General features: G+C 43.4%; 3 protein-coding genes across 4 annotated transcripts in view; all 3 read right to left on the reverse strand.

The window, feature by feature from the left end:
* FKBP1A (FKBP prolyl isomerase 1A) overlaps positions 1-6,722 on the reverse strand; it is a 9,195-nt gene extending 2,473 nt beyond the window's left edge. Inside the window, exons 1-4 of the mRNA XM_075276897.1 lie at positions 6,575-6,722; positions 4,647-4,694; positions 673-785; positions 411-564 (exon numbers count right to left, since the gene is read on the reverse strand). Coding sequence (XP_075132998.1) covers positions 436-564; positions 673-785; positions 4,647-4,694; positions 6,575-6,611 — 327 coding nt within the window. The 5' untranslated portion in view covers positions 6,612-6,722 and the 3' untranslated portion in view covers positions 411-435. The remainder of the gene's footprint in view (positions 1-410; positions 565-672; positions 786-4,646; positions 4,695-6,574) is intronic.
* Positions 6,723-27,139: 20,417 nt separating this feature from the next.
* NSFL1C (NSFL1 cofactor) lies at positions 27,140-44,119 on the reverse strand. The gene is made up of 9 exons (XM_075276941.1): positions 43,972-44,119; positions 35,883-35,980; positions 31,780-31,854; positions 30,451-30,625; positions 30,165-30,254; positions 29,941-30,050; positions 28,955-29,092; positions 28,700-28,864; positions 27,140-27,509 (listed from the first exon to the last, which is right to left on the reverse strand). Exons 1-9 carry the CDS (start codon positions 44,074-44,076, stop codon positions 27,347-27,349), a joined length of 1,119 nt encoding a protein of 372 aa, XP_075133042.1. The 5' UTR covers positions 44,077-44,119; the 3' UTR covers positions 27,140-27,346.
* Positions 44,120-66,618: 22,499 nt separating this feature from the next.
* Positions 66,619-72,089, reverse strand: part of PDYN (prodynorphin) — a 15,598-nt gene continuing 10,127 nt past the window's right edge. For both annotated transcript variants that reach the window (XM_075278626.1, XM_075278625.1), the window contains 2 exons: positions 68,085-68,222; positions 66,619-67,715 (listed from right to left, as the gene is read on the reverse strand). In XM_075278626.1, coding sequence (XP_075134727.1) covers positions 67,017-67,715; positions 68,085-68,210 — 825 coding nt within the window. In that variant the 5' untranslated portion in view covers positions 68,211-68,222 and the 3' untranslated portion in view covers positions 66,619-67,016. The remainder of the gene's footprint in view (positions 67,716-68,084; positions 68,223-72,089) is intronic.

Genomic DNA, 72,089 nt, shown 5'->3' on the forward strand with positions numbered 1-72,089 from the left:
ATTTTCGGGGAAACAGGGTATTCGATCAAACGGTGTTCGCTCATCTCTAATAAAGAGCAAATCGCACTGTATTCTATATACAAACCAAATGCGGTATATGTAATCACTGCCCCTTTTCGCTATGGTCAGGTGTGACTACCCAACCAAGAGTAAGAGTATATATCCACAGTTATGCAGTTTCAATGTGTAAATTCTTACCTGAGGATAAGTACTCACAACTCTGCAGGCTGCTTGAACAGCATCTTCTCAGATTTTATTCTGGTGAGGTGCATGTAAGGGGGTGTCTGACTAGCTCTCAAAACGTTTAACCCATTACTTATTACACAGACGTTTATTTCATGCATAGTTGTTTGCGCTTTGCTAGACATATAGTGAAACAGATTGAAGATGGATTGCAGTATATTACTTACCCACACTCTAGGGTCGGGGTGACCCTCACTCCAATCGCAGCAACTCCACATCAAAGATAAGAACGGCATTAGGAGGGATGACGCCAGGGTGACCTTTGCTTCCATATGCATAATCAGGGGTGCAAGTCAGACGCGCTTTTTCACCCACACTCATCTAACATGGAAAGCAAAATAACTGCCTTCAGATTCTCATCTATACAACAATAAAAATTATATAACCAGGATCCAACAGACCAACAACAGAAAACAAGTGTGCCCTCACCCGTGACACGCCTTCTTCCCAGCCGCGGATCACCTCATTCTTTCCAACACAGAAACAGAAGGGCTTATTTCTGTCACGAGAAGAGTCAAACTTTCTTCCATCTTGAAGATATCCTGAAGTGAAAATTGAATTTAAGACCAGTTTAAAACCATGGGTAGTTTAGCTCTTGCAGGCCTTCAAAATGTAGAGTAACCCCTTCCTGGCGGCAGCATTTTTCTATTTTCGTTTTTGACTACCTGCCTTCCAAAATGTCATCTGTATTCTATTCTAAGCTATAAAAAAAATAAATAAAATTTAAAAAAATAAATAAAAATGGTAGCTCAGCAATTTTGATTTTTTTTTCCTGCTACGACGTTCACCCTATGGGAAAAATATTTTATAAGGTTGTAGACCGGGCATTTTTGGACAAAGGGATTCCTAATGTGTATGTGTTTCACAGTAATTTTATACTTTTATATGTATTCTAGGCAAGCAGGTGATTTAGAACTTTATTATATTATTTTTTTTAACTTTTTTTTGTGTGTGTGTTTATTTTATTAGTCCCCCAGGGGGCTTGAACCTGCAATGATTTGATTGCAAGTACCATAGACTGCAATACACGTGACATAGACCAGCCACAATAGTAATAATACTATGACAGGCCTGGGAGCCTTCATTAGGCTCCCGGCTGTTACAGAAACAGGTCTTGTCATGCGGGAGCCGGCCTGCAAATTTAGAGGTATGGGCCCAGTGGGGACTTTGGTGAGGGGATGGGGGAGGTTTAAAGTAGTAATGCCCACAATCAGGTTGGACTCTGATCACAGGCATTATCTCCGAGCCTCTGTTACACAATCGGAAACCCGGTTCCTATGGCAACCGCTCTGCAGCAAACCGACCGCCATCAATTTTACAGACCCCCGGCATCCGCTGTAATAGCACGGTGGATGCCGGTATGGGTTCGCTGGGACACCCTGTCTTCTCAGCCTAGGGCCCACACATCCCCTCTCTCCTGCCACTGCAGGAATCCAGCCACGGCAGGAGTGAGAAGATGCTGTGATCCTGCTCCTCTGCGGCCTCATTCCTCAGCCAAAACAGCCCACATTCGGACTATAAGTCACACCCCCATTTTCCTCCCAAATTTTTTGGGAAAAAAAGTGTGTCTTATAGTTTGAAAATCATGGTAACTTTTTTATACTCCTGTGTATAGGGAGATGTACAGGGAATCTTTTGTGGGGCCAGGTGTACTTTTTAGTTATACTATTTTGGGGAATATCTATTGTATTTGCTGTTTATTAAAATTTTTAACAGAGGCGAAACAGGAAAAGAAACAGCGGTTTGTCACTTTTCTCTCCCCCCCCCTGCTACAGCGTTCAAAATATGGGAAAACTATTTTTATAAGTCTGCAGACTGGGATTTCCGTACAGTGTCCGAAAAGCATAGAGTAGCCTGCAATAGAAGAATATGCCAGACAAGTCTGGGAACCTTCAATAGGCTCCCTGCTGACATGGCAATGGAACACTGGCCCCGGATCTCATTCCGGGTACTGGCAATCCTACCCCAAAAAATGGCAACACCCACACAGTGTCGGGAAAATGGCGCCTAGGTCAGCTTTGACCATAGTTCCTAATGTCCATGATCAGTCTCCGCTGTATAATACAGGAGCCAAGATTTAAATACCTAACTTCCGCCTTAATAATACAGTGTATGTCGGGAAGGAGTTAAATAAGTTGCTCAGGATAAAATTTTATTTTTTTAGTTAGGCCGGGGGAGGTAAAAATAATTTAAAAAACAAAACAAAAACCACTCACCTGTCCCTAGTGTGCCAGTCCTTCAGCTCCATTGTTGTCTTCCAACAGAAATCCCCACTGCACGTGACTGCTGAGGCCATTCAGTAGCCTCAGGAAGGGATCTGGGGACATCATTACCTGTAACGCCACGGGGTCCCTTCCTTAGGCCGCTAAATGGCCTCAGCAGTCATGTGAGGACAGTCATCACAGCTGGTGAGGACATCTGGCAAAAGAAGACAGACGAGGAGAATGACCGGACCCCGCTGGCTGGACACTAGAGCACCGGGGACAGGCGAGTATGTTTTTGTTTTATTCTGGGTGTTTGCTTTTTTTTCTACCCCCCCCCCCCCCAAATAAAAAAAAAAAATACTTTAGCCTGGACAACCTCTTTAAGCATAAACCAACCATGTCTATGTGAATGGTGGGGGTCCACCTAAAGAATGACTAAACTTATTCCTATTCAGTTGATTTTGAGGATCAGCATTTGCATCCAAAAGACAAAAAAAAAAATTCATCTCACAACTGAGGATTTCCTACCAGGTATTCAGAAAAATCACTGTAAGGTATACATAGCAGCAAAAAAATTCCTGTCCTTAAGGTTTGTTGCAATGGTGAAGAATTTAACACCATTTTAGTCATGAAAATATCCGCCATGGTTATTTATTTCACAGTATGCAGTCTGGAGCACTGATGGCCGATATGTTGCTCCAAACTGCTCCTTTCCCCCTCCCTTCTTTGAGCGAATAAAGTATACATCAAAAACCTACAGTAACATGTAATTTTTGGTAGCAAAATGACCACCATAAAAATGAAGCCATAAGTAAATTGTTTGTTCATTCCACCCCAATCTGAATTTTCCAGCTACCCAGTACATTATGTACACGTACAATTTGTCCCACAAAAATTAAGGCTTCCTACGGCTCTAAACGGAAAATAAAAAAAGTTACGGCTTTACAAGGTGGGGAGAAAAAAAAAAAAAAGGCTGTGACAGAAAGGGGTTAAATATAGCATGCTGGATTTTATGTTACAAGGGGAAAAAAAAACACAAGGACAAATCTCTTATGGCAGGAAGTCAGGCAGGAAGTGGGAGAGACTGCAGGAAACACAAGGCAGCCTTATATCCTGCACTAGAAAAGCTCCTCATGGAAGAGACTCTGATACCAGACAGAAAAATTATTCTCATTTACAGATAAAATGGTGCATTGGTCCGGTCTGACCGAGATATTAAAAGGGTTGATCATGGATAGGCCACAGAGCAACTGCCATATTTAAAGACCCCATATTCACTGTAATAAGAGTTGATCCTCAGTAACAACCATCTCTAATATATCCACAGGATCGCAACCACCAACCACAAGAGTGGGAGCCGTGTGTCACCTTTGTGAACGGATAAGAACAGAGCTCAGCTCTATAGAGATTGAAAGGAGTGACTGTCACGAATATGAGCTGCTGCTTCACAGAAACACAGGACCCTTGTTAACATATGTGGGGTCTCAGTGGTGGATGACATATCTGTTTCAGAAAACTTGAGAAACGAATCAGAATAGAATATTGTCCTGAAGACTACACAAAAGATGGTACATGGAGAACATTCACTGGACCAATATAGAGGTTTCTGTCTGTTCGAGGTCAGGCTCTATTTTAAAATTATGTTCCCATCTCAAGGATCCAATCTAAACTGCCATCTTATGTAAATTCAAGAGTTTTCCCCAAAATACATTGCTTAAGAAATGTTTTCTTTACCTGCCATGTGAGATTATAACTTCCAATTGTTTAATCAAGGTTGTCTAGATCCCCGGCCTGGTCTCTCTCTCTTTATCTAACATCTAGAGCAAATGATCTGACTCCTTACTCTCTGAAAGGGAGGGGGGCTGAGTTCTCTGGATTGCACGTGCCCTCATAGCGATTATTTCCTGCTCTTAGAGCCTAGGTAATTAGGTCAGCTAATTGCATTTTAGTAAACCCATATCTCAGCACCTCCTGGGCAGCTAGAGACCTGCCATCTCTGCCTGCTGAAAGACAGGGTAATTATTTGTTTCCACTCTTTATAACCTCCTAAATAATCTAAGGGATGGTATACAGTCAAGAAGACAGAGTCCATCTTTAAACATGCAGTAACACCTTCATAGATCTGCTGTTACATGGGTAAGCCCTAAAAATCCATCAGCACACAACATCAATTACCCCAATTTGGACCGTGAGACTCACCTTCATAGTGCACCACAGCTCTCTGGCCCTTTTTTGGGAATGTCTGTCCTGCAGTAGAAATAGGACATTGTCATTATTAGAACATTAAACACTTCCTCCTGTTCTGGCAGGCCCGAACAACAGAGAGCCAATCAGCTAAAACAGCTCCAAATAAAGGCGGACATGCATGTTACACAAACGTCATCCAAATCACATTGACCAGCCACCAAAGCTTCTATTCCCCTGATATCAGCAGGTGCCCCCACTCAATCCTGAACACATTTCATGGAGAAGAAGGTTCAGGTCCTTGGTTTTTAACATCTGACTCTTTTAGTCTCAAAAGCTGCCTGAGAGCGACACTTACAAAATTCATACTTACAACCCTCACACATAAGTGAGGGATCTCTTGACTCGATTACTACAAGATATAGCTACCACTGCCATAAATGTAATAAACGTATCGCTCCAACTATAGCACAACTGCCCTGTCTCTGTCCATCACTATAACAGAAAACACGCTTCAAACCCAACAATTCATCCTGATCACCTATCATCAGTATGTGATCTGTTGGGTTCCGACACCCGCAACCCCCACGCAAATCATCTGCTCTAGAAACCTACGTCTGCCAGTGCGTTCAGCACCAATCCTAATCAAGTAATACAGGTGGCGCTGCAGTTCACCGGAACCACCGCCATGCAGTGGGCGAGCTTCAGTGCCACTCCTATTACCTGAATAATAGTGGTACTGCACATGTACAGCTTTCCACAACAGCTGGAAAACTCCTTTAAAGGGATCCTACCACTAAAACGGTTTTATTTTGTGCTTAAGACGCCGGACTAGCCTTTAGAGTAGCTATTCGTCTCTTACCTTTAGACGTGGTCTCTGGCCCGCCGATCTGTAGAAATATTGTTTTTTTTTTTACCGGTATGCAAATTAGTTCTGCAGTGGAGGCGGGCCTCAGCGCTCAAACATCGATGGGGGCGTCCCCACTACTACCAGAAAGCTCACTGCAGCAACGCCTCCATCTTCAGCTGCAACAACCTCTTCTGTCTTCCGTCTCGGTCCAACCCCCGGCACCTGCGCAGTACGCTCCTGTATTGAACTACAAGAGCAAGAGTGGCCTCCCAAAAATGGCTGCCGGAGAAGAGGCGATTGCAGTTGAAGATGGAGGCATCGCTGGAGAGAGCTCTCTGGCAGCAGTGGGGATGCCCCCATCGCTGTCTGAGCGCTGAGGCTCGCCCCTACTGCTGCGAGAGAACTCATTTGCATACTGGTATTTCTACAGAACGGCGGGTCGGAGACCACGTCTAAAGGTAAGACGAATAGCCTTTCTAAAGGCTATTCTAACAGTTTTAGTGGTAGAATCCCTTTAATGGCTGGGTTGATACAGTAGAATTTGCAGTTGATTTTGAGGCGGTTTTCACCGTAAAATCAGATTGTCTGGAACTGCCGTTGAAAACAAGGCCACTGAAAAATGAAGCGTAGGCTCGATTCTCCTGCGCCTGATTCAGACACAGAACCCATGACACGAGACTACGACTAGAAAGCCCCATCGTGTGTGAGGCTAGTCAGGGAGCAAATGCATAGAGGAAAGCCAAAGAACTCACACAGCAGCGGAATCTAGACAGGAATCCAAGGCAGGAGACAGAACCAAATCCCATCATGTGACCCTAGGCCTACTAATTATATATATATTTGTATATATGATACACACACACACTAATCCCACCCCAAAACTCATAGCCTAGAGCAGTCGGTAGATAATAACCCGCACATAATACAGTCTGCTCTAACTGTGCACTACCCTATCCCCTCCTCTCATTGTATTAGCAGTCATATCCAGCCGTACAGCCGCACTCCTCCCCCGCATACAGTACACCGAGGGCATTGTAGAGATGCATCACAAGACCATCGCCCCCTCCCCACCGTTCAGTGCAGCTGATATTACCGTCCCCGGGGCAGATGGAATCCACAGTTACTCCCATACTGGTCACCGTTATATACAGATCACACCGAAGACAAGCCGCCGCTCAGGGACACCCTAAAAAACGTGATGACGTCAGATGCAGTGGGCCAGGCTGTTGTGATGTCGTCTCTCATTGGTTCTCCATGACTAAACGCTCTAATGACGTAACGACGCCATCCCCTTTCGAAGACGCTTTGTTTGTCAGGTATCCCAATGACCCTCGTGGTGACCATTTTCAGTACTGGCATTTACTGCTGCTAATACAGCTTGCAGGCGGCGGGTGGGGTTCCAGGTTTAAAAATGGCCGCCTGAGGCGAAAGGCGTGTTTATTAATAGATGTATTTCCTGGGACTATGAAAGAGCGGCTCGCTGGATAACAATCTGCTGCAGGCTTTCTCTTAGTGCGGCATTGTGCTGCAGTAGTAACCGCCTCGGTCTCACCTTGTTCCACAGTACTAGCCACGCAGGGGTGCCAAAAACAGCCTCATTCAACTCTTCTGGTTTTATTTTTTCCTTATACCTGCCTGAGGGTCCAGTCACATGGAGGAATTTGGTGTGGAATTTTCCACGCTGAAAAAAAAAAGCCTCCCATTGATTTCAATGGGTTCTGCTAGCTTTTTTTTCCCACTAGTGTAAAAGAAAGCTAGCAGAACTAGAGATGAGCGAGTATATTCCATCAAATACCTCCACCGCACAGTTCTTGGTGTAAAAAAGCACCAGGGAAGGTGGGAGGGGCATCAAATTTTTAATGCCCCTCCCACCTTCCCTGGCAGTTTTTTATACCAAGAACTAAGCGGCAGAGGTATTTGATCAAATACGTATTTTTTGGACTATAAGACGCACTGGACTATAAGACGCACCCAGGTTTTAGAGGAGGAAAATAGGGGAAAAAATTTTTGAAGCAAAAACTGGTAAAATATTTAATATATGGGAGTTGTAGTTTTGCAACAGCTGCAAGGCCACATTGACAGGTGACCCTGCAGCTGTACGGGGATGTATAGAGTGTTTTTTTTTTGCGGGTCCAGAAGTACTTTTTAGTTATACCATTTTGGGGAATATCTATTGCTTAGATCACCTTTTATTGAAAAAAAAACCCAGTGGTTTATTATATATGATTTTCTACTTTTATATATATATATTCTAGGGACAGGAGGTGATTTATAACTTTTATTTATTTCATATTTTTATTATATATTTTTAAAGCTTTTTTTTTTTTAACTATTTTATTCCCCCCCCCGGGGCTTGAACCTGCGATCACTTGATTGCAAGTCCCATAGACGGCAATACAACTGTATTGCCGTCTATGGGACATTCTGTGTATTAGTATTACGGCTGGTCATAGAGACCAGCCGCAATACTAATACAGCAGTGACAGGCCCGGGAGCCTCATTAGGCTCCCGGCTGTCACCCGAACAGGTCGGCTCCTGCGATACCGCCGCGCAGGAGCCGGCCTGCAACTTTACAGGTACGGGGCCGGTGGGGACCGGCCCCGGGGGAGAAGAGGCCGCTGATACAGACTGCAGACCCGGCATCCGCTGTACTAGAGAGGCGGATGCCGGGGAGGGATAGACGCCGGGGCCTGAGACATCGCTGCCCTGCATGAAGCCAGCAGCGGGGGGACGGAGGAGCTGCTGCTGGCTTCATGCAGGGCAGAGGAGCGCAGCGATGTCGCAGGCCCCGGCACCTGTAATGGCGTCTATCACTTGCCGGCTTCCGTCTCTCTAGTACAGCGGATGCCAGGCGCCACATTCGGCCTATAAGACACACCCTTCTTTTCCCCCCAAATTTGTGCGTCTTATAGTCCGAAAAATACGGTATACTCATTCATCTCTAAGCAGAAAATTGAAAGTGACTGTCCCCAGTACTCCAGTGTCTCCCAACATGTTCTGATCCTGCAGATCTATTGTTTTCTTCTGGTGGAGGTCCCTGACGCACGTGACCACTGACGACAATCAGTGGCCTCAGCAAAGGACATGAGACTTTCCCGAGTCCTTTCCTTAGGCCGCTGATTTGCCTCTGTTGTCACGTGACCACTGTGGCCAATCAGCACACTAAGGGAAGGGACTTGGGGCGTAACAGCAGGACTCAAGGCAAAAGAAGACAGCATCAGGGATAGGTGTTTTTAAATTGTTTCTTTTTTTTACACCTTCACCAACCTGATTTTAAAAAAATTAGGTTATGTTCACAAGGCGGAAAAGGTTTGCAGTGCACTGGCATCCCGCTCCTGATTAGGCCCGAATGAATGGTCCTAATTGGGAGTGAGTCTCGCACCTCAGAATCTGCGGGTAGAAAGGGTATGTCTCTTCTTTTTTACGCTACTAGCTAGCAGGAAAAACAAGCGAGCGGCTCCCCTTCAAAGATTCAATTGACGCGGAATCTGCCTCAAAATCCGCCTGCAAAAAACTCTGTGTCAACCCCTTTAAGCAGCAAGTTCAGAACAGACAAGTATACCATTATTTTAGTCTCCTTTACACGCAGGGATAATGGACAGAGTGAGTTTACAGTACAGATAATGCACATAGTGATGCACAGTACAAGGGTAATGTACATGGTGGAATCACCCTATAGGGATAATGTACACAGTGATGTCATGTTATAGAGTTAATATTCATACCATGTTTCCCCGAAATCAGACAGTGTCTTATATTAAATTCTCATCCTAGGACATGTCTTATTTTTTTTGGGGGGGTGTCTTATGGAGCGGGACACACACAGTGATTTCACATTACAGTGATAATAAACACAGTGATGTTAGAGTGCAAGAATAATGCATACAGTAATATTAAGGTATGTTCACACAAAGTTTTTTTGCAGGTGGATTTTGAGGTGGAATCTGCGTCAGCCACGGCTCGAGACTCATTCCTGATTAGGCCCATTCATTCAGACCTAATCAGGAACGGGATGCTATGTATCGGCATCCCGTCACGGCTAGCCACACAGAGAATTCACACGGCGTAAAGGGTTTCCGCCGCATAAACATACCCTTGCAGTGCAGAGATAATGTATACACTGATGTCACAGTAGAGAGATAATAAACACTGTATAGTTACAGCATAGGATTAATTCACAATGATGTTATAGTATCAGGATAATGTATACAATGACATCACACTACAGGGATAATGTCCACTGTCCAGGGGCGTAGCTAGCAAGACTGGGCCCCATAGAATACTTTTGACTTGGGCCCCTCCATTCCCACATAGCATAACACCCCTTTCCTGGCCTCCACATGGTATAATTCCCCATTTATACACAGTGTAATATCCCACAGTGGCCCTTTCATACAGTATAATGTCTCACAATTGCCTCTCCACACAATATAATGTACCATAGTGGCCTCTATATAATATAATGTGTTATAGTGGTCCTTTCACACAGTATAATGTCTCATTGTGTCCCTTTCACACAGTGTAATGTCCCACAGTGGCCACTTCATGAGGAATAATGTCTCAAAATGGCCTCCACACAGTATAATGTCCCACAGTGGCCTGTTGCAAATTCTGCAAAAATGTTGGGTTCCGTAGAACTATTATTATACTCTAGGGTCTTTTCAGATCCAGGAGTATAATGATTCGAGGCTCAGGGAAGGTGATCAAACCAGTGTTACTCTCCTCTCCTGGGCTCCAGCGCCAATCTCCATGCCTGTAATTGGGTCATTATGCGCCGTGATGTTGGAGCAACACGTGTGACCACTGAGGCCCAATTACAGGCCTCAACTGTGTGTGAAATCATTGAATAGGCCTGAAGACCAATGCCAGAGCCCAGGTCTCCAATCATTATATTCTGTGGTTTCGTTCCTCATTGCTGCACAGGGCCACCTCCACATTACTATCGGTGATGTGATGGGTCTGTGGCAATGAGAGTATTTATTGGGGCAAATTTGTTTGAGGCCCTGCTTACTGATCCCCACTCCCTTTCAGTTTATCTGCTAGATTTAAAAAAAAAAAAAAAGCAGCAGGGGGCAACCGGGTCCCCAAAGGTCACAGGCTCGTGACCATAGTGGGCCCGCTGTATTTTGAATTTTTTTTTTGACAAAAAAGACCCCTTTATGGGGTAGTGTAGTAAGAGACAATTAACATAATATCGAGAAACATTCGGGGCACACAATCAGTGTAAATACTGCCAGCTAACAAAACTACTATCTTCCAAAACTGATATCATGAGGTAGAAGTTGTTCTTCTTCCTCTCACAGTTATCCACTTCATAATGTATGTGGTTTGCTGCATGTAGTAATTATATACTGCTGCTCAAATCGATGTTCTAGCATATGCAATAGTGTTACTCAATGTGCACTTCACCTTACAACCATGAAAGGAGGGAGGAGAGTGTAACCAGTGGTTTGCCCTGGTGAAATTGGGGTGGGAAATCGTCCAGTGTGGAGGAATTGGAGGAGGCAGATGGGTACCACATGGTGTTTTGAATCTTTGCCTCCCTGCACCCATGAGGTGACGTTAGTAGTAGTACAAGAAAGAATAATACCTTTCTGCAATTCAAGACTGTGGGCTCTGATGCTCAAATCATTGACCCAGTAGGACATGACAGATATTTATTGTTCCTACCTAACAGTTCTGTTCACAGTGGTGTACATCTTTCCCTACATGGGCAAGGAGAGGCAAACATGACGATATCAAGCAGGCACAACATTCCTTGAGAAATAATGATGGCTAGGTATTCTCCATCCAGACAGTGTGCTGCCATCAGTTGGCCAAATAGAGCATATTCCATTAGGTGGCATGGCAGTGACTGCACCACCAGTAACATGGAAATGTGGGAGTTAAAGTTGTAGACCAGAGGGATTACTGGGTGCAGATTGCCGTTTACTAGAAACACGTTCCTTTATGAATGATGACTGATGGTGGCATGGAGGAGAAGCTGATGATCATGAGAATAAGGAGTAGAACAGTCTTGCTAATTTGGTGTCACTGGCAATTCAGTTTTGCCAAATTAATTTGGGACACAATTTCTTGTGAGTCCGGAGAGATCGAGTTCCTACATATGTGCCTGCAGATCTTGCACCTTGCCATCGATTTGTCATTTGGTAATGTACTAAAAATTCCCATAAGGGAGACAACCTCGTGTAGCTGCTGCCGCCAAAACCAGGATCAATTTCACCACCACCCGAACTTGCCTTAGATCTTCCCCGGGCAGGTCTTTTAGATGTTGGGGCTGCTTGTCGGGTCAAATTCGTACTATTGCAGCTGCCATCACCCTCTTCCTGTGATATGAACCTGTCATCCTGATTTGATTGCCAGGTCTTATCTGTAATCGAATCATCATCACATTGAGTAATGCCATCAACTTCCCCATTTTTTTTATTTAAATGAAAAGAAAATTATTTTCATTTTACCCATAAAGGAAAACAGTACAGTAAGTCTATGAAGATATCCCTCAGCAATGTAGTCCATCATAATCACATAATAAAAATACATAAGGAAAATAATTAGGAAGATACAGTTTAGTGATTAAAAGACATTTTCAGGATCTAAAAGTATAATACATACCGCAATACAGTTCAGAAGTAATCAAGTTCCAAAATAACAGGGATAAGACATAATTCCCCCCTCCCTCCTAACTTCAAGTTTGTCTCTCTTCATGACACGCGCCCCCTCCTGCCCTATTTACCTAAATACCATTGCACTATTATGTTCTACTGTAATGTCCTGGTACTGCTCGTCCCATTCCCTTTAATAGTCCTTGCAGACCGAGATGGTATGGACATTTGCATATAAGGTAAAGAGTTTCCTCCCCCTTCATTCCTTCTATATATTACCAGAGCCAGCACACAGGGGGTCTATTAATGCGCCATCTTGTGGATGTTTTTGTGAACTACACCTGCCTATACTTGCCATTTAGAGATGAGCGAACACTAAAATGTTCGAGGTTCGAAATTCGATTCGAACAGCCGCTCACTGTTCGAGTGTTCGAATGGGTTTCGAACCCCATTATAGTCTATGGGGAACATAAACTCGTTAAGGGGGAAACCCAAATTCGTGTCTGGAGGGTCACCAAGTCCACTATGACACCCCAGGAAATGATACCAACACCCTGGAATGACACTGGGACAGCAGGGGAAGCATGTCTGGGGGCATAAAAGTCACTTTATTTCATGGAAATCCCTGTCAGTTTGCGATTTTCGCAAGCTAACTTTTCCCCATAGAAATGCATTGGCCAGTGCTGATTGGCCAGAGTACGGAACTCGACCAATCAGCGCTGGCTCTGCTGGAGGAGGCGGAGTCTAAGATCGCTCCACACCAGTCTCCATTCAGGTCCGACCTTAGACTCCGCCTCCTCCGGCAGAGCCAGCGCTGATTGGCCGAAGGCTGGCCAATGCATTCCTATGCGAATGCAGAGACTTAGCAGTGCTGAGTCAGTTTTGCTCAACTACACATCTGATGCACACTCGGCACTGTTACATCAGATGTAGCAATCTGATGTAGCAGAGCCGAGGGTGCACTAGAACCCCTGTGCAAACTCAGTTCACGCTAATAGAATGCATAGGCCAGCGCTGATTGGCCAATGCATTCTATTAGCCCGATGAAGTAGAGCTGAATGTGTGTGCTAAGCACACACATTCAGCACTGCTTCATCACGCCAATACAATGCATTAGCCAGTGCTGATTGGCCAGAGTACGGAATTCGGCCAATCAGCGCTGGCTCTGCTGGAGGAGGCGGAGTCTAAGGTCGGACCTGAATGGAGACTGGTGTGGAGCGATCTTAGACTCCGCCTCCTCCAGCAGAGCCAGCGCTGATTGGTCGAGTTCCGTACTCTGGCCAATCAGCGCTGGCCAATGCATTCTATTAGCCCGATGAAGTAGAGCTGAATGTGTGTGCTTAGCACACACATTCAGCTCTACTTCATCGGGCTAATAGAATGCATTGGCCAATCAGCGCTGGCCAATGCATTCTATTAGCTTGATGAAGCAGAGTGTGCACAAGGGTTCAAGCGCACCCTCGGCTCTGATGTAGCAGAGCCGAGGGTGCACAAGGGTTCAAGTGCACCCTCGGCTCTCCTACATCAGAGCCGAGGGTGCGCTTGAACCCTTGTGCAGCCTCGGCTCTGCTACATCAGAGCCGAGGGTGCGCTTGAACCCTTGTGCACACTCTGCTTCATCAAGCTAATAGAATGCATTGGCCAGCACTGATTGGCCAGAGTACGGAATTCGGCCAATCAGCGCTGGCCAATGCATCCCTATGGGAAAAAGTTTATCTCACAAAAATCACAATTACACACCCGATAGAGCCCCAAAAAGTTATTTTTAATAACATTCCCCCCTAAATAAAGGTTATCCCTAGCTATCCCTGCCTGTACAGCTATCCCTGTCTCATAGTCACAAAGTTCACATTCTCATATGACCCGGATTTGAAATCCACTATTCGTCTAAAATGGAGGTCACCTGATTTCGGCAGCCAATGACTTTTTCCAATTTTTTTCAATGCCCCCGGTGTCGTGGTTCCTGTCCCACCTCCCCTGCGCTGTTATTGGTGCAAAAAAGGCGCCAGGGAAGGTGGGAGGGGAATCGAATTTTGGCGCACTTTACCACGCGGTGTTCGATTCGATTCGAACATGGCGAACACCCTGATATCCGATCGAACATGTGTTCGATAGAACACTGTTCGCTCATCTCTATTGCCATTGTAATTTGAGTTGCCAATGTGAAGGTGTGTCCATTATGATCAGGTGACCTTCAGGACCAATCAAGCTCCCTTGACTGGCCTGAAGGAGGAGGAGTTACAGCCCCCTCTAGGGGGATTGGGGACCTTTTGTCTGGTCCTTTGTGTGAAGACATCTAGAGAGAAGACATGTGGAGCTAGCAGCACAGGGAAAGCTGAAAATGGCAGCCAAGTCTCAGGGCACTCCAAACAGAGATGGCTTTTCCTCTGTACTCAAGATTCTCCTCAGAGAGTGTTTTCCTCTGAAGCTCCAAGCCTACAAGCACTAAAGTTGACGGACCTGGTTATCCATACATCTGGGACCTCACACATATCTCTCTATTCAAGTAAGTCTTTGGGACAAATCTATATTTAAGAAGCCCATAGCTAGTCTGGCAGAATTTGAGGGTCTCCCGCTGCTGGCAATTGTCTCTGCTCTTCTACATACGTGTACCCAGTTTGTTGAGGACTAACCCCCTGGATACAGGCCATCTTTACAAGTATATACAAGTTTAACTATCCAAGCAACTATTAATTAAACTATCCAAAGCATTCCTGCTCCAAGCTCTATCACCTGCTTAATTGGACACTACCTACAAAGATCGCTATATTGTATGTGAAGAATTACTCCATATGTACATTTGTATTACTTTGTCCTGCTAGTAAAAGAGCAACGACTACCCCCCGAGACCTGGTTGTCTGTTGTCATTGTCAGATATCACGTGGGGGTGGGTAGTCGGGGACATCAAAAAGGAGATTTTGTGCACATTTGGGACCCAGGGACCCCCTGAAAGCCGGCCACATCTGATATATTACCCGTGATACCAGCCCTGGCCCTCCTGAGTGTTGCACTACCATTGTGTACTGAGCCAAGGTTATCTGGATGGCTCTGGGAAGTGCCTGACGGCACCTTTAGCCTCCCCAATGGTCCCACCAGTTTTGAAAGTAGGTACCAAGAAGATGACTGGAAGGAGGGTACTAGCTGCTGTATTTCCTGGTCAGACAGGAAAGAGATCATGAAAACCCTCCACCTTCTAAATAATTTCATACATTGGGATTCTCTTACTCTGTCAATTTTCAGCCTATTCATATGTAAATAGTGTTTTGTCTGAATGATTACAATTGTCACCGAGGGAATAGCCAAATCTAGCCACTGTGAAAGTATACAACGTTTGGCTGCCACCAGTAGTAGTTGCACCACCAGTGGTACCCTGATTCCATTGGGAAAGTCATGAAAGAGAAGTTCCTGCAGGGTCATAGAAGTAGAGATGCATCAGTGGCATTGCAGAACCTGGAAGATCTCAACCCAATAAGATTTAATAATGGGAAATGTCCACGTGCCATGCTATATATCAGCTGTAAGTAAAGGACACTTAGGACAAGCTGTCAAACGTTCTGGGGCGTCTGGGTCAGCTGGTATATTATAGCCATAAATAACATTGTGTATAAACTTGAAAAGGGTTTCTCGCCACTTCATTTACCACCGCATGTCTCACTGGTGCCCAACCCTCTAGAATCCTCCTGGATAAAACCTCATCTTGTAGGAGCATGGACCACACGCTTCAATTCCCAGTATCTATGATAGCATCTTCCCGCAATTTTAGATACAGCCAGGACAAGTTAGATCTATGCTGAGGAGATAATATCATAAGATTCATAATCCTCGTAGTACATTCTGAATGGATATCCAGTACCCTAGACTTCAGGAAACCACATGGTTGACCATAGAAAAGAAAATGGCCTCCATGGATGCCATATCCCTCTTGGCAATTTGCAAAAGTCACATATATTTGTTCAGTGTCATGTAGGTGCGATCGAACTGCTAAAACTCCACTCTGATTCCATTTGCCCTGTCCCCCTATACCCGACAAAAATTCTGGGCGATTCCAAATAGACATGTATTTTGAGATACAAAAGGGGAGTTAAATGGGTGTAGACTGGATCTTTAAATAGCAGAGATTTTTTTTATGATTGTGGGAAGTCCAGTGCACTTTGTATGCAATAAATCTGCTGGATTCCAAGGCATCGCTGGCTGCATCTTTAAGATATTGTTTCAGTAATAATCGGAATGTTGGAGCCATGCAATGTCTGAAGACACCTGCCAAATTATAGAGTCTAATATCTGGTAAAATAACACCACTCATCAATTTTTAAGATAAATTATGGGACATTTCTTGGACCAAATAAAGGTTGTAAATGTTGCCTGCAGTTTGCTGATATCAGTGCGCGTCAATAGCAGAGAGATAGTCTACATGGGATATAACAGTTTTGGGAAATTTTAATCAAATGACAGCGCCCTAGTGTAGGCGGTGGAAGGTGCGTCCATTGCTCAAATTCCTGTGTTCTTTTCTGAATTAGCAAGGGGTAGTTTAGCTGATGTATAGATTCTGGCTTTGTGTCTATCCTAATTACCAGATATCTAATTTCTGTGGTTGCTAGTCTAACTGCAAGTGTCTAAGGTAGTCATGTTGTGGCAAAGGTCTGGGCAAGATATCTAGTAAATCACACTCTCAACTAAATCAAATTCTCTATAAGGCCATCTTAAGGATCTTAAGGCCTGACAGTATCCCAAACTTGCCCAAATGATCAAATACCATTCTAATATCTCTTTGGGGTCAGCTAAGAAAAAGATTATATTGTCAGCAAACAATTCTACTAAGCTCTGATGTTCCAATGGATTCCCTGTGTGTCTTTTTGATGTAATATGGATCTAATTAGAGGTTTAATAATGATATTGAAGAGGAATATTCTGTCCCTTTACCGAACAAAAATAGCACCGACAAGAAGACAGGGTGTATATTCGTGCTCTGTGGGGTTTATATAGTGAGTCTAACAATACACCCATAGTATCCAAAAGTATGCCCAGCCATCTCCAAGACACACTATGGAAGGCCTTTCCAACGTCAATGGTTAGCAGCACAGGAGATGGTTGGGCATAGGGATACATTAGTGACTGTAGCTCTGCCCCCCCCCACCCGTAAAGCCCACCTGTTGAGAATAAATGAGGTAAGGCTTGATCAACGATAGGCGATAGGCTAACAATTTAGAGAGCAACTTCAAATCTAAATTAGAGAAATAGGGCGATAAGTTAATAGGTTTAAATGGTTTTGGGAGAACTTTAATGTATGCTACATTGGTAATATCTGGAATCTCTTCACCTCCTAAATAGCTATTATACAATTTCAACAATGTAGGCATTATTTGATGTTTTAAGATTTTAAAATAAACCCTGGTGTAGCCGTCAGGCCTCAGCGCTTTTTGAGCCTTCAGGGATGTTATGCCTCTCTTTCGCTCCTCACTTATGATAAGGTCATTTACGAGAGATAAGTCCTTCTCTGTCAGGGTATATAGGTGCATGACCACAGTCGCAGGTAGAAGAGGACTGAGGAGGATTCTGCAGAAAACCGGATACAGCGAGAATACCCAGAAGAGATAAGGCAAGGTGAGTATAAGTGTTTGTTATTTTTCATCACCTCCCCTGGGCCTCTGATTATTATACTCTAGGGTCTGAGGCAAACCTAGTGTATAATAATAGAACCAAAACTAACCAGCGTGCCGAACTTCACAAATATTTGGGGAATTTTGTGGGGTTCACCTGAAGTGGCTCAAGGGCAACTCTTGGGGGCATTTTATACATTTTTTACATTGGTCAAACCTTTAGTTTATATGTCTGTTTTAAAGAACATGTAAAATCTATCTCTACTGGACAGGGTTGTCCCCACCTTATTTAGCATATTAAGGAAATACATGGAGGTGATATAGGAGTTTCATGTTTTGCAGGCATTGAAGGAGTGAACATATATCTAGAACAGGGGTCCTCAAACTGCGGCCTGCCAAGGACATTTTTCCGGCCCACCACATGTGGCCCCTGCTCCATTGCCTGGATCGCTCACTAACAGGGAATCCGGTACAGGATCCCACATTAGTGAGTGATTGCTGCTTTCAGTTGTATGCGAAATGCACATACAGCTGAAAGCAGTCAATGTAGGCCACGATCCGCGGCCTACACTGACTGCAGAGTGTGACCTCTGCCCCGACACAGGCGCGATGACATAAGTAATCAGTGCCTGTAGTTAGAAGGAGGAGGATGCGTGGCGGCTCTTCATGGGTATGGGTATGTATGCGGGGTAGGGGCATACTGAAGAGCATATAATACTGTGTGTGTGTATAGGGGGGCGTACTGAGGAGCATATAATAAAGTGTGTGTGTGTGGGGGGGGTTGTACTGAGGAGCATATGATACTGTGGGGGAGCCTGCTGTGGAGCATATAATACTGTGGGGGGAGCTACTGTGGAGCGTATAATCTTAATTTTTTTTTTTAACTATATTGCGGCCCTCCAATGGTCTGAGGGACAGTGAACTGGCCCCCTATTTAAAAAGTTTGAGGACCCTTGAACTGGAGGGTGGAGATCGTGATCCGGTTTTGTTTGACATGTGATGGGAGATGGATCCTCAAAACACAAGCATTGGGTCCGTTAGGGCTTAATGATATGATAGAAATGCATTTCTGTGACAAATAGGTTTGTTTTTCTCCTCATATATTTATTCATTTTTGCCTATTGATATGCCTTCACCAACATTAGCGGGAATAGGAGAATTAAAATGTTTAATCGCAGTTTGTTGTGACATTATATAGTTCAATATTCCTGTGATGGTTGTAGATATTGTCTGTGAATGTATAGCTTTGATTTTGATAATGTGATAGGGAAACAATTGATTCTAGTATATTGACTGAAACTGTCCCTTTTCTAATACTATGTTAATGTTTCTCGTGGCGTGGTCCAGTTACCGTGACTATCATGTTTGGTAGTTGCTGACATGTCTGTGTGCGGGGACGGTGCTTTATTATGATGCACCCATGCATGGCCGAGTCACCAGCCTGTAGAAGTGCGTACGTGTTAATCGGCCCTTTGGTGCCAATAAAGAAGTCGGAAATCTGGATTGTGTGACACCAGTTCTTTTTTCTCGTGAAAAATTGTATTGTGTGGGCCACTGTGGAGCATATTATATTGTTCAAGGTCACTGTGGAGCATATTATACTGTGTGGGAGGCACTGTGGAGAACTATACTGTGTAGGCCCCCTTCATAATTTACATCACACCCAATTTGTTAGCAGCTGTGCACTATTATTACAGATTGTAATTACAATGTATGGTCACTATAAAATAGATCCTGTGTGATATAAATAGTGAAGGGGTCATGGTGCTAGCAAAAGCACCATGGTCCCTTCAAACAGTTGATAGGGGGCCTGGGTATTAGACCTCCACTGATCTCTTAGAGTGTTAGGACTCCCAGAACACACAGCTCCCAAAATTGTTTCCACGGTAGGCCATCTTTATATAATCGATGCGAAAAGTGTAGGTTATCCATGCTCCACAAGCTGAAATCCACGTGCTGTAGGCCAGGGGAGAAATCTGGATTTTGTAATTATGGTTGCAATGGTGATGGGGACGTAATTAATTAGGGGCGTGAATGTGTAGCCATATTGTTGGGAATGTCTGGTGATTTTGTTTATGACTGTATGGAGATATGTCTTAAGTTTAAAGGACCAACTTAACCCTTTAAGGATGCAGGGTAGTTTGTACTTAATGCTCTGTGACTTTTTTCATATTTTCCTTCCCTGTCTTCCAAAATTCATGTATGTGAGGGCTTATTCTTTGCGTGACAAGTTGCACTTTCATTTCGGAGTACATATAATGATTTGATTTGCTTTTAATAATGTTTTTGAGGGTTCATGTTAAAAAAAAAAAAAACCACAATTCTATCATAATTTTTGGTATTTTTTCTCTACAGTATACACTCTGCATTAAAAATGACATGGCAGCTTTGTCCGTTGGGTCATTACAATCACAATACCATATTTGTATTGCTTTTATCATGATATCACCATATTCTGACACATAACTTTTTTTTTACTGATTTATTGATGGGGATTTTTAAGGGCTCTTTATTTGCGAGGCAACTTCTAGTTTTTATTGGTACCTTTTGATCACTTTTTATTGCTATTGTTTAAGGGAAGCAAGGTGACCAAAAAACGTTGGTGGTTGGGTTGATTTATATTTGGCTGATATGGTTGTTAAAGGGGTATTCCCACGTCGCATACTCACCAGTCTTCACTGCTGTAAAATCTTCTTTCTTCCTGGTTTTTTGTGTCATTTGGTGGACGGGGTTTCATATGACCTGCAGTTTATCTCCGCCCCCAAATTAGCATGTAGCTCCGCCCACTGCATAGCATGATCCTATGGGGCGGCTGAAGGGCCTGTGATGTCATCAAAGGTCCTCAAACAACACTATATGCACAACACTGCCTGTCTCTGCCATAATGAACACAATTGAATTAGCTAACCTGATAAATGGGAGAACAGAAGACGAGTTCAGAAATGCAAGCAGCTCCTCTCCCCTATCTGAGAGCAGGAAGCTAGGTCACATGTGGTGTAGACACAGGAATAGCTAGAAACACAGGCTCGCTCCCTGCACTTAGCCCATCCTCCCTCCCCCTGAGAGCAGGCAGCTACATCACTTGACTTTTGAGCAGATAAGTCAAGGGCTGTGTCAACAATGAATTGAATAAAGTAAGATAGTGGACAAACAAAGCAGTTTTGCTGAAACAGTGTATTTAGGAAAAGTCTTAAATCCACATTAACAGGGGCCACACAGTGGCTCAGTGGTTAGCACTGCAGCCTTGCAGCACTTGAGTCCTGGTGTTCAAATCCCGCCAAGGGCATAAAACCATCTGCAAGGAGTTTGTATGTTCTCCCCGTGTTTGCATGGATTTCCATCCCATATTCCAAAGACATACTGATAGGGAAAAATGTACATTGTGAGCTCTATGTGGGGCTCACAATCTACATTTAAAAAAAAAAAAAATCCACATTAACAAGAGGTATAGATAGGATCCTTGTGATGGAACAACCCCTTTAAGCACTCAAAGTTAGCAATTGTGCTGTTGTAGAGCAAGATTGCAGTGGGAATAAAGGACTTTTTTTTTTAATCTTTCCTTTCTGCATCACACTTGGCAGAATCTGTTGCTGAACCAGTTTTTCCGATCAGAGTAGGTACAGTGGATTTCGAGTGATGGTTGCTAGTTTCTTAAAGAGGACCTTTCATGTCCTCTGGCAACAGCAGTATACTGCTAAAAAGTGCGCTGAATTACACAATCGTTGATGAAAACGAAGTATTGCACACACCACTGATTTCTGAGGCCTCATGTGGAATACTGCTAATTCTGTTTCTGTAATTGCACAATGACAGCTACAGTTGAGGATGACCATTGATCTCTGTAGGTAAAGAGAGATTTAAAGCCCTCTCCTGCATCCTCCCACCAGTGTCTACCAAATTACGAAATTTGAAGGAAGATCTAATTCTATTTTATTTAGAATGTTACTTCACATATCAAAATCAAACAGTATGCAAAGCAATTTCATAGGGAGGGAAAAATGGTAGAATTATTGATAAGCCTAACTCCCCTTTTCCATCATGTCCCCATGACGACTACAATAGAGAATTACCAAATGAGATCATTGGGGTGGTACAACAGCATGTATACTTTATGTGTGAAAGCTTAGTCATTACATGAGGAGAAATCTGTTAATAGACCGGACCATTCATTTGCTGTACATATCTGTCCTAGGCAGGTAACCCCCTTCTCTGCCCAGGAAAAGGAGGTGCTTGTAGTGGCATAAGTTCTAATGTTTAAGGTGTAAGCCGATGGCTGGTAGTCAGTGGTCATCCTAAGCTGAATATGCTTGCCCTCGTCAGATCGCAGACACCAAGCAGCTTAAGGCCTGGCAAGTACCATCGTGGGAGCTTCGCTGGAGAACCAAATAGAGAGGTCATATTTTTGGAGCTGTGTCCTGAATGATTCTACTGGCTTTTGGATTTCTGTTACTCTAGGTGAGGTAACCTATTCTATGCTTAGTTAGAGCCTAGACGGGCAGGGATTTATTTTTGTATTGTTTCTGCACTGCCTTTTTTTGAGTGAAAATAAAACTCTACTTTTGTTTTGGACTAAAGAAACTGGACTTGTGTGTCTATGCCACCCTACCGAGCAACCCCAGACCCTGACAAAGGGTATAGGTAAGCAATGAAGTGTATAGTAGTCATATATTTAAAGAGGACCTTCCCCCACCTCCATTAAGTCCAGCTCTCTGCATCAATTTAGAGGTGCTGCTCCATTGGTTCTAGCAGAGCTTAAAAATTTTTTTCTCTGGGTCTCACTTTTCGTGAGCAATCAATTTTGTTACCGTATATACTCGAGTATAAGCCAAATTTTTCAGCCCAATTTTTGGGCTGAAAAAGCCCCCCTCGGCTTATACTCGAGTCAGCAAAAAAAAAAAAATAAAAAAAAAAAAAATATTTATTTATTTATTTTTATTTAGGAGGGAGGGTCTATGACCAGCCACAATATTAATGTATAGAATCTCCCATAAAATAGTGCAAAAAAAATAAAAGATTTATAAATAATAAAAAAAATAAAAGTTCTAAATCACTCCTTTCCCTAGAATACATACAAAAGTAGAAAATGACTGTGAAACACATACGCATTAGGTATCCCTGTGTCTGAAAGTGCCCGGTCTACTGAATATAGGGGATCTGCAGTGCTCCTGTTCCATCAGGAAGGGGTTAATAGGAGCACTGCAGATACCCTATATTCAGCCAGACTCAGTTCCAATTGGGGGAAAAAAAACCCAGTCCTCAAGCTCAGGGAAGGGGCAGACAGACAACCAAAACACCCCCTCCCCTTCCCCAGCATCTACTGCATCCAAAAACTCCCACCATTGTAATTTTTGAAATTTTCCAGTAGCTGCTGCATTTCCCCCCCTTGGCTTATACTCGAGTCAATAAGTTTTCCCAGTTTTTTGTGGTAAAATTAGGGGCCTCGGCTTATATTCGAGTCGGCTTATACTCGAGTATATACGGTAGTTTTGCTGCTTCTTATACTATTTAAGCTCTGTACTGTCAGCGCTCGTACACATTTGTGCCCCGGGTCTCTGTTATGCAGGTTTCCGTTTCCTGCACGAAACTGGGCAGGAGACAGAAACCTGCAGTCATTTTTAAAACCCATTCATTTGAATAGGTTTGAAAAGTGTCCGGCCGTGAGCGCCGATGAGTGTTTTGTGCTCACAACAGCGAAAGTTTTTTTTTTTGTTTTTTTTAACCGGACATGCAGAACTTTGTGTCCGGTTAAAAAAAAAAAAAAAAATGTTTTCACCGTGGAGAGCACAAAACGCTCAGGGCCAGACACAGTCTGACAGGTTTCCGTCTTCTGTCAGCAGGAGTTAGAAACCTGAAAACAGAAATCAAACGCTGGTGTGAACCCAGCGTCAGGGGGGAGGTGTCAGACAGGAGCAGGCAAGGGGTGTGATTCTGAGCTCTGACACTGGTTTTACATGACATGTTAGCTTTATTCTTCAAGTTAGTATGATCTGATACCGCAGTTATATTTATTTTTTTTTACATTCTCCTCCCTCATTTCATGATTGTAAAATGAAACGCACATTGAATGGCATTGTTGTATATGCTAGAATATCAGTTTGAGCAGCATGTCACTATTTGGTGCTGCATATGCACCCATAAAGGGGTCTATTTTGGTGACTTTATCTACTCTCTTTTTTCTAATGGCATGCAAATGATGGTATGCCACAAATTTTCCGTGAAATTCTGTAAATTGCCACTATGGCAACATACTGTTGGTTCCATTCAGAAATAACCACCAAAATAATCCAGATTTCTTTGACTCTCAAGTGTTGTTGTTTGCATTGCATTTCCGCACAGTGGTTCCTCAGATTTCTGGGTGTCTGTGGAAGCTCCTGGCACCTGCTGCATTTGTTTACTTGGCGTTAGGTTCCTGCTATGTAGTTTCCTGTGTACCTTCCACCCTACCTCCCTGTCACTGCTCCCCCCTATACTCTCTCTCCGTTACACACCCCTCCCTGTCACCCTATCTAATCTATCGCACCCACTTCTAGTGTCCGCCCCACTCTCCCTTGTCCCTGCCCCATCACATCATACTTACCTATCTTCTGCTCTGGGAGATGGCTCCTCCTTTTTCCTTCACTGTGCACAGGCTGGAGTTACTGCGCACAGACCAGAAGAACCAGTGAGGTGTGCGCAGTAGAGATGGAGTACTGGTGACATTCCATTTCGGAAGCGGTGAAACGGAACGTCACCAGATTATCATAAAGTTTCCCTGGGGCGGCCACATGGGAAATCTGTATCTTATCTTGGGATGCCTAGTGTGTCTATTTTTAATTTGTCAATTTTTTTTTTAAGTTCTCCGTAGGGTATGTTCACACGGCGGAAAACTTTTCCGCCTTGTGAACTCTCTGCGCAGCTAGCCACGGGATGCTGAGGCAATGCACCGGTATCCTGCTCCTGATTAGGCCCGAATGAATGGGCCTAATCGGCAGTGAGTCTCGCACCGCGGACGAAGAAGCAGGAAGATAGGGCATGTCGCTTCCATTTCCTGCTAGCTGGGGAAAAAAAAAAAAAAAAAATGCTAGAGGGAAAAAGTGACCGGTTCCCACTGAAATGAATGGGAGTCTTTTTTGCAGGCGGATTTCGAGACGAATTCTGCGTCAAAATCTGCCTGCAAAAAGCGCCGTCTGAAATAGGCCCTTAGTGGTCACAATGGGTGGGGAGCAACTTCAGTCTAGTCATGCTGTCTGCTTACTATTCACGCCTCTTGGGTGTGGTTGACATCTCCTTTGTGACTTAAGGGAGTGAGGGGACTTATAAGGGAGATGTCATGCCCAAGAGGAGTGTTTAGCAAGCAGATTAACTAGACTGAAGCTGCTCTCACACGCATTGTGACGACCGTCACCGTCAAAATTTCCATATGACTTTCAATGTTTTCAAACATTAATAAGTTCACTTTGCTGCCGCTGAAATATTACAGGAGACACCAATGGAAAGTTGGTTATACACATGATGGAGCCATTTTATATTGGGGGGGGGGGGGGGGGAGAGAGAATCACCTAATGGCTTCCCTTTAACATGTCATTTATCCTGCACAGTGGCTGTAGACAGACAACATTTTAGCATTGAATTATATTAAAAGAAACATACTGAAGATTTTTAAGAAATAAATCAGCACAGAATGTTGTCCCTAAGGCTATGTTCACACCTCCACCCTGTCTTCGTTTGGGGATTCTGTTCCCCATTCCACTTTAAAAATGCAAGCAGGAGTTTTCTCTCCATATTTTTCCGCCCTTTTTGGGCGGAAACCAGGTGGACCCTATTATAATGTACAGTCCCTGACAAAAGTTCTGTCACTTATCCATGTTAACAAAAAAAAACATTTGGGAGGGTTTCAGCTTTCATAGGAGTCATTTCTTAAACCAATAGATGAATTTAAAGTCAGTTTCTAAGCTTTTGATTCCACAACATGGATAAGCGACAGAACTTTTGTCAGGGACTGTATGTGGTCTGCGAGTTTTTGAAGGCAACTGCTTTTTTAAGCAGGTTAAGTTTCTGTTTGTGGGGTCCCCAAGTAGACCCCACAAAAGGAAACCCAAACACATGTGTAAACCTAGCATTATGGGGCAGATTATAATAAGCTCTAAAATAAAGACAACATAAACCTAGAGCGGAAATATAAGAGTGCTAACTATGTGTGATAGATTTGCGCATCTTATAGACTTTAGTGTAGTCAATGCAACATCTCATCTTACTATAAACCAATATTTTGTACCTGAATTGTGGCCCCCAAAAAAAAATTTTTTAAAAATTAGTTCTTCACCTTATCTAGAAACTATTAAAGTTTCTAGCAAGGAGCAAAAATGTGTATATAAAATGTTTGATAAATCAGCACCACATCCAGTTTTTTTGGGCACAATATACTTCCAGCATTGTAGTGCATTCAACATTGTTAATCTGCGGACATTTGCTTAAAAGGGACACACCAGTGATTTTCCTTTTTGAGTAAATAAATTGTCTGACCATCCACTGAATAGTAGTAGTTAACTATTCATAGTCTTTCCTTATTCTGCTTTCACCTTTTTCAATAAGTCAGTGTGACTTTTTTTCCAGCAACGATAGTCATGCGAGTAGGAGGTCTCTGTCTCTACTGTCTCTAATACTTGCTCCCCCATTCTTCTGCCCTTGTTAAAGGACTGTGGAGTTGGTAGGGCCAAACCATCAATTCCGATGCCTCTGTATTTCCACAACTCCTGCTCTGACTCATTCATAGCCATGGTCAGTCAGAAGCAGTAAAAGTTCACACAGTTTTTTGGACGCTAGACAGCTAGAGGGGAAAAAAAAAAAATCTGCTACTGGCTGTCATAGAAACAAATGTAAGGGTTTTTTTTTTAGGCAGATTCCTTCTCAAAATCTGCCTGTAAAAAAAACTGTGAACTTATTTTTTAATGAATTTGAGGATTTATAAGGTATTTTTCTGACCGACTCCACCCAAAATTGGTCCTGCCTGCGGCTCCATAGCCCTGACTAACTCTCCTGTGAAAATGCCTTCTTGCTCCTCCTCTCTTTCACATAATCTACTCCCTATAGAGCCCTCTTTCAGACACAGGTCACCTCCATGGTGTTATCAACAGCAGGTATTGCAGCTTTCAGGACCTGGAGTTACATCATCTTCACAGTGTAGGGTCCTGGAAGGTATAAAATATTATAAACTAAGTGGAGTGCAGAAACAGGATATAGACATCGGTAGAGATGCTAGACATTGTTCCAGATACTCAGGCTGTGTGACAACTTCAGCAGATTTTTATTCCATTTCAAATAACTACCTTGCATAGCTATAATAATAATTCTCATCTTATTCCAAGGAACTATTTTTGGATTTAAGCTTTTCTAAGATCCTTACCTCCGGCATTTGGTATAAATGGTCACACTCAGGATTCAGGTCACACATGTAAATTAAGACAGCAGGGAAGGTTTTTGTTTTTTTTTATTTCCTATTTATTTCACTTTAAGTCCAATGCTTATTACAAACCCTGCAAAATGTACGTCTAGAGACGATAGGAGTCCACTCAAAGCATTGAGGAACCCAAGACTACAAGACAGAATGGCTCCATGTCACCAGTGGAGGTTAGAACAGCAGGGAAGAATGGAATAGAAGGCCGGGATGGGGGAGGGGAAAACGTGATGTCATATTAATCGCTGCACAATGACGGCATTTAGAAGGTTTGCCTCCTTCAGTGTCAGGTTTTCATCGGTCAATTCTTTGTTAGGGAAAGTTGTCATTAGTACAAAGCTAGTGGCAGCCATGGCTGGTCGGGCACTCGCAATAAACATCCGGACATCACAGATCCTGTAAAGGAGACCGACAATATCAGTAAAGTGCAGGTCAGGAGTATGAATTCATTTTCATGTAGGATATGTATTTGACAAAGGTAATATTTGAGCATCAAGTAGGGAAGACCCTATTCCCCCATATTCCCCATGGTTAGGAACAGACAATTTAAAGGGGTTGTCCGGGATAAAAAAAATAATCCCTACACTAATCTAAACACTCTCCCCCCCCCCCCGCCTACTTTCTAAATAGCATAGTTTATCAAAAATGTCTATTTACCCATATGACCGCCCCAGGGAAATTTGCTGGTTATCCTGTGACGATCCGTTTCCCTGTTTCTTGAAACCGACCGCCACTACTAAAACCACCCCCCCCTCCCCTCCACCATACTTGCCTATCTTCTATCCAGGCTTCTTCCTACAGGATGGCTCCTCCCTCTTTTCTGACTACCGGCATGCGTTATCATTCCAGCGGTGCTCTGTGTTCTGCAGCTGATAATCTACCTCTACTGCGGAGCTCCTACGTCTGTGCAGTAGAGGTTGATCATTGGTTGAAAAGCACAGAGTAGCGCTGGCAGAATCAGAAAAGAAGGAGGAGCCGTCCCACAGGAAGAACCCTGGAAGGAAGAGAGATAAGTATATAATTGGGATGGGGGTTGAACTGAGTAGGTAGGGAAGGGCTAGTAGTGGACAAGATAGCTAAAGAGTCAGAGAGTGGGTGTATGGGAGGTAGGGAGAGAGGAAGGGCACTCAATGACCTAAGACTTACTGTACATCCTTCATTATCAGAACCTCCCACGCTCATATACAAGACTTCTCCCGAGTTGCACCACTTCTCTGAAATGTTCTATCCCGGACAATCAGATTAACTCCCAATTTCTACAGCTACAAGCGCAAACTAAAGACACATCTTTTCAGACAGGTCTATCACAATTCCTAATGTAAACCCTTCCGTACCATAACTAGAATCCCTAAAATGAACTCTTCTCTGTTCCAGACTAGCAGTTCCTTTAACTACATCGACAGCATTGTCCGTGTACTGGTCTTTCGAGTGTTAAATGGAACCCAGGATTCCCTTGCTCTTAGTGCTAGTGAAGGTAATTTGTTTTCTGGCACCTCTTATTGAATTGCAATGAATTGTAATAATGGGAAACCACCTTCAGCTATTAACCTGATGTAGATATACACAATGGAAAAAAGAACTCATACCGGTGACTGTGATTGAACTTTTGGACCAGTCTCCCGCCATCTGCCAACCGAATCTGGATGTTAGTGACTGGGTCAGAGTCATTGATGATCACTGAGGAGCTGGCTCTGGCCTCATTTTCAGCCTGCTGTGATGGGGATGCTGTGCTCAGGACGTTGGGGGCCGTACTGGCAGCAGAAAAGGGGACCAAAAAGTATGCGTTACGAAAGAAAGAAATGTCACAATACCAAAGGCATGACTGAAGAAACCTCTCTTACCTGCCCAGTTTCTGCCCTTCTCCTGTGAAGGCTTTGAAAGAAGCTTTAGGTTTCACAAAGTCTTCATCACGGTGGTCTTCCATATCTAAATTTACCTGTCCACCTTGGGCTAGTCTGCGTAGCTCACCTGGAATCTCCCTGTTTTGCAATATACGGTGAAACAAGGTTATGGAAAATGTTAACAGATGTAGTTATGCAGTCACTCATCCCTGGGGTTAGGTAACAATTTTGGCTTTAAAAGGGGTATTCTCATCTCCAGAATGATATATAAGCTTGTAGCTTAAGCTAAGCTCCATTTGTCAGTATTTATATCATGTTGCTTAGATTACAGACCACCTCTCGTCAGGCTGATGACTCTAGTCCATGGTCACAAATTCTCTTCTCTCTCTGTATATTGTTTTCAGTTGCTGAGCCCTGATAAGGACTAAAACATTTTGCTGAACAGTATGTGTTATTTTTATATGTAATTCCAGAGATAATGTTGCAACATAAGGAGCATGCTGCAGAGCTGAAAATCAGGAAGTGGAGGGGAGAAGGACAGGAGGGTAGGTGAAATTCTGAAATGAGAAAACCCTTTTAAATTCAGTTTCAAGGGATTATTAATATCCTACTATAGCTAATGGACAAGCTAATGGAGCCCTTTCAGCCAATTACATGTACCAAGAACATTCTTGGTATAGATTCATTTGTCTTAACTAAAATGCATAAGCTCAAACTACTCTCATAAATCCTCATTTTTCTACTGGTAAAATGGAGGATCCCCATTTAATAGCTTCTTTATATAACTCCTACAGACATTCATGGAAAGAGGCAAACTATACCATCTCTCGACTGAAACCAGTGCTACAAGCTATTGCTAGCCTCACGTTTCCCTGAGAGATGGTAGAATCCTAAAGATGGAGGTCCTAAGGATATGCCAATGAGATGGGAGAAACACCTTTAATTGACCCAGCTCACTATAAAAGACTTTATCCTAAAACTCATACCCTCTGCGTATAGCTTCCAGGAATTGTGCATTGTTGGGATCCTGATAGCTACGCAGTTCACCATCATCCAGGCTGAATCCGTTCTTCCAGAGCTTTAAAACCACATGGACCTACAGCAGGGGATGAGAATGTTACTGCTCATCAAAAACTAAACAACCAAAGAAGTATTACAGCTTTAGCAAATCTTGCAAATATATAGACACATGATATAGTCAGATACTCACATCCTGTCCTTGATGTTTGCGAGCACCAGCTACATAAGCAGATTCCTCTTCTGGGGTTGCCCCCAACCTGTAGCCACCACCTGTAAACGCCTGAAAATAAGTAGATAAGATCATTTATAAGTGAATGTTCAATATCCGTAAGAGAGTTCTGACTTGCTGTAACTCAGGCTGCAGTGGCCCAATAATGCACTGAGAAAATCTATTACAGAGCACCAGGCTCAGCATGTGCACTAAACTATAGACTAAGATAATGTAGTTTGTATAGGCATCTTATTACTATTCTCACCGATGCTCGGCTGCTGCTGCTGCTTTCTCCAGGGCTTTTAGAAGTTCTGTCCACAGCGACAGCTCCATGTTCTTTGGCGCCTTTGAATAGATCTTCCACCAACTCATTAGGGCTCTTCTTTCTTGGAGGTCCAACAATTTGCTGCCCGCTTCTCTCTGAGCCCCCAGCGTAAAACCTGTAAGAAAATCATGAGGTCACTGTTCACAGAGAGCTACTAGAATACTTACCCTATGAAAAGAGACTATAAATACTAATACTGTTCCCTAGGAACAAGACTGTCTTGCCAAAATTAGGACAGTTTTGTAAAATGACTGCAATTTCTGAATCTACACAGACAATCATGATGTACTTCCATTAGCAAGTCGCATTCAGAAAGGTGATCAGACATCAGAGGTTTTGTTCTCTTCTCCTAACAACATTTCAATAGACATAAAAATATAATTATCCCAGGCACACCCTTTATTGAAGCTGATGACTATAAGGTCTGCATTGTAATATGCTAAACCAGTTCTACAACAAATAGCTTTTACATCTCAGCTTCCCAGACCCTTGGGAATTTGATCTAAGATTTTAGTGTGGCTGTGAAAGGGAACTTGTCACTGCGATTTGGGACACTAAACCAGCCACAAGCCCTTATGGAATGGGGGTTTAGTACCTCAAATCATCATATCTTAAAACGGTCCATGACAGTATTAAAAACAGCAACCCTTTATACTTACCTAAAGAGGAGTCCAAAGAGTCTCATCACATGCATGTCTGGTGCACATATGCACAATTCTTCAGTGAAGCCAGAGGTGGACACCCCAAGATTTGCCACATGCTCATTGAAGCCAAAATGTACTCCTCTGGCTTCACTGAAAAAAATGCACCAGCATGGGGAGCACAGCTGATTTTTTTTTGATTTTTTTTAAATGCAGACACAGATTGCATTACAACAGGACAAATTGGGACACAAACCCTCCAGTCCATGAGGACCTGTGGATGGTTTAGTGTCCCAAACTGCCTTGATAGATTCCCTTTAAAGAGCACGTGTCACCATGTTTGAAAAGCCCACTTGGCTGGTATATCATTATTTGCATAAATAATAATAGGACTTATATTTTTAGAATGGCTGAAAAGATTTGCATGAACAAAATACCAAAGCGCTCAGGGTGACAGCACCCACTGGGTCCTTTATGTCATTAGCTTTTCAGGCCTGATGACAGGTCTTCTTTAACCACAGATCTGTTCATAGTGTCATTGGCCTAGACATCAGTATCCTAAATATCCCCAAAACACATTTCTACAACAACTCAACACCTAGCACATAAGACAATGAAAACCTCTGACCTTTGTCCTTCCTCTTCTTCCTCCTCCTCTTCCTGTGCGTGCACCAAGTCTCTAAAAGACGTCACCCTGTGATCGCTGAGATGGAAGGCATGGGTAAAAGTTAGTAGCTGGAATTAGTCTTATGCTTGCTCTCTCAGAACGTCGAACACTTTAGGAGTCAATCTGATTTTTGTAGCAGTCAGTACACTACACTACATCAGCAAGGCTGTCTCACTTAACAAATGCTGCACTAACTTCAGCTTCAGACAGCATGTGCCCAAATATATAGTGATATGTGAAGATGAATGGTCAGACAGGAAAGAAGTCGACTGGACCCAGAAGAATATATATAAGGGGTTGTTTTTATTTTAAATGCCAGAAAATAATTGTCTACAGTTTGGCATTTGTTTATAGCCATGACCTCTGTATTAAAGGGTTAAAATATACTTAATGATTCTTGCATTTCAATCTTAGCAGCCTTAGCATTATTTTAAGCTTTCTAGAATGTCTTGATACTGCCTGGTGATTAAAAAAAACATGGTCTGAATAAATCTATAAATGAAGAATGGTGACTGGGTGGAAAACTATAAAACACTGGGTTACACTATAACAGCCAACCCATTGAATGCAGGTGTCTTATTCCCATCATCTATGTATATGCCTGTAAATTTTGGGGGTGTCAGGTAGCCAACATTGGGTTCACTCCAACCTTGCATATATTGGCTTATATTTATGTCTATTGTGTTGCTTGATTCTACAGCTAGACTGTCAGGAACGCCCTTCTGAAAGTGGGCAGAGATCGGTAACGGCACCGATATCTCCAGCCCCATATGTGCCTGAGGAATTGAAAGGTCCTCTTTAAGTCACACACCTTTATTTAAATGCAGACAAAAGAAGAAGAGAATTCCGGCATGCCAGGACTCCGATGATTATAGATAAAACTTCGCTTTTATTGGATTTTCTTTAAAAATAGTACATCTTAGGAGTGGGGTAAGTCCACACGCAGGGATAGTAACTATAACGCCATTTACATTTTCGTCACCTTTATTAAATGTATAAAACACTTGATAAATTTGGCACAAAGCAGGTTAGAAAGTTTATGACATTATTATGCCAGAATTCTGGTGGATTTGGGGAGATTTATCAAGCAAAATGCTGGCTTAATCTGCAACAAAAAAATGTCTTGCAGGAAAGAAAATGTATTGTAATTTGCATCACCTTGCGCCAAAACGTTGGCACTTTTTTCTGGCATAAAGCAGTCAATGTTTCTGCCATGATACATTTCCACAAACGTGTTGTAAAAACCAAAGTTTCATAAATGTGCCCCTGTATGTTTCTTGCGATTTTTTGTATTTAAAGGGGTTATCCGGTTTCTAAGATTGACGGCCTATCCTTAGGATCTGTAGAGCTCTTGTATTGAGGCAGGGCAGAAGAGCCGCTACTCACTCACCATACTAACTGTAGCGGTGAGTGTAGGTACTGAAGAGCTGTCCCACTGAAGTCTATGATGCCGCAATGTGTATAGTGGGTGAGAGGGCAGCTCTCCATTGTCCGATGATCTACAGGGGTCCTGCGTGTTGGACACCCACAGACAGACCATCAGTCTTATAAATCGAGTAACCCTTTAAACAGTAGAATTGTCTGTATTCTTTGATATCGGATCAAGAATTAGCTTTGTGGGAATCAGATAAGCTGTATTCAAATTATGCAGATCGTTCGAGAAATAGAACCAGCGTAGCCCCGTTAGGAAAGGTAAAACTCTTCTTTATTTAATCCATGAAAAAATGTAGTACACGCATGTGAAAATATAGAAACTGCGCATGCGTCTGTTATAGCCGCACCGCAACTATGCTGGGCTATCAAGCGATCGCTCGCTACTTCAGCGAGCCCTGCTGCTTCAATAGATGAATGGGTAGCTATAAAGGTCCCAGTTATTATAGAAGACATTGTATTAAAAATTCATTACCTTTAGGTTCTAAATACATTTTTAAGAACAAACAATGTTATAAATATTATAAATGTATACATGTAAGTACAAATGACTAAATGATTGAATGAATGTATAGTTGGTAATTTGAATGTGTTTGGCCTAGTTCCCTACCCTATTTTCGTGGTTGTCTAAAAAAATATATTGTTCACAATAAACTACAGTATTTTGGACTAGTTTCCTTTTTTAAAAATTTTTTCTTGGCCTCAAATTGCTCCCAGATGGACCTTAATTTAATTGGTTACATCTTCTAATGCCTCGTTCAACCCTGATGGGGCCAACGTATCTAAACGATAAATCCAATACATTTCCCGTCTACGGAGGAGCTGAAATCTATTTTGGTGGGTGTCCGGAATGTGATCTACTGGAATAACTGAAAAATCCTTAAAATCACCATTGTGATACAAGGCAGCATGTCTCGATACGCTGTGCTTCTCAAATTTATTAAGCACATTGGAACGGTGCTTGTTCAGCCTTTCTCGAAGTGTCCTTATGGTACGTCCTACATATTGTAGGCCGCATGTGCACTGTAGGACGTAAATAATATACTTAGAATCACATGAAAGATGGTGTTTGATATCGAGTGTTTCCCCAGTACTAGTACTACAAATATCCTTAGTGCCGTGCATGATAGTAGCACAGCACTTACATTTCTTTCCATAACATTTCCAACTACCAGGCGATTTGGTGACTGTGCGACTACTAGTAGCACCTGTGTCTTTCTTTCTTAGTCTGCTAGGGGCCAACATGGACTTTAACGTACGTGCCCTCCTGACTCTGAGGAGAAGAATATAGATAGATGACTCTTAAACTGGGTCCTCCAGTGGTCGTTTACCATTTTACTTCCCACTATGTAGATAATACTGGGCAGGTAGATAACACTGTGTGAAACATTGCCCACAATTTAGGGTGCTAACAATGAGATGTTCTGTAATTAAGTTTCAAAGAGGTCCATTGCTTACATTGTGTACATGATTTACATTTGTTTTATTTGATGTAAAGTGAGATGCTGGTTTTAACTATTTATTGGAGAGCTGCAACCGCATATTGCTTAGACGTATGTTGTTGTGTTTTAATTGTAGAAACTAATACACCTGAGGAAGGGCGTAGTATAACGCCCGAAACGCGTTGTGTGAAAGTTTGTCTGAAGTCAATAAAATCGTGTACTTTTAACCACTAAATAAGAGAGCGCAGTTCCTCAGTTTCGGATTCAGAACAAATCTGAGCCATTGGTCCTTATACCACACAATATTACACCTGCGAGGTGTCAGGAACTTTGCTGCCTCGACCTAGGAGAAGGAATTTTACATATGCATGTACAAAAAGTGTTGTGGTTATAATCCACAACCCTCCAAGGTGAGCCTTTTTCCTCATTTGAACATTTACTTATCTAGAAGTTATCACACTACGGTTGGCTCGGTGTCCCCTTTTGTTTTTAAGGAAAGTTAAGTGGAATGGTCATCATTTTTTGATCTGAATTTTATTATTGCTGCTGGTGGCTGAATACTTTTTCCCTGTTCCCTATCCTTAAGTGATTACTAGTATTCAAATTATGTTTTGTTTTTTCTTTACATCTGTTTGGCCAATAGTTTAATGGATGAATCAATTTTAAAAACAAAAAAACGGGTGAAAACATGGTTTGTCAGTTTTTTGGGAGACAAACAAAAACATAGCACACCTTACTTTTATGACATACATTTGCATCCAAACAGATATGTGATGATATGTGTCTCATTTATGAATTGTATCATTTCCAAGGCATATGAAAAAGACTAGACAATTTAACAATATGCCAGATTTATCAAACACTAATGAACCTGGCACAGTTTAGGACCATTTTGTCTAACGTTGCACGGTCTAAAACAGCCAGATGTACTGATAGTGCCTTGGTGCATGCAAACAGAGTATGTGCAACGACCTGCCTATTAAAAAGACATTGTCTGAATTTGGCTGTGTTGCAGTACTAAGTTGGTAAGAGTGCTGAAGAAAAAAAAAACAAAAACAAAACACCCCCCCCCGAAAACGTGGCCCAGCACTTTAGACATCAGAGTATTCTGGTCCCCCCTCAGCAAGTCACCAATGGTGCATTCCACTGCTATGCTATCAATAGGAAGAATGTCACTGTCAGGACACTTACCTGGGTCCAGAACCACGCGAAGTGGAACCTGGCGGTGGCTGTGATTGTGTCTCTATGTCATCATCTCCCCCGTCCTCGTAAAAACTGGCCAAAGCTAGCTGAATGGAGGAAAAAAGTAAAATTATAAGGTATTTCTATACAAAAAACTGTTGTTATATATAAAGGTGTTTGGTTAACTTCAGGAATTAACCCATTAGTGACTGGCCACATTCTCTTTGACCACTAGATGGTTAGGAACACTGGCAGGCAATTCATTGAAATAGATCAGGTGTAATAGCCACATTGTGTGTAAACTGATCATGTGCAAGTAATGAAGAAGCAAGCATGCATGTATCGCTGTCTTATGAAGACCAAGCAGGTTCTTCTAGCAGATACAGCTATTGGAGCCAACATTCTGTTACAAAGACACGTCACTAGGTCAAATAGTAAAAAATAAAAATTAGGACTCCATGTACAGATTAAGGTATGACTGTGCTTATACACAGCATGCATTCTGAAAAGCAGATCTGCAGTGTAAAGCATGGAGGAAAGACAGAGCAGAAGAACGAGTCTCCGATAACTGGGGTGAATATCAGATCACCTCAGACTCCAGACAATGCAGCTAAGCTAGAGTTGCCAATACTGCAGGTAAACTTTCCTCAGGATGTTGATATATAATCATTGGCATAAAACAAAAATTACTCCCCAAGAAAGGAATGTTGGACTGCTGTAAAACCCAGCACACAGTTATGTCAGGCAGACATGTAAATCATTCAGTGGATGTCAAACTCTTGGCTAAATTGGTGTCCAACCGACTGTCTACAGTAATTACAACCGTAATACATCAGGATCAAGACGGTTTTATGCCTAACATGGCAACGGATTTGAACCTGTGGCAGCTCTTTCTGAGCCTACAGGTTCTCCTGAAGGACGATGATCCTTGTGCAGGGGCTTCACTTCACGCTGCAAACTGGTCAATTCTTTGGGCCATTCTACACTGTCTGGAGACTCCTTTATTAGATGGATGCAGTTGCTCTATACCCCTCCGCAAGCCAGAAGTCAGGACACATGTTCTTCTTTCGGATGAGTTTCCACTAAATGGAAGGACTTGTCAGGTCTGCCTCTTGTCACCACTCCTGTTTGCAGTGGCAATTCGACAATGAATAGTTATGATTTGGGGTTTTACACATTGAGATGTGCAGGAAAAGGCAGTCCTGTAAGCACATGATCTTAAGAAACTTATCACTACCTATGGCCAGCTGTCTAGTTTGTTTATATACGGGGTCTAGGTCTTCCCTCTTATTAGTGGACCAGCAGCCACTGCAAGTTCAAGCTACAGCAGTGCCACTCCAGATATTTACGTATACATGTTACAGCTAGGTTTAGAAACGTTTAGGTGCTCAATTTTCAGTCCCTACTGCAGAGATTCCATCTAAAAAAAACAGCATGATGTAAACTTTATTTATACTGCAGATCCTCTACTTCCTACAGAACTCCCTGATATGACTAATGCTTCACATATTCCATAATGTAAAAGACCTGATTCGGGAGCAAAGTGTCCATGAATTAGTTTAGAAGCCCTGCAGAGGCTCAAAGAAGTGGCCTAGCTTTCACCAGTCTTCGGCTGTACTACCCCTCGTCCCAATTAGAACCATAAGATGCTCCATACGGCGGCGGAGGTGGTGATAAGACATATATTGGGGTCTCAACATGTACTCGATGCAGGTAGATTGGGAGAGCTGGGAACTTAATATCCCACCTACCAACTCCTACATAAGGTGTGGGATAAAACAAAGAACGTGATGGGGTATTGCGGGGCTACACAATGACTACTAATGCTGAACTCGCTAAGCTCTCTGATAGACTGCCAGTCTGTGCATTATTCTTACACTGCAGAATTACAACAAGAACTAGACATCCCTGTTGATCTGAATTTGCACAGGTGGAGAAGCCTTATTGAAATTGGTGCCCAAAAAGGGTGGTAGTGGGGGAGTGATATCCATTCATTATAAATGCTTTGTGGAAGCTACCCTAAAGACCCAAACACTGTTGCTGCAGGATCTATGGGTAGGACGTTCGGGCAAATATCTTCGAAGCTGTCAGTGAAATGAATAGATTATCCCAAGACATTTTTTTTCTGCATAGGGTTTGTTTTGTTATATTCTGACTGAAGAAAAGATATGTAAACAATTACAAGTGTAGTCTGAATGGACACCGAGTCTTACCAAAAGATGATTCAAGTATGCTTCCCCTGCTACCCTTTAAAACAACTCTCAGATGCTACTTTTGGGTAGTGTACACCTTGGCGAGAGATTGCAGACTGCTAGGCATGCCTTTACACTGAACTGAAAGATATTTTTCCAGCTGACATGTTGAGGAGGGGTGCATAACTGAAGAGAACAGCAGAATGGCGATTTTGGCAAATCTGACTAAGCTGTTGGGTAAGGTGGTTATCTGAGAGTGAACACACGTCAAACAGGTGAATGGCCCAGATTCAATATAGAGGACCGTTTGATAATCCAACAAGTATGAGCATCTTCTTCTGTTTTCTTGTCCGCCATCCACAGGTGACACCTTCACTTTGCATCCCTGTCCCCACTCGGACCATTTGTAGGAACTTAACAGAAAGAACTTGACTTCATTCCCATTACATATCCAGCCATTGACAACCAGACAGCATGGAATGCTATGGACTGGAAACATATGGTCTCACCTTTAGTGACAAATTCAGGTTCTGTTTGGGATCCAACAACAGTCAGGTTATTGAGGCCTTATGGTAGGCAAGTGCTTCATTCCTACTCTTGTTGTGGAGTGACACACTGCCCCAACTTCTTGTGTGATAAATTGATTCATGATCAGTCAGAAGCATTAAAGATCCTCATTAAAGGGGGTTGTTCAGGGCCTGAAGGTAATTAACCTTTTCACTGCCAATGGTCTCTGGAAATTTTGCACCTCTGGTAGCTGAAGCAATTTTCACAGTTTTGAGATAGACAAATCAAACCTAAATTGAAACATTAAAAAGTCATCCAACCCCCCCATGCCTATATATTTTCTTAAAGTAGACACCTGCAGCATTGTCAGGGCTCATTCACATCTGCGCCCGGGACTCCGTTCTGCAGGTTTCCATTTCCTGCACAAAACAGAGCAGGAAACGGAAACCTGTAGGCATCTTTCAAACCCATTCATTTGAATGGGTTTGAAAAGTGTCCGGCCGTAAGCGCCGGTGAGCGTTTTATGCTCTCCGCGGCAAAATTGTTTTTTTTAAACCGGACACAGAGTCGGACATGTAGTACTCAGTGTCCGGTTTAAAAAAAACGGTCTCGCTGCGGAGAGCATAAAACGCTCACCGGTGCTCACGGTCGGACTCGGCATGACATGTTTCTGTCTTCTGCATGCAGAAGACGGAAACCTGATAACGGAGTCCAGACGCTGGTGTGAACCCAGTGTCAGAATGCCACTTGGTACTGTATGCGAACAGGTACCTTCATGCAATTTTGATTTAAAGCGAATGTTATATATAAACCAAACAAAAAATTATATGCACCAAACCTCTTAAAAATAAGAGTTAAATATGTGCAGAGTTCATTCATATCACTAAGGCCTACACCCGCATGCACATGTCTTCAGAAAATCAGTAGATCTGGAAGGAACAAAAATCTGCTTTGAAGCTGGAAATGTTAAAAAAGTATCATCCTATGATATGTAGGGATAACACAGTGTGGAAAGCAAGTGAACCCCTAAATCCTATATGTTTTTGAACGTAGACAACCTGAAGATTACATATGTCTCAATGGGTCAATAGACACATACACCTTCATGCAACTTTGTGACAAAAACAAATAATTTTGTATCTCATCTTTAAAATGATACCAAGTTCTTCAGAATAACCCTTACAGTTCCAAAGCGATTCACTGTTGATACTCATCTTTAACATGAATCTTAAACCATCAAGATATCCGCATTCAGTCCTGAGATATCAGCATTAGTAGTAAGGACATGTTAGATACGTCCTCTACTACCTAAGTGCCACCCTGGGAGGACGTAGAGCTACGTCCTCGGCAGTTAAAAGGTTAATACTGATGACCTATATATAGGATAAGGGTCATCTATATCAGATCGATTAGGGTCTCATCTCAATAAGCTGTTTCAGCCGCTGGAAGCATATATACTAGGTTTACAGCCGGAAGCATCTCTGCTCCTATTCAAGTGAATAGAAGCGGTGCTGCAGTTCCAGCATACAGTGTATACAGCATCCGTCTCTGTACACTGTAACGGTGGCGCCTGGAACTTAAGCTCCACTCCAATTCACTTGCTTCTGGATGTATACCTAGTATATGTGGCTTCCAGCTGCCGAAACAGCTGATCAGGACAGGGTGTGGATGTTGGACAATGACTGACATGATACTGATGGTCTATATTACGGATAGGTTATCACTATCAATTACCTTCAGCTGCAGGACAATTTTTTTTTTTTTTACTAAAAAGCCAGCGACTGAATTTCTCTGAAAGTCAATATGCAACAAACTATGTATCTAATTAATTATACAATAAATGTAATTATAATTTACAATCCTTAATATAATTATTCATTTCATTATTGAAACCAAACCAAACATCTCTTCTTGTATCCAGGCTAGAGGTGGCCCAATAAGGTACTAGAGGAGCCTTTCAATTGTACAGTTTTCCATAATAAACTTATCCTTTAACTATACTATCCTAAATACTTGCGTATACCATCAACCAGCCAAAGGTTTTAAAAATAAATTACATCGGACAGGATAGATCCACAAAACAACTGATGCAAGATCCAGTTCACGTCTCTTCCCCTTACTGCATTAAATATGCTAGACAAGTGCTGAAAATACAAAGACATGACATAGCAGAAGATGCACGGCCTACACGATCCACAGAACATATCCCAACCTGACGTACGGACTATCCAGTCTTGGTCAGGTTGTTGTGTTTTGCATCTCTCATTGTGTGTTCACAGCAGTCTCACCATATGCTAGTAATTTCCTACAAAGGTGATTGTGGTGCTATGTGACAGTTGGAAAGCAGGGCTTGTGACTTCTGATAAATGCAGTAATCTTATACAAATACCTCACCCTCCACTATAATCCTAAATGCTTATATAACTGCATCAGCCTCTTCCCAACATCCACCGTAAAAGTACTGTGCTGTCAGGAAATACCTCCAACAACCCATAATACATGTATGGAGTAGCCTTGGGAACTACTTAGTAAACCTTGTACACCATTAGTATACAACTGACACTATGCTGCATGAGTCTCTAGTAACTGCGGCATCTTAGTGGTCCCGTCAACCCACGATAACACAACTGTGGTGTGCGAATGAACTGTCATGGTAGTTGGGGCCACCCCCTGGTCTGCCATCTTATTAAAACTATTAGAACTTACCAGAGATGATCACATGGTTAAGCCCCCAAAGGAGAACTAAAAATATTATATCTATCAAAGGTCACAGTAATGAATACACGCAGGCGACAAATACCTGTAAAAGCATTTTTAGGAATTGAATAAGTCTCACAAGTATTAATACTTTTTCTGGCATTGGAACACTTTACCTCTGGGTCAGCTCACACAGAATTTTTTTTTTTTTTTTTTACCGCTAGTGATTTTTTTTCATTTAGCTGAAAAAAAAGTGACATGACCTATGATCCGAGCAGATTCCGCGGCTGAGTCAGCCACGGCTCAATACTACTACCTGATTAGGCCTATTCATCTGGGACTAATGAGGAGCATGATGCACTGCATTGGCATCCTGTCGCACCTAACCGCACAAAAAAGCCGGTGGTGCTCTTCCTTTTCTGCCATGTGAACGGGACCAACCTGTAATACAACAGAGACCTGGCAGTTATGGCTCTCACTCTGCTTGTGAGCAAGTACCAGAAGGGGCGACACAGAAAGGGAAGGAGCCAATTTGACGAGTCTGTTAAAAAACTGAATTGTCAAACTCCTTATGATTGAAATAATTCAGTTAATGGTCCAGCTCTAGTCCGAATAAAACAAGAGGCAAAGGCTCGCAAAGTAATGTAATAACCAAACAAAAATAACCAACGTCCAGAAAATTACACCGGTTAACCGCATAGGACACTTTTGGTTATTTTTCGATTAATTGCCCAGCCCTATTTCAAGGTATAGTACTCCTGCCATAGAACTCAGGCTAGTTAACACTGAAGTCTATTTAAAAAATTGCCACTAGGTTAGATTCTGTTACCATGGATCTGCTAAGCCAATGCTAGGAGCATGATGTGAACACAGCCTTATTTATAGTTAGAAAGAGTAGTAGACTGCACCACAGCATGACAAAACATACCATGAGTTAGATTTATATTTTGTCTTTATATTGAGACCAGTGGGTGATGCATGCCACTGTATACAACTACCCTTCCAAAATATATGTTTGACAGAACGCACAGACCTGATGTGAACAGGAGCTACAGTATAAGTCTCATAAATGAGGTTACATTCATTAGTTAATAAGCACTGTTCACTTCTCACAGCTGAGGTTTTTCTTTTATAGCCCTAACCAGCCTAGGAAATCCTCTATGAGCCCATCAGCCTATAGGCCGATACATTATAACAAATACTAGCACACAGAGTATTGTCTAGATAGAAACAATTTGTCTCTATAATAGGACCTTTTCATTGCCTCATTGTTTCACCACATAATAGAGTGTACACAAATTCTGCTGGTGAAACCTACAACAAAAGCCATAGTTTAGCACTACTGATAGCTAAGCTGTTTATTTTTTTACATTAGTAAGGAAGTTGAATCGTCAGACCATAGCAAATTTACTTCAGCTTAACACATCACTTTCTGCAAGTGTCTTCAAAGAGAAGTCACAGGAACCAATTGCTGCAACACTGCACATCATATATATCTCTCATCTTAACCAGTTGCCTATATACGTTGGGCACTTGGCAATGAATTCTGCATGAGATTGTGCAGCTACAGCAACAGGGAATCGGCTGTTATTAACAAATGAACATCCAAGGAGAAGGCAGGGAAGGTTTAGTATCGTCCCTTCCTTAATACTACAAGAGCTGCCATGATGTGGCTTTCGACTGGAGTGACGATCATTTGATCTTTCCTAACCCGTATCAGCTCAGTGGTTCAGGTTAGCAGGCTAAGGTATTAGCCCATTACTACCACATCCACATCACAGGTTCTAGCCCCACCCCAAGTGACGCAAAGATGTAAGTCCCATAAAGGAGAGGAAACATTGTGCAATTTAAAAAAAAAACAAAAAAACAAACACGACAGATGTTCTCCCTCCATTTTAAAGAAAATTTGCTCCCCAGTCACACAAAGAAAAAGATGCAAAAATAAAACTGACAAAAACCGTGTGCATCACTGAGAAAAACAAAGATGCACAAATTAACTATTTTCCATACGGCTGCTTGAAATTGTCACATTTTAAATAATCTCTGACAATTTCCTTAACATTGAGTGGCAGCCGGACTGCAATTCCACAGCTCAATTATGACACCGAAATTTTCTATGGGAGACGGAGAGGTTGGACCCGCAGTGATTTGTGGATAGAGGAGAAGCCAAACTGCTTTAAAAGGAAAAAGTGTTTGATGGCAGGTGAGTGGACTGCCAGGGCCTCCCAGTGTGAATGGGGTGGAAGGGTCCATGTGTGACCATCGCTCTCCACACTGACCATGACTGAAATAGCCGATTACAGGGCCACATTACCCCATGGCAGTGACTAGAACCACATCTGCACTCCAGGACTCCTATTAACATGACATACCCACAGATACCACACATTTATCCCCTAGCCACAGTCTTAGTTACAGGGAAAATCCCCTACAGCACTACCATGACGTAGAACTACAATTCCCAGGATACCTAACAATAAAATGGATGCAAAAGGCAGAGGAGCTGCAGTTGTGGAGAATTAGCGAAGGCAGTGATACAAGATGTAAGGGTGTCAAGCAAATAAAATGAGAGGAGGGGAGGGGCCGTGGATCTGTGTGAAATGGGTCAGCGAGATGACAGTGCGTTCTCCTCCCCGGGGCCCTCACTTCTCCTTCCTACGTGCCGCACAATTCTCTCCTTCTTATCAACCCTATCTCATTACCTGCAAGTCCCAGCCGGCGGACTCAAGAAAAAAACGCGCTCTTTCCTCCTCCGAGCCGGTCACCATCACAAACTGTTGCACCGCTTCCCCTTGCTGAGCCGCCATCTTACTGTGCAGCAATACAGAACGTCCCCCGGAAACAAGGCCCCAGCACAGAACGTTCCCAGGGCGACGGCCGGTGTCATCGCGTAACTCGTCCCCCGGAAACTCTGCCGTCCGTGTAATAGCCCTCCTACTAGCTGTTGGAAAGATGGTTGCCATACAGTAACTCTGATGTATAGGAGCGGTTTCCAGCCTGTGGCTCCCCGTTTGTGTTAGCTGACTAAAAGTGCCAGCATTACTATCCCAGATATGGTTAGGGTCGCCACCTAGTTCATACAAAGTTACTGGCCAAATGGGCTAAGAGGGGCCTGGCTTTACCTGGAAGTCTGGGATGGTTTACTGTTATTAATCCAGATTATGGTCATGTGACTCAAACAGTGGTTTCCCTTTGTGAAATGGAGCCTGTGTTGCCATCACTGTTATTGTCAAGGAAACTGCTTTTAGAGTCAGGTGGCCCTAACCTCTCTACATACCTACCGATTTTCATAGGACAGAAAGAGGGACAGTTTATCCACTTACACTTTGTCTCTTCCTAGTCCCATCCATTTCTCTGTGGGCCACCACGTAGTATAACACTCCTACAGTCACCCTGACATGACTATAATGCCCCCACATTATTATGTCCCCTCCATCTGCCCCCAGAGTTTAACGTCCCCCTCCACCTGCTCCTGCAGTTAAAAATCCCCCTGCAGTTGCCCTAACAATATTATGTCCCTTTTCTGGTACCGAACAAACAAAAAACAGTAATAGGGTCTGTTGGGGACATTAAATTGTCCTCGTAAGAGTATGTTGCAGGGTTCCAAATTAAATAATTAATTAACAGGCCTAGATGGGCTACCACCCACACACACACACACACACACACACACGTGTCACTTCTTGGATCTAACTTCCAGTGTTTCTATAGAACATCCTGTGTTACACACTCTTGACACAAAGGTGCAACTCTGAAGTCAATCAGCTAGATAAGGATTCATTAGCATTCCATTTCCTGGTAGCCCATAGCATCTCCATGTTAATTAGTCTAACAAATTCCTTTTGAGACAAGACTACATATCTTTGCTAGAGAAAAATGGATGACAAATACGAGATAGAAGATATGATTCTAACAGGTCCATTCACACGGAAGAAAATGATGGGGAATTTCAGCGCTAAAAAAAAGCCTCCCATTGACTTCAATGGGTTCAGCGCTGAAATTCCACACCAAATTCAGCGCCATTTTCCTCCGTGTGAATGCACCCATACTCATCTCACCCTGTTCCCTGCTGTTTTTCTCCTCTGTGTCTGCTCCCGGAGGCTTCAAGAAGCTGCAGACATAATTACGCCCAGGGCAGAATGGTGTAGGGGGCGGAATGAGTTGAAATCAGGATATACTTCCTGACGACTTCTTGGGACTGTGTGGGTATAATGGGTTCTGGTGACAGTCTCCCTTCTGGTCGCACCCATTTTATGATTTAATTTTTTTACATCACTCCTTCCAAGAGCCATAACTATTTTATTTTTCCATTGACAAAGCTGTGTGAGGGCTTAATTTTTGCAGAACAAATTGTACTTTGTAAAGGTGCTATTTACTATTCCGTACAATATACTGGTAAGCGGGAAAAAATTCAGAATGGGGAAGACGGAGGAAAAACTGTGTTTGTGTGATTAAGCATCATTTGCACTTTTTATGCAATAGCTTTGCGCCTCACCTCACCTGTATGGCTTTTGGTTCACTCTGACACCCGGTTCTGTTATGATGTCAGGTTTCATTTAGTGGTTTCAACCTGGTAATTCAGAGAATGCATCTCGCGTTGCACAAACTCTTTTACCTCCTGAATTTGTGAATGAGCTTCTGGAATGATAACCTTTGGTATCCCAGAGATATGGTATCCCTTTGCTTGTATTGTTGACTGCTAACAAGAGCTCCTGAAACTTCCAAGGTTTGATTAAATTTACATGGTAGATTTGGTAGGGCTTCCGTTTACCTGGTTGATGTACTCTATAATTTACATCTCCAACCTTCTCCATAATTTCATATGGCCCTTGCTATTTAGCCAAGAATTTGCTTTCCAGTAGAGATGAGCGAGTATATTCGATCGAATACCTCCACTGCAAAGTTCTTGGTGTAAAAAAGCACCAGAGAAGGTGGGAGGGGCAGTAAAATTTCGATGCTCCTCTCACCTTCCCGGGCACTTTTTTACACCAAGAACTATGCGGCGGTGGTATTCAATCGAATATACTCGCTCATCTCTACTTTCCATTGTATGAACAATGAACCAATACTTCTGAGTTTGCTGTAAGTGTTCCTTTACAATAGGCATTACTTTTTCTATTCTATCTTGCATCTAAGGAAATATGGTCAATCACACTTCTGTATGGAGTAGCCTCATGCCCCCAGGTCTCTTCAGCGATATCCAAAAGACCACGGGGATGTCGACCATATACTAACTCAAAAGGAGAAAACTCTGTAGAGGCCTGAGGTACTTCCCTTACAAAAGACATCAGATAGGGTAAGAGGTAATCCCAGTCTTTCCCATCCTGTGCCACCAATTTTTTAAGCATCCCTCTTAGGGTAAGTTCACACAGGGTTTTTTGGTCCGGAACCTGAGGACCAAAATACGGAACCAAAATACAGGTAGCTGTGACTGGATGCTGGTGCAGTACACTGGCATCCAGTCGCTCACTCCTTTCTGGATTAGGCCCAAATGAATGGGCCTAGTCGGGAGGGAGTGTCTTCAGGCAAATGTCACAAGGCGAATCCTCCTGAAAGAATGAACATCTCGCTTCTTTTTCCAGGAGCGGGAACAAACAGTTCCCAAAAAAAGAACTGACCGACTCCCATTGATTTCAATGGGAGGCATCTTTTTGGTCAGGATTTTGAGGTAGATACGGCCTCAAAATCCTGACCAGAAAACCCCTTGTGAACTTATCCTTAAGGTTTTGTTGAACCTTTCGACCAATCCATCTGCCTTAGGATGGTAGACTGATGTCATTTTGCCTTCCCCCAAAAAAATTCATAAAAAGTGATCAAATTATTGGACATTCCCCAAAATTATGTAATTACTAGCTATAACCCACGATTTCGTCTGCTGTCCCCTCACCCTTGCGCAAACCACCTGCAGCGCCCTTTCCTTGCGGCCGGTGTGGGCCGGGACCCCACGGCCCTGCTGCTGCACCTCCGGCCCTCCGTTTTCCCCCCACCCGTAATGTGGGGGTAATGTCAAGAGAAAGATGAGAGACACCAGACCCAACAATGCAGACAAGCTGAAGGCTGCTATCAAAGCAACCTGGGCTTCCATAACACCTCTGCAGTGCCACAGGCTGATCCCTCCATGCCACATTGCCGCAGTCATACAAAAGAAGCCTGACCAAGTACTGAGAGCATTTACTGGACTTACTTTTTATTTGGTAACATTTCTGTGTTAAATAATTTTTTTTACAATTGGTCTTATATAATATTCTAAATTTCTGAGATAACGACGTTTGGCTTTTCCTTGGCTGTAAGCCATAATCACCAACATTAACAGAAAGAAACACTTGAAAAAGTTCACTCTGTTTGTATTGACTCAATATAATATATGGATTTCACTTTTTCAATTAAATTGCTAAAAAAAACCTAACTTTTTGATGATATTCTAATTTATTGAGATGCACTTGTAAGAGCACACCATGGATGGATCTGAGCTTGCTGCCATGTATGAAAATAACTTTAAAAAAAAAGGCACAGATCTACTGATGTAAATACTGAGTGGGGCCAAGTGGCAACCCTTACATCATATACCCACATGCACAATTCAGTAATAGATATTACTGACCATAAGTGAAGCTGGTAATAAATAAATATCAGCACCAGCCTCTCGGCTAAATTACTGCGTAGATTGGTATTTTACTGGCCAAGTGACATCCCTAGGCATGGTGAGAGTTGTAATTTAGCAACAGCTGATGAGTCGCAAGTTGGCGACCATTGGTTAGTAGTATTATTGTTTGTAGACACCCCCTTTTTGCCTGTGCCTTGTGTAGAAGCATTCAGAGCTGGCAGTGTTTATCAGTGTTTGTGCCACTATTTGTAAAAGTACTGGACTTTATCATACTAGACACCCAAGAAACTCCGGCAATATTCAGTTGCTAGTGCCATCACATTGTTCCCATAACAGTGACAGCCACAGAGTCCATAAACCAGGGCTGGCCTTATAAATGGGTGCAATATAGGAAATTACACAGGGGCCCCATGATTTGGAGCACCAGACTTTTTAGCTTGGTGCCTCAGATCACGGATGCTTCAGTCATAACGGCATTGACATTCTCTGGATACCAATATATACCAGTTTAAACTCATCACCTTAGGCCCGCTACCTAGAAGACTGAAGGTTGCACATAGGATGTCAGCAGTGCAATAGCATCGCAACATCATGTAATCTGTGCAGATCGCTGGCTACAGTAGCAGGGAGAAGCTTCTACTGTTCCACTTACTGGGATATCAAGGAAATATGATTATAAAAATCTTTACATTCTGGAGACAAAAAGGGGGCACTATTATTTAAAGAGGCAATTTTCATATAGGGACATTATTATTTAAAAGAGGAGAGGCGCAATGATGAGGGGGGAATAAAATCTATTACTTATTAGGCAACATAAAGTTGGTCATTATTTTGGGAGGGGGTAAAAAAAGGGTTGTTACTGTTTTGAAAGCAGAACGGGGCAAAATTAATTCACTGTCTAATTCACAATCTATCTGTATGTTTAAAAATCTTTGTGTGTGTGTGTAGGTCATATTCCATAGGGCTTTGACCAGGGACACACTAAATCCAACACAGTCCATAATAATGTCCATCACAGTGATCCACAACCAAAGAACACCCAGAAGAGTGCCGGCTGATGGATCACTGTATCAGTGACAGCCCCAGTGCCCCATTACATTGGCAGTTGGCTTACAGTAAGGGGAAATTAAAAAATCCTGCCACTGTTCTCTTGTAGTGGACACTGACACTGACAGGATGCAATAGATGGACCAACCTGTTTGGGATAGAGGCCAAAGGACAGCGTTTACCCGGACATACCAGAAACTTCTTTATTATTGGAATGAGAACATTCAGTGGTGCGAAACGCGTTGTGCCATGTTCTCATTTCAATAATAAAGAAGTTTCTGGTATGTCCGGGTAAACGCTGTCCTTCGGCTTGTATCCCAAACAGATTGGTCCATCTATTGTATCCATATATTACTTTCTTGCGATGTCAATGCAGCTGCTGCCCGTTGAACTGTCCTGCACTGACTTGTGTCTAAAGGCTCCATCGGCCTGTTGTGACTCCATCACCACCCAACCAGGTGAGCAGACACTCGTCTCTCTGTGTTTCCATTTCACCCTGTGATAATATACGAAGATCGGCTCGGTGTCTCTCCTTGTTTTCCACTGACATTGACAGCACTGTTTTGGACAACAAGACTGTTACAGGGCTCCTTTGGACATGATTCTAGTAGAAAACCTTCCTAGAAGAATGAAGGCTGTTATGCAGATGCTTCCTTTATGGCTAGATGTTTGACCATATAGAATACATGTTAAACTCTTGCTATGCTCTGATTCTCCACAAGGTGGTGCTCTTTTTATTCATGTATTTTCAGAAACAAGTAAAGTATCTGCCACTGTATTTACACATTTTCAGAAAAGAACTTTATTTATGTTAATTTAAAGGGGGTTTCACAACCTAAGGTTCCTGTTCATAATGCTGTAGAAGTGGGGGATGAAAAGCTGTTACAGTTCCAATTGCCCCTGCAATGGTGGATAACAGGCTAAAAGAGCTCCACAGACTGCAGGAGAAGTGGAAATGCCCTGGGGAAAATAGCAAGGACTACCTGGGCTAAATCAGCAAAGACACTAGGGCTGACTTGTGGAGACTGGCATATAGTAAGATGGCTGTAACAATCTACTGTGCTGGCATCATTTGTTACATGTTGGGCCAGGGGCCTGCATTGGAACTGAAATTTACGCCAGTTTGGAGCCAGTTTAGATTTCTATTTTAATTTACTCCAGGTCTCTGGTGTAAATGATAACAATTCAGTCAGGCAGATGAGGTCCCATCCCCATTGCACCCACTCCATGCTCTGCTACGCCTACTGTTCTCCAAAAGGTGGCATTGCATGGCTACTATAAACCAGATGGCTTACAATGTATAGTGATGGGCAGTGGCGTAACTAGGAATGGCAGGGCCCCGTAGTGAACTTTTGACATAGCCCCCCCCCCAACCAACGCCGAAGACCTTGATCGACCCCCTCCTCCGCACTCTATTATGTCCCTTAGTAAACCCTGCACACAGTATTATGTCCCTTAGTGGCCCCTGTACACAGTATTATCCCCCATAGTGGCCCTGCACACAGTATTATCCCCCATAGTGGCCCCTGCACACAGTATTATAGCCCATAGTGTCCCCTGCACACGGTATTATAGCCCATAGTGTCCCCTGCACATACTAGTATGCCCCACAGTGGCCCCTGCACACAGTATTATCCCCCATAGTGGCCGTGCACACAGTATTATAGCCCATAGTGGCCCCTGCACACAGTATTATGCCCCATAGTGGCCCCTGCACACAGTATTATAGCCCATAGTGTCCCCTGCACATACTAGTATGCCCCACAGTGGCCCCTACACACAGTATTATCCCCCATAGTGGCCCCTACACACAGTATTATCCCCCATAGTCGCCCCTGCACACAGTATTATAGCCCATAGTGGACACCCATAAACAATTATTATACTCTGGGTTTTCAGACCCCAGAGTATAATAATTGGAGACCCGGGGGAATAAAAAAATAAAAAATTACTGTTACTTACCTGTCTCCCGACTCCTACGCTGTCTTGTCCGCTGTTGGCCCACTTCTATGACGTCGGACGTCACATGACCCGGGAAGCAGGCCGGGTTCATGTGACGTCAGACAAGTAGGACGGAGGCCTGGCAGGATCATGGAGAGGTAAGTAACAGTGATTTTTATCTTCCCTTACCTCTCCCGGGCCTCCGATCATTATACTCGGGGGTCTGCAAAGACCCCTGAGTATAATGATAGTCTTTGTGGGGCTCGCAGTGTCACTTACCGATCCCGGCCCAGCCAGGATCGGCAAGTGAATATGGCCCGTAACGGCCTATAAAAAAAAAAAAATGCAGCGGTAGCGGCTGTCACCGGGCCCCTAATGGCCCGGGCCCTGTGGCAGCCGTCTCCGCTGCCTCTACGGTAGTTACGCCCCATTGGGTCATGGTGATCGAACAAGTGCCAATGGACCCTACTGATCTCCTCTTGATGACTTATTCTGATTTAAAATAATAGTCACCCTTATATATAACAGTCCTTTCCTAGTAATACCCCCATATATATTAGTTCTTCCCTTATAAATAATAATAGCCCCTCTTATAAATAATAATAGTCTCCACAACTAAAATTGTCCCCCTTAAAAATATTTTTCCCTTCTTAAATGTTTCTCCCCATTATAAGTAATAGTATTGCCCTTATGAATACTAGTTTCTCCCCCTTATCAATTATAGCCCGCCTTTTGCTGCTCAGAAGACAATAAATCTTTTATCCACGCTGCCATGATCCCCCCGCTGAGTGTAAGAGCCTGTCATTACACAACCTGTGCCAAGACAGATCTCTTATAGTTCTCTGCCCTGTCATAGGTGAGAGGCTTGTTGTCAGTGGCGATCCATGGATTCGTGTCACCTGGCCAAAAGCCTGCTGCCCTGATCCTGGGGGCCCCTTTGAGGACAGGGGCCCTGGATAATTGCTCAGTTGATCCCCCCCCCAACACCAGCCTTAGCTATTACAACTCATGTGCTAGAGATCAGTGCCCATCTCTGCTGCCTGGAGAGTTCAGTACGGCCGATCTCTGCCGGTGGTGTATAGCACAAACAATAGTGAGGGAGTCAGGTTTTCCCAGACTGCTATCATGGTGCTGTGGGCCCCAGCCATCTCCAGCTGGCCGAGGGCCCACTACTCATCCAGGCCCGATTGTGGTCGTCCACCCTGTGTCCGTGATAGTTACGCCATCAAACTATCAGTTTTGGTTTTGTGAATCTGATGAATATAACTGCATTAGGCTAAAGGATCGGAGAGGGCATAAGGACCTGTAACCACACTGATGTCCTGTGACAAGGTGTGTTGTCACATCGTCCATTAGCTGTTTATATTATCCATCAGTTTTTGTATTCTTGAATTCATCACATTTTCTCCCCATTTAGATGCATTTTCTTGTTTGTTTCCAGGGAAACAGAGATCAAATAACACACTTTATGTAAAGAATGTGTATAGATTTTCAATGTGTTTAACCTTGTTTATAGAAAAGGTAATGTATGTGTATGAAAAGGAAGAATACCGTGACAGTGGAGGAAGGCGAGCGCCGCTAACACATAAATGGGTCACTATAGAGGAAGGTCATACATTAGAATCTAGAAGAATGATATTCAGAAGAGGATCGGCAAACAGAATACACACACAGAGCCACAAACCAACATTTTACAGGTTAAATCTACATGGGTCTAGATGCCTTGAAAGTAAGAACATCGTAGGTTATGGGATCTAGACATTTTGGGTATAGGATATTGATCAATGGTCTGTAGAAATGTACTGTTTGTGTTAATCATGTAGAAACCAGTACATAATGTAGTGCAGCAATGGTGCCCTTTATTGGAGTCCTGTTCAGCAGAGCTACACTGTGCAGCTAGCAGGGGGGTGTTAGCCCCGGGTCCACTGACTATGGGGGAGCTCACATCGGGGCGACCACAACACGTTAACCCCACACATCAACTGCATCGGCGTCTGCATGACACCAATACAGTTGAAATACATAGTAGAGAAGGAAACGTCTAGCTTCCTTCTCTGCTAGTAAGCAGCCCATAAGCCACAATATTAAGAGGGGAATTGTACAGTATTAATTTTAGGTGGCACTCAGGCAATATTGATTTAAGGAGGTACATAGGAGATTATTAAGTTGGGGGAATTATTCATGGTGAGCATTATTAAATTAAAAAGGCACATGCGGGTATTATTCATTTACAGGGGATTTTAGATCATGTATTTTATAACTGGAGGTATCAGTAGGAAGGAGATTTTATGTAGTTGAGGACAATATGGCCAGGTGCCTGGAAGAGTGAGGAGTCAAAGATGTCTGTGTAACACTCAGGAGGGCCAGGGCTGGTATCATGGGTAATATATCAGATGTGGGCGGCTTTCAGGGAGTCCCTGGGTCCCAAATGTGCACAAAATCTCCTTTTTGATGTCCTTGACTACCCACCCCCACTCTGATATCTGACAATGACAACAGACAACCAGGTCTCGGGGGGTAGTCGTTGCTCTTTTACTAGCAGGACAAAGTAATACAAATGTACATATGGAATAATTCTTCACATACAATACAGCGATCTTTGTAGGTAGTGTCCAATTGAGCAGGTGATAGAGTTTGGAGCAGGAATGCTTTGGATAGTTTAATTAGTAGTTGCTTGGGTAGTTAAACTTGTATATACTTGTAAAGATGGCCTGTATCCAGGGGGTTAGTCCTCAATAAACTGGATAGACATATGTAGGGGAGCGACTAGAATGTGCCAGCAGCGGGAGACCCTCGATTTCTGTCAGACTAGCTATGGGCTTCTTAAATATAGATTTGTCCCAAAGACTTACTTGAATAGAGAGATACGTGTGAGGTCCCAGATGTATGGGTAAAACAGGTCCGTCAACTTTTAGTGCTTGCAGGCTTGGAGCTTCAGAGGAAAACACTCTCTGAGGAGAATCTTGAGTACAGAGGAAAAGCCATCTCTGTTGGAAGTGCTGTCAGACTTGGCTGCCATTTTCAGCTCCCCATGTGTCTATTAGCTTCCCATGTCTTAGACTTGTAGCTCCACACAAAGAACAAGACAAAAGGTCCCCAACCCCCCTAGAGGGGGCTGTAACTCCTCCTCCTCCAGGCCAGTTAAGGGAGCTTGATTGGTCCTGAAGGTCACCTGATCATGCTGGACATTCCTTCACACTGGCAACTCAAATTACAATGGCAAAGTATAGGCAGGTATAGTTCACAAAAACATCCACAAGATGGCGCATTAATAGACCCCCTGTGTGCTGGCTCTGGTAAAATAGAATGAAGGGGGAGGAAACTCTTTACCTTATATACAAATATCCATACCATCTCGGTCTGCAAGGACTATTAAAGGGAATTGGACGAGCAGTACCGGGACATTGCATCTGTGTTACAAACTTTAGAGTCACAACTGGAAGAAGTGATCATGGTGGTCCAGATGGAAGAGATTATAAATACAAACAGAGACATCACCTGTAAGTCACAGCATCGTTCATGTACTGTATTTACCTAACGTGTCTTCACAGCCCTGTGTAGAGCCACTATCTACCACAATACAGCGTATAGTAATAGTATTGATATACCTGAGTTAGGGGCCCACTTGGACATGTTCACCCCCCTCCCCTGTACTGAGCCCTTAGCTACACCTCTGGTTCTGAGACATGGATACACTTGGAGTTTTGCACACCTTCTTTCTTACAGTCTGTACAGTCGTTTCCTATGCCAGTTACAATTCATTTCCTCAGGCCCCTGTCATTTGAGGCTGTTGTAGATTATAGGTATAACTCATGCCCGTTCTCTGGCATGAATTTTACTAAATCCATTGGGCTGAGGTGTCCCTGTCCCAGCCTGCCTTGATCTTCACCCTCCTCTCCCCACTTTTCGCAGGAGATGCGATGGGGGCGCCCCCATTGCTGCTCGAAAACCGACTCCTCCCCTTCCTTCTTCGGCTGGACGTCGGACACCTGCGCAGTACGCTCTGTTCGGCGAAGTTCGCCGAACAGAGCATACTGCGCAGGCGTCCGACGTCCAGCCAAAGAAGGAAGGGGAGGATGCAGAAGAAGACAGAGACGGTGCTGGAGTTGGTTTTCGAGCAGCAATGGGGACGCCCCCATTGCATCTCCTGCGTTAGGGGACGCCCCCATCGCTGCGAGAGTACAAACCGGTATTTCAAAAGAACGGCGCGGCGGAGATCACTTCCAAAGGTAGGAGACGAATAGCCTTTCTAAAGGCTATTCCGACGTGATACCTAGAAAATAAAGTTGTTTAATGGTAGAATCCCTTTAACCCTCGAAGGACACAGCTGTCGACATAGTTATGTGAGGATTTATTCTTTGTGTGATAAGTTGTACTTTTTTTTGGCACCATTTTAAGGAACACCCCCCCCCCCCAGTACTCATCTATGGATGAGCACTATCAGGAGGGGAGGGAGCGCTCCTCACCGTTCTCACAGTACAGCACTATAGGCACTACTGTGAGGAAGGGCGTTCCTAAATGACTGTCAGAAACGCCCTTCTGACAGTGAAGAGCTACAGTACTGGCACCGATAGCTCTTCACCCGGGGCACAGAACATGAAAGCCGATAGTGTACTGAATTCAACGCACTGTTGGTTTTCTAGCGGTATATAAAACCGCATGTGCCCCAAGTGGTGAAAGGTCCTCTTTAAGTGTCACCATCATTTTTGCTGGTTGCAACTAAGAGGTTAAATGGCCAAGAACAGTGTTTTGCTGATCATGACTGATGGAGCAGGATGCTAGCTTTGTGTCTTCTCCTGATGGCCCCAACTCAGCTCCTGAGCAGGCGCCATCCTCATGACTCCCTGTTACATCAGTACCTGCTTCTGACATAATAGCATGGTCATCCATTTTAAATAGGTGTTCCCAGTTATTACATGGGTTAATCTGAGGAGAGTCTATAAGTGGCTATTCATATTAGAGGAATGTCAGCAGTAACAGCCAAATTTTTAATGTGTATGGTGCTGTAGGGAAGGAAGGGACAGGCAAAACTGAATTTCAGCATACCAATTCTTTGTTCTCAAGGAACACAAGAAAACACCAGATGTGTCTGGCAGTGGATCACTCTTCTTATTTATGGAGCACACAAGTATACTGTGCCAAGTGTGCATTGCTTTGGGATAGTCAGGAAAAGCTGTCAGGCAAACATAAACTAGTACTTTACATCTAATATATTTTACGATCTTAACCCTAATGTCTGTCTGTGGGATGAGAAACAGGATGGCGATGGGGCAATAAATAAATTACATCCAACATTCATCACCACAAGACAGAGAGCCACCTTAAAGTAAATCCTACTAGTTATATTTGGGATATTTGTACCGGATCAATCTTCTACTGGAGATCTATAGATGTTGGTACAGCAGGTCTGTGTTGCTACAAGATCCTATTGCTTCTAGTAATAGATGCAAAATTTGCAATACTGCCAGTTAGTGATCAATAACCTGGATCAGCAGAATCATAATGAACTCCATCAAACAGTCAACCAGACATTTAATATGGCAAGCTGACAAGATGAAGGATTCTATTCAGAGTCAAAGCACAACTTCTTAAAGCTATAGGCGCACTAAGATTCCACAGGTGGACCCCCCAGAAGTGCTCTCTGACATATCCTTAGCAGCTACATTATCATTATTATTATTATTGTTTATTTATATAGCACCATTAATTCCATGGTGCTTTACATTTGGGGGTTACATACAATTCACAAAATATACAGGTACATATCATACTAACAGTGATCGGCTGGCACAGTGGGGTAGAGGGCCCTGCCCGCGAGGGCTTACAATCTATGAGGGAAGGGGGTAGAGACAGAATGAGAGGGGGAGACTGTACAGATGGCAGTGCGGTGATAGTGTTATTGGAGGTTGTAGGCCTTCTTGAATAGGTGAGTCTTCAGGGCCTTCTTGAATCCTGTGATTGTGGGGGTCAGTCTTATGTGTCGTGGTAAGGAGTTCCAGAGTATGGGGGATGCACGGGAGAAGTCTTGGAGACGGTTGTGTGAGGAGCGGATGAGGGCAGAGCGGAGTAGGAGGTCGTTGGAGGATCTGAGGTTACGTGTGGGCAGGTAGCGGGAGATGAGGTCAGAGATATATGGAGGGGACAGGTTGTGGATGGCTTTGTATGTTAGTGTTAGTAGCTTGAACTCAATTCGCTGGGCTATGGGTAACCAGTGGAGGGACTGGCAGAGGGGAGCAGCCGATGAAGATCGGGGGGTGAGGTGGATTAAGCGAGCAGCACAGTTTAAGGTGGACTGGAGGGGGGCGAGGGTGTTTGCCGGGAGTCCATGCAGAAGGGTGTTGCAGTAGTCTAAGCGGGAGATTATGAGGGCCTGGACGAGCATCTTGGTAGTTTCTGGGGTGAGGAAGGAGCGGATTCGGTGGATGTTCTTGAGCTGGAGGCGACAAGAGGTGTTGAGGGTTTGAATATGTGGTTTGAAGGATAAGTCGGAGTCCAAGGTTACCCCAAGGCATCGGGCCTGTGGGACAGGGGTAAGTGGGGTTCCATTAACTTTGATAGATGGGTCAGGTGGAGGGGCCATACAGGATGGGCTGAAGATGATAAACTCTGTTTTCTCCATGTTGAGTTTGAGAAAGTGGGAGGAGAGGAAGGAGGCTACGGCCGCTAAACAATCTGGAACTCTGGCCAACAGGGAGGTAATGTCTGGTCCAGAGATATATATTTGGGTGTCGTCGGCATAGCAATGGTACTGAAAGCCATGAAATTCTATGAGTTGGCCCAGGCCAAGGGTGTAGATAGAGAACAGGAGGGGTCCTAGGACGGAGCCTTGGGGGACACCTACAGAGAGAGGGCGTGGTGAGGAGGTGGTGTGCGAGTGGGAGACGCTGAATGTGCGGTCAGAGAGGTATGAGGAGATCCAGGAATGGGCCAGGTCTGAGATACCAAGGGATGAGAGAATTTCTAACAGGAGGGAGTGGTCAACTGTGTCAAAGGCAGAGGAGAGGTCGAGGAGGAGGAGGACAGAGTAATGGCGCTTGGCTTTGGCAGTTAGCAGGTCGTTAGTGACTTTTGTTAGGGCAGTTTCAGTGGAGTGCCGGGGTCTGAAGCCTGACTGAAGTCTGTCAAAGAGCAGGTTGGACGAGAGATAGGAGGAGAGTTCTGAGTGGACGTGTTGCTCAAGAAGTTTTGAGGCGTACGGGAGCAGTGAGATGGGACGATAGTTGGCAGGAGAGGACGGGTTGAGTGACGGTTTCTTAAGTATAGGAGTGACAGTGGCATGTTTGAAGGCTGACGGGAAGGATCCATTGGTTAGGGATAGATTGAAGAGATGGATTAGGGCTGGAGTGATAACTTCAGTGAGCTTGGGGATGAGATGTGATTGAATCGGGTCGAGCGCACAGGAGGTGAGGTGGGATTTGGAGATTAGGGAGGAGAGTTTTTCATCAGTGATGGAGGAGAAACAGGTCAGGGATGGGGAGCAGCGAGTAGTTGGGTGGATGGATTGTCGGGGGAGTAGGGTGAGGCTGTCCCTGATGGTGTCAATTTTAGTTTTAAAGTAGGAGGCGAAGTCGTCAGCTGAGATAAGTGATGTCGGAGGGGGGGCGGGAGGACGGAGGAGGGAGTTGAAGGTGGAGAATAGTTGTTTGGGGTTGCGAGAGAGTGCGGATATGAGTGTGGTGAAGTAGACCTGCTTGGCGGCGGTGAGTGCGTTCTTAAATGTGAGAACTGCCTCTTTGTACCTGAAGAAGTCCTCCTGGGAGTGGCTTTTCTTCCAGAGGCGCTCTGCAACCCGTGAGGCACGTCTCAGTTTTTTAGTCTGGTCAGTGTGCCAGGGTTGTCTATTGGTTGGTCGGGCTCTGGAGTTTGTGTAGGGGGCTACAGAATCAAGGGCTGAGGTAATGGTGGTATTATAGAAGGCAGCAGTGGCATCTGTGTCCTGGATTGAGGATATGTCAGCGAGTGGTAGGAGAGAGTCTGAGAGGGTGCAGGTGTCAAGGCAGTTGAGGTTCCTGCGGGGGCGTGGTGGTTTAGAGAGTGGGGGGTCCGTTGGAGAAGAGAGGGCAGAGAACGTTAGCAGGTTGTGGTCAGAGAGCGTGGATGGAGAGTTAGAGAGGTTGCATATGGAGCAGAGGCGGGTGAATATTAGGTCTAGTGTGCCCCCCTTTGTGTGGGTGGCAGAAGAGGACCAGAGGGAGAGACCAAAGGAGGTGGTGAGGGACAAGAGACTGGAGGCGGAAGGGTGGTCTGTGTTAATGGGGATGTTGAAATCCCCCATGATGATGGTGGGGGTGTCTGTAGATAGGAAGTGTGTGAGCCAGGTGGTGAAGTGGTCGATAAAGGCAGCGGTAGGTCCTGGCGGTCGGTATATGACGGCCAGTCGGAGGTTGGCGGGTGAGTAGATACGAACAGAATGCACTTCAAAGGAGGGGGGACTAAGGGCAGGTAGCGCCTGGATAGGGGCAAATGAACACTTGTCTGACAGGAGGATGCCTACGCCTCCGCCAGGTTTGTTGTTGGGGCGGGGAGTATGTGAGAATTGCAGACCTCCATAGGAGAGGGCGGCGGGGGAGGCTGTGTCTGAGGGTGTCAGCCATGTTTCAGTGAGACCAAGAAATGTAAAATCATTGAGAATGAAAAGGTCGTGGATGTAGGTAAGTTTATTACATACGGAGCGGGCATTCCACAGTGCACCGGGGAGGGGTAGGAGTGAGTGAGATTGGTTTGAGATTTCGGGGGTTCCGTGCTCTAGCGCCAGTTGTGGGAAAACGGCTGACAGTGGAGATTTGCTGTGGAGGTCCAGGGTTAGGAGCTATGTCACCAGAAGTAAGGAGGAGCAGGGAGAGGGACAGCAGGTGTAGGTAGGAGAGGCTGTGGGGGGGTTGTATGTGTCTGGGGCGGAAAGCCTGCAGGTTTGTGAGGAGCTGTGCAGAGAAAGTTATATGGTGGGGTAGGAGAGAGGGAGAGATGAGGATTTCTTTACTGACTAGACTGGTTTGGGGTGGAAAGGTGGTTTTACAAGGAGTGGGAGAACAACAGTGATTGAAATGAGAAACATTTCTGGTAGACAAGTGAGCAGTTTACAGCAGTTGGATTATGTTACCTTCTGTTCAATTCTGGTATAATTCTGAAGTCTACACTTAGATGCACTTGGATGCATGCTGGATGCAGAATGACCAAGGCCAGAATGACCTAAGCTATTACAAGCCTAGGTGTGTAAGATGTCTATCAGGTGTGAATATGGGTGGGCATATAAGCAGAGGCAATCAGGCCAGAATCAAAGAGAAGGAAATTAGACAGGAAAGAACACAGTAGGGTTAACCAACAGGTATCACACTGATATAATGGCTACAATGTGCTATGCATATCACGTACCAACAGAGAGATTGAATGATAGTAGCAGGCAAGGAAGCAGTTAAGCAGGATACAGGATCATTGTGTGACATGTACATTTTCTACATCCAGCTGTTGTATAGTAATTGATAAACACTAAAAAGTCTATAAAGGATCACAAAATATCATAATTAGTACAAACAGTGAGCCAACAGAAGGATGTGAAGAGACTCAAGAGGGACCTTTCATCACGTCCAACAAGTACAGATCTTTACATCAAAAGGCGCTGTTACAGTGATTCCGGCACAGTTGGTATTTTTTCTCTAGCCCCACCATTCCTGGACAATCAGTGACGTTAGTTTTGGTGCCTGATATGTTATTTATGCTCTGTACCGTTATGAGGGTGGTGTCAGGCAGCAGCAAGCAAGGGGATATGATTCTGAGACCTGACACTGGCTGCCTCTGATTGGAGCTCCGAATCACGCCCCCTGCCTGACACTGCCCTTCTTACATTAACGGCGCTTAACCCCTTCCTGCTCTTCACAGACTAATACGTCATGCTAAGCATATAGTTAAAGGAATCCTATAATTGAGAATGATTTTTTTTTTTTATCCCTAACACGTAGGAATAGCCTTAAGAAAGGTTAATCGCCTCCTACCTTTAGTTGTCTTCTCTGCGCCGCTGTTCTTTAGAAATACCGGTTTTCGCCAGTATGCAAATGAGTTCTCTCGCTGCACTGGGGGTGGGCCCCAGAGCTCAAACAGCACTGGGGGCGTCCCCAATGCTTCCAGAGGACTCTCCAGCGCCGCCTCCATCTTCGTCAGGAACATCGTCTTCCTTTGTTTTCTTCCAGCGGAGGTGGTGAAACTTGTAGGCCTCGGGCAGAGCCGTCTGCGCATGCCCACAGGCCACAAGACAATGGCCACTTACTTCCTTGCTTTAGATTATTCTTGTACTGTCTGAACATTGTCCTATTCTCTCACCTCTGTAATTGATTTTTCTACCATACCCATCTCTTACACCTTTGTTTCCCTCTGCTCCTCAAATAGTTCATCTCAGCCTGACTTGTGTTATTGACAGCCTATCTTCCAAGTCGGGGGGAGGGTTCTTTCTTCCTATATATTGTTTTCCCACCCTCACTTTTGTGCTTTCTATTTGTCTTTCTGTGCCTGCTAGCTCTATACTATTACTGTTTGTATTTGCATTTCTGACCTTTGGTTTTTCTCCTGACTACTCTCTTGGATTTTGATTCTGTACTGTGCTGCTCAACTGGTTCCAACTCCTTGGCTAGATGAGCTCCTGTTTCTTGTTTGTCTTATCTGCGTTCTGTGTTATCACCTATATCATAAGAAGGGACTGTCGCCCAGTTGCCCTTTACCACCAAGGGCAGTGAGGCAAGTGGGCAGGAACAGGGGTCGGATTCAGCTTAAGACTCACTGTCTTGTCATTCCCTCTCTACCAGGTTTCTCCTGCAGCTACTGGGGAATTTCTTTTCCATCAATTCCCTTACAGCATGTCACGTTTCCAGAGATTGCCCCTAAAATTGCCCCTTCAAAATGTGGACACTTCTTGGGGAATTCCAATTTTTTGTCACCTCCAGAGTTCTGCAAAAACAACATGGTGTCCAGAAAGTCCCTCTAAATCTATACCCCAAAAGCTAAGAAAGTCAATACTCCTTCCCATGTGAGCCCTACTGTGTGCCCAAGCAGAAGTGTACACCCACATATATAACTTTTTGTACCCAGGATTGCCTACTTAATAGTTTTAGGATTGCATGTCTCTGATGCCACAAAGTCCCACAACATATTGGGCACTGACATGGCATAGTTCTTTAAAAAAGTCAACTTTCACTTTGTATATTAATTTTTGAGAAGCACAAGATATTAAGGGGTGTAGTTTCTAAAATGGGGTCACTTTTAGGGGGGTTTAATTGAACTGGTACTTTAAGGGTTCTGCAAATGCGACATGCCATCTGAAAACTATTCCAGCAAAATCTGCACTTCAAAAGTCAAATAGTGCTTTTTCCATTCTGAGGCCCTCCATGTACCCATACAACAGATTACAATCACATGGGGGTTTTTCCTGCGTTCTGAAGAAATTGTGTAACAAACTTTGGGGAAGTTTTTTCTTTAAGCCTCTTGGGAAAATTAAAAATTTGACGTTTTATTGGAAAAAAAAATTGAAATTTTTTTTTTCATGTCCAATTAGAGATGAGCAACTATTATCTGAAACGGTAGTTTCAAATAGCACACTCCCATAGGAATAAATAGATGCAGCTGGGGCTGGCGTCCTGCCACTTAACCCCCTGCGCGCCAGCCGCTCCCATTCATTCCTATGGGAGAGTGCTATTTGAAACTACCTTTTCGAATAGTACTCACTCATCTCTAGTCCCAATGTTAATACAATCTGTGAAACAGCACTATATCCCTTGTGAGAAAGTGAAGGGTGTGGTCTGAGAGAACAGGTATGTTCGAGCCAGGCAGCTAAAGGGTGTATGGTAAAGACCCACAGCCGGGAGGTCAGCTGACTAATTAAGGCCTGATATAGTCTGTGTGTCAGGAGTAGCAAGTGTGGCACCACACTGACAGAGCTGAGAGTTCCTGTGTGAACTGAACTTTCAAACCAAGCACTGTGCCACCCGTGGTTGTTACCATAGTGAGAGTTTGTCAGCCAGGCTCCTGTATAGTCAGGGTACAGTTTCTTTTGTTATAGTTAGTTCTCAGCCGAGAAGGCTTTTGTTTTGTTTGTTTGTGCCTTTGTAAAGGCAGTTTATGAACAAGAAGTGAATAAATACTGAACTTGAGTGCAACTCACTCTCTATGTCCCTGTTTACTGCTCTGCTACCAAGCAGTGATTCCCCACACCCTTTATATGTTCTGTGAGGGGTGTATTTTCCAAAATGGGGTCACTTTGAGGGGATTCCATTGTATTGGTACTTTAGGGGCTCTGCAAATGTGACATGGCACCTGAAATCTATTCCAGCAAAGTCTGCCCTCCTAAAGCCAAATAGAAACTTTCGGTTCCAAGCCCCACCATGTACCCATACAGCAGTTTACGACCACATATGGGTTATTTCCGTTTTCAGGAGCAATTTAATTTAATTAAAGTTTAACTTATTTAATCCCTTGTGAAAACTAAAACTTTGTGGATATTTTAGTAATTTTTCATTTACACATCCCAATGTTAGTAAAGCCTACCGACATCCAGCATATTTATAGTTAGGCAAAGTGTACTTGTCTCAGCCCAGTTCTGCTGGAGCTGTCTTGAGATGACATTCCTTGGCCTCAGAGACATTAATCAAGATAGACTAGGTATTTTTAGTGCATCATTTTTAGACATCAGTCATGGTGCATCTCAGTGGCTCTACCTCCATAACTACAAGGTGATAATCACATTATGGCTGAAACACATTTACATTTGTTTCTCAGGCTGTGGGCTTGTACGATAAGGACCAGCCTGCCCGACTCCCCCAACCATTACACCTACATTTACTGGTTTTACATGTAATTCTGCCAGGAGTAACTATACAATAACAAATAAATAGCTAAGAAAAGTCAATTGGTTCATAATATAGGAGAACACTGGACTGCAAATACATGGTAAATGCATGCAGCCAAGCAGCTAAAACAAAAGAAAAAATACAAATCTATGAATGCAGTCATTAAACCTCCTTCTCTGTGAATAATATCCCATCTGTAATCACACAAGCAGCCAGAAGCTGATTCAGGTACATAGAAGACTTTTCTTACATTGTAAGCTGTGAGATTTGAAGAATCTTCAGTCCTTTGCACAGAGCAACAGTTTGCAGACATGTGTATACAGGCTATAAAGAAAATTAACCCCTCCCAGCTGCATTCACTGTGTGATGTCAAAATAGAATCTCCCCCTCCATACTTTTAGCCTCTATCTTATTCCTATGGATGCACTTCCCTGATAGCAAAGGCGTGGTGGCTAGAAGAGAGACACCTAATGGCAGGAACTTTAGAGAGGTTTTTCAGGCAGAAAGCATCAACATTTTTAATTAAAGTGCATTACATTTTGGTGCAGAATCAAACACTCTATGAAATGAGACTAAATTGTCTGAAAGGTGAGTGACGATTTAAGCATTTCGTCATTATATGGGTTTTCTGGGACAGTTGGGAGGTATGCCATTGCTTGGGGTCTCCAGGTCAGTTACAGTTCTAGCTCAGTCTCACTGCTCTCTGCACTTCCCTACTTCTGCCAAGGAATAGAAAAAAAACCTTTATCTCCTTACCCTTTCCAGAACTTGCTACCTGAGTCAAACCAACTCTCTGCTCCTGGTCACAGTGGTACATCCCATTTAAGGGGTATTCTACCGAATTTAACCATGTACGAAATATATAGACAATTAAAAGTTATACATTTTTGCAAATATAATTAAATAATTTGCAGATTTGAAGAGATTTTCTTTAAAGGGGCTCTATCATTGGCAAAAGTCATTTTTAACTAATCACATCCTTGCTTAGCCGTTAGAAAGGCTATTCCACACATACCTTTTGTATGTAAATTGCCTCAGTAGATTTTGAATAAGTCCATTTTTATTCATATGCTAAATAGCTCCTCCATGCACAGGAAGTTCTCAGCCAGCTCTCCTCTCCCTGCTGTGGCTATGTGTTTTGTGTGAGAGCAGGGAGAAGGAGTCATCAGCAGCCTGTGCTGTATATACAAAAGACAGTGAACAAAGAGACTTCCGGGGTGCACGGAGAAGCTAATTAACCTATGAATAAAAAACGGTCTCATTCAAAAACTACAACTTTACATACAAAAGGTAGGTGTGGGATATCCTTTCTATGCGAGGATATGATTAGTTAAAAATGACTTTTTCCAATGATAGAGCCCCTTTAACCAAGTGATAGTCTTTTGTCTTGAATGGTTGCTAATGATTACACCTATGAATGCAGGAGTTTTGCGTATGGAAGAGCAACTTTAACATTTCAGGTTAGTTACCAGATAGGGTTAATAGGCAGCCCCATGTTACTGGACCCCAGACTGGACCCAGACATTGTGAACCTCCTAATTATTGAACATCTTAACTGCTAAACAGAGCAAAACCGCAGGTAACCATGGCCGAGACATGCCCTGCATTTCCCCATTAGTGGTTTAAAAGGATGATTAGGTCCCAAGAGTCACCCAAATTGCACAGTGGAAAGGGTCAGAGGACCAAGGAGGAGGCAAAAAGTGACAGTCACTCCTGTCAGTGTATGTAAAGTGCCATACATGTGGCACCTGCTGCTGTAAGTGGGTCATTGTGCCTCCATGTTCTTCTGTAACTAGACAAAATTCTGCCAAGTAAACCATGAGCCATGAGTTACGCCTGTTTCACCTGCCATCTTATCTACTGTGCTTTCATTCACACCTAACACCAAGGGAACCCCAAAATACCATCACACAGGAGAGAAGTAGTAGGGTTTGCCCCATGGGGGCTCTACACCATCACCTCAGTGCAATCTCCTCTTCTTTGTGCATGCCTATGGCTTGTAGGAGGTTTTTGGCACCAAAAGTGACCATGCCAAGTGTGGCCGCCATCTTAGACCTATTCCTAACTGCTCCATCTGCATACTGCTGCACCTTGAGTAACTATAAAATGTATCTGCATTGAATTAAACATTGTTTCCAATACGGCAGTTCATATAAGACAGAAGATACTACATAATTTTTTTTAGAAGATCCTATGTACAAATCTTGCGAATATCCATGACAATGAATCAATAAACACAAAATGATTTTATTAATAGCAGAAATTAATTTATTTGTTCACATATTTAACACCAAGCGGTCAAGTGTAAGGGTGAGGGAAGGGCAAGTGAACAGAAGGTGGTGGAAAGTATAGCTACTAAGCCAAGGCCAAGATCTTTACAACCCAACCAATCCGTCTGAGAAAGGCAGGGTTTTCACCAAAATATTGATGTGAAGATACAGGTAAGGTAATGTCTTGTCCAATTTGGACACAGGTTTGTTCATTCTTGATTTCATGAAGGAATATGAAGTGGTAGGTAAAGAGACAGATAAACAGGATCTTAAAAGGAGCTTGTCTTCAGACCTTCTTACAGTACCCTTGCAAAGTGCCAGTTGGACTCTATAACAAGTAAGAATTGCTTCTCCTCCGCAACCACAAAGAGTCCAAATTCTACAGAGTTGAGATGTAGGGAAGTTTGTTATATGCGTCTGGTCGGCTGTATGGCTAATAGTGATCACAGGAGTATATGTGACAAGCCATTCTACCGCCTCTTCGGGTCCTCTAAATGTAGTGTTCTTGAAGTTCCGGCCTTGTCACGTGCTTTGGACCTTTGAGTACATCTGTGCCTATTATGTCACCTTGTAGGGTATTATTCTCCTTAAAGGTACCTTCACCAATACTCCATTCTTGAATGATTTATTGTTTTATTTTAATATATGCTGATTTGTTACTTGAGTTATTTTGGTAATTCTTGGGATGGCAGCTTGTTGGCGTTCAGAAGTGCTTCACAAACTACTGCATAAACAGTTAGTTGTGTAATATTTTAATGTAAAGCGCTATTTACATCTGTGCACAGTACAAACAAGAACATACTATACATTCAGCATATTAAATGAGCTGTTGTGTGGAAAAGAGAATTCACAGATTGCGTGCAGTACCGCCTGATGGCCTACAGATGGCGATGTGTATTAATTTCACATTTATGACAAGCTACAGCATCCCATGTATGTCAATAACTGTCTATGGGATTGTTGTCATAAAGTTGAATGTGACAGAGTAAAGAGTGCTGAAAGATTTTTGAGCGTTTACTATTCCACCACCTCCTCACTGCAGACACTAATGCTTCTTAAAGGTTGGACAACTCCCCAGAAAAGGTGCTGGGATCTTCTTCTGACCTTGTAGTGACCTTGAATTGACGCCTGAGGAATCCCCCATATCTTTTCTGATTGTCCCACTTTAATTTAGGCCGGATCCTGCGCATAAATCCCCCATAGCGTTTCTGAAGATCCGCCACCCCTTGTTCTGTCTCCACCCCTTGTTCTGTCTCCACCTCTTCTACCCCCTGGCCTGTCCCCAGCTCTGGGTCCAGTATCATCCTCCTGTCTACCTCTACCCCCTGTAAATTCTCCAGGCTCCTCTTGGGGTATTTGCGCAGGAATCCTCCATAGCGCTTCCACTCCTCTTTTGCCTCATTCTGTTCTTCTGATTTGTTATTGACCTCTGTTTCCTGCTCAGAATCAGGTATCTCCAGGAGGTCTCTTTCTCCATACTTGTGCAAGATATCACTATAGGGCTTGCTACCTTCTTCTTTGTAAATGCCACTTTCTCGCTTGGGGGAGTTAAAGAAGAATTTATTCTTATCAAGTTTTTTCATAAATCCTCCATAACGCTTGACTGGTATCTCCTGGAGGTCTGACACTGTAGGCACTCTCTCTTGCTCCCTTTTGGATATATCAAGTACAGCTCCTACAGGAGACAACATATTCTCACATCTCTTCCACTCAGTAACAGAGGTAAGGGATCCCTCACATTGCAAAGAACAAACCTGCAAAATGAAAAATCAATTAGTCAATGCTTGCCATCTGATGCCACCTCAATGTCAACATCATCATTTATTGGGTCATTGTGTCCAAGATTAGGTTGGCATCTCTGGCCATTTTCTTTTACCAAAAGAAACTACGCGTGCAGCCCATTGGATGTCTTAGTCACCACTACTCCTGTTGAACTGCTATGGATCTATGGACAGATGCAGCTCAACACTCCATGGGCAATAAAAATTTTACAAACAAAAGAGTAGGAACCCTAGTTTAAGGGAATGAAATGAACACAAAAGCTCAGGAGGTATACATAGAGAAAAATGGGGTGTAACTGTGCTAGCATCTCAGCTTCAGCTCAGCATCCATACTATACCTACCAGAGGGCTGAAGTGGGAGTTGGCTTGGAACTGTAGGGCGCAGGAGAAGCACCAAGACACACAGTCTGTACAAGTTGCACGTGGAACAGAGAGACTAAGCAGCGTTATCAAAACCAGCAAACCCATTTCCAAGATTTTCTGCATAAACACAAAGAAAAAAAACAATACAATCAATAAGGTCGGTTTTACAATCATAGTCATGTTTTGGTTATTACTGCGATTTTGACAAAATAAACTCTAGGATTATTGATTCAGTGATCAGATGAATTACATAATAGTATCCAGTATTTGGGGGTACATGCGTCTTCTGGAAAACATATTGGACAAACCTTACCATAAATGTTTTGGGGGTCAATTGGGCAGGTCATCCACATGTCACTCACTGCTTCTAGCCATGGCCCTCCAATCCCTTGAGCCTCTTCCATGGCTCTCCATCGATCTTGCCATAATGACATCTGTCCATTTTTCCACATAACTTCCCTCTGTCCCACATGCTCTTCCAGTGCCCCTTTCATATTGTTCCTTTTTTATAGATCCCACAAAATGCCCTTATTCCCATTTTCTATCTTATATGGTCTCCTTCTAATAGTGTTTCCTTGCTTCCTCTACTGTATTTGTCTTTTATGCCATCCTGTCTTCCATGCTACCGAAGTTTAGTACATATAGCTGCAATCCTAGAAAAAGTCACTGAATATAAACCATAATATCAAAGGCAGTATGCTAAATGCCAAAAAAGAACTTTTGGAAGAGATGAAAGGTTCTTGATCAGTTTTTTTAGTTACTTGATGGGACACATTCAGAGAGATAGGTAACACCTGATAAGGGCAGCTCAGGTACTTTTTCAGTAATTAACATATTCAAGGCTTAAGGTGGATGTATGCACGTTAAATGTCAGGACTGCCTGACTATCTAAGGTTTCATACACATCTTGTTTTTTACAATGTTAAAAGACCGCAGTTAAAACACATAGAGTTTCCCTATTACACCTACAGTATATGGGAAATGCCAAGGTTTCCATAGGTATAATTGACATGCTGAGATTTACAAAAACACAAACGCATTAAAAGCAGTTGACATCCTAAGGGTAAGTTCACACTGACCGGCTCCCATTGATTTGAGGAGGCTACGGTCTCAAAATCCTGACCAAAAAACCCTGTGTGAACTTACCCAAAAGATATTCATTAATCTGCACATAATTTAGTCTGGTTCCTGTCAGATTCCTCAAAAAGTCAGATGACTTTCAAGATTGTTTTGGAATTGCTATATAAGCAATTCCCAGATATGTCACATGAAACTGATAAGCTCTACTATCAGCAAGTAAGCATCTTTGTATAATTCAGTATCATGTTTTGACCACAGCTCACTGTGAGGCCACTTAGCCTTTAGCCGAGTTGGGACCCATTTAGCCAAGGCAAAACTTGGTATATGAAAATAAGTGCACCTGCACAGAAAGAGGGAACTAAACTAGTAATGCTATGGGGGCCTGAGGTCAAATCAGGAGAGTACGGATTAGCCAAAACATAAACAAAGATATGTCTACGTCGTAGACAAATCAGAAATAGCCAAATCAGAGAGAAAGGTGAAATCTAGAAAAACAAGCCAAATGTCAGTACCAGGAGATCAGCAACGTTGGGGAAAAGCTCAGAGAAACAAGGAGCCGAGCTGTAGAAACTATTTCAGGTAAATGACTGTGCTAAAGCCAAGTATTAATACTCCGCCTCTATCTAGGATATGTCTTAAACTTCTGTCATGCTGAGCAGACCCAGACAGAGCATGACTGCTGGTCATGGTAACCAGTGACGGCTGCAGGCTGGAGAAACAGGAGCATGGACAGTGAGATTTCTGACATAAGTAATAATCTTATTCAAGTCTATTTGGCCACCTTAGGCTCTATTCACATCTGCATTGGATAAAAATGTTGGACATGCTGTACTACTTTTTTCCAGTAAAATGCCAAATACAATGATGGAAACCATATGGACTCTGTGGCTTATTCCAGGATACTATAGTTGGTACTATTACTACTATTTGCAGTGTGGCCATGGGTGAGTCCACGCTACCGTTATTAATGACCATTACTCATATCTGTTGTAGTTTGAGAACAACAGACTTTAAAGGGGTTGTCCAGGAATTCTCTCTGGCAGGATGACGGGGAAGGTGAATAAATAACCCATACTCACCTCTCCAGAGTTCCCCATGCAGTCCAGTCCAAGAGCGCCCAGAGGTTTGTTCCAGCGGAAGTCCTCACTTGCATTTGACAAAAAAAGGAACAGGAAAGGACACGGGAGGTCACCAGTGTCATATGTCAGTGATGTCCTGTGTCCTTTCCTGACATTCAGCAAGGTCTTCTACCAGAACAAGCTCCCAGGCGACGCTGGACCGGACTACGGCAGGGGTCTCTGGAGTGCTTGGGGACAGGTATGTTTTCTGTTTTTCCTTCCTCAGCCCTCTGCCACAGAAGGTGCAATTCCTGGACAACCCTTTTAACAGTTATAGAGTGATTGATGGAGATGGAGTCTGTCTGAATGCACTCTAATGTAAAAAACGACAGACGCGACTCTTCTGATGGAAGAAAAATGTAGTTGCTCTTATCCTATGAGGGGTTAGGTGATGGACATTTATAACAGTAGTGTGAACATCCACTAACTCTGTGAATACTACACTAGGCACTGGGGTGATAGTGGGTGGTACTGAGGGCACCATGATTTACTCTATGGGTCAATGTGGTTAGAACTCTGTATCAGCAGTGAGAACTTTGCACTTCGTGGTTAGCGCGCCGCCTCTTCATGTCCTCTTTTGCCTTTCCAATAACTTTAGAGGTACATACAGCTGCAGCCATGAGACACATATGGAGGACGCAGAGCATATAGTGTACAACTTCCCAGTGTGATGACAGGATGGAGTGGCCAGGTTGTCATGCCAATATTAATCAGAGGCTCGGTGCAATTTGTATAAGAAATATGGATGATAATAAATCTCCATGGATACAGTGAGTCATTGTCAACAGTGTCATCGGGGCTCACACACTGCATAGATCAATGTTTTTCACTTTTTTTTAATATCCATATTGGCGTAAAACGTCAAATCTATGGGCAACAATGTTGTATGAAATCTACAGATTCTGCTACCAGAAGAGCATTGCACAAATTGCCTGAAAACTCTGAGCTAGAGGGCGCTATTAAGTCCATTAAACCATCCGCCTAAGAGCCAAGTAAGGGGATGATAACAGGTTGATGCTCCTCCATTTTTCAGCTCTTTTCATGAGTCAGTGATCGACTCCACTCTATAGGGCTCCACAAAGGCGGATAATATGCAATCCTAGAATTTTCTAAAGCTCCATACACACAGCCACAGTTTTTGGGTCTGTGTGTCCAGGCCATAGAACAAAGCCGTGAGATACTTATCTGTGTGCCCTCCGTTCCATTCTCACCAACTCTTTCACACACTGCACATGGCCATGTATATGGGAACTAACTGTGAATACAGAGATAGCGGTCAGTCACTGCTAGGACGGCCTCTGGGACTTCTCAACATAGCAAGAGGCATGAGCCATCATTTTAATGGATAAATGACGGATTATACTGAATCTTTCCTCACAAACCTAGGCATTAATTTGCTCAGTTCTTCCTGATGCCTGCATGTTAGACAGTATTTCCCTCTGAGAGGCCCCCTTTAGAAAAGGAGGTGAAGGTTATGAGCTCTGACCTCACAATTAAAGGGATTGCAACAAATCCATTGTTTAGAAGATTTGCGTTTGAGATGTCAGAAGGACTAGGATGCTATGTTTTGTAGTCTATTTTGATATATGTTTTTGGGCAAGCTGTTGTGGCGGTATAAAGTAAAGAATATCCAGCGTCTCCAGAAGGTAAAAATTAACTTTTATTTCCGCATTAAAAAAATATAAGCATCACAGGTAAGTACACCCAGCGTACAGAGATTTTTTAAGCTTAAACAATCTCTGTACGCTGGGTGTACTTACCTGTGATGCTTATATTTTTTTAATGC

This window comes from Leptodactylus fuscus, chromosome 6 (genome assembly GCF_031893055.1).
Source record: "Leptodactylus fuscus isolate aLepFus1 chromosome 6, aLepFus1.hap2, whole genome shotgun sequence".
Classification (NCBI taxonomy): Eukaryota; Metazoa; Chordata; class Amphibia; order Anura; family Leptodactylidae; genus Leptodactylus; species Leptodactylus fuscus.

Bases quoted from the DNA above. Each gene is read 5' to 3' on its own strand.
- NSFL1C (XM_075276941.1), bottom strand. From the start codon at position 44,076: ATGGCGGCTCAGCAAGGGGAAGCGGTGCAACAGTTTGTGATGGTGACC. The intron at 30,626-31,779 runs GTCAGAGGTTTT...ATTTTCTTACAG, and splicing joins GAAGAAGAGGAAGGACAAAG to GTTTTACGCTGGGGGCTCAG. The intron at 30,051-30,164 runs GTGAGTATCTGA...CCCCTGCTGTAG, and splicing joins GCAAACATCAAGGACAGGAT to GTCCATGTGGTTTTAAAGCT.